Source organism: Hyperolius riggenbachi, chromosome 10 (genome assembly GCF_040937935.1).
Source record: "Hyperolius riggenbachi isolate aHypRig1 chromosome 10, aHypRig1.pri, whole genome shotgun sequence".
Lineage (NCBI taxonomy): Eukaryota > Metazoa > Chordata > Amphibia > Anura > Hyperoliidae > Hyperolius > Hyperolius riggenbachi.
In genome coordinates this window covers 49043971-49116059 of record NC_090655.1, presented here as the reverse complement: position 1 = coordinate 49116059, position 72089 = coordinate 49043971, and the positions used below count along the sequence as shown (strand labels likewise).

Genomic DNA, 72089 nt, shown 5'->3' with positions numbered 1-72089 from the left:
CTGACGAATCATCGTTTACCTTATTTCCGACCTCCGGCCAAGTGTACGTTTGGAGACAGCTGAAAGAAGCATTTCCTCCAGACTGCCTTCTCCCAACCGTAAAACATGGCGGTTGTTCTGTGATGATCTGGGGTGCTATTTCTTGGAAATCTGCCGGGCCAATGATTTCCATTCATGGAAGAATTAACAGCCGAGACTATTTAGGAATTTTGGGCGACCAAGTTCATCCCATGGTTCAAGAACTGTTTCCGGAGGGAAATGCCATCTTTCAAGATAATAATGCCCCAATCCATACAGCTAGAATTGTTAAGAATTGCATGAGGAACATTCTAATGAAGTTGAGCATCTCATCTGGCCACCACAATCCCCAGACCTCAACATTATTGAGCATTTATGGTCGTTATTAGAGATTCAAGTAAGAAGTCGCTTTCCACCGCCATCGTCTCTAAAAAAAACAGGAGGGTGTTTTAACTGAAGAATGGGTTAAAATTCCTTTGGAAACAATTCACAATTTGTATGAATCAATACCTCTGAGAATTGAGGCTGTAATTGCCGCAAAAGGTGGACCTACATCATATTAAAATATATTTTGTTGATTTTCAAGGTGTTTCCATTATTTTGTCCAACCTCTGTAACCTTGCCAATGGATGTGTATAGGGAGAACAGTAGGGGGCCAAAGACAGAGCCTTGGGCGACTCCGACCGAGAGGTTGTTGGGAGTAGATGAGGACTCACTGAAGGAGGTCGTGAAGGTGCAGTTGGAGACGTAGGATGAGAGCCAGGCCAGGGCGAGGTCATGAATGCCCATGGACTGGAGGAGTAGGGTAGGGTCTACTGTGTCAAAAGCTGCTGAAAAGTCAAGGAGAAGGAGAATGGAGTATTTGCCTTCAGCGTTAGCTAAGGCAAGGTAAGGTCATTGACCACTTTGGTGAGAGCTGTTTCGGTTGAGTAGGCAGGCTGAAATCCAGATTGCAGGGAGGTGGCATTGAGGTACTGGGTCAGGCATTTGTGAACCTGACGCTCAAGGAGTTTTGAGGCAAAGGGAAGGAAGTAGATAGGGCGGTAGTTGGAGGGTAGTGAGGGTTTCTTGAGCATGGTTGTACAGTGGCCTGCTTGAAGTCTGAGGGGAATCTTGTATCGTTTGATCCAATGAAGAATTCATAGAACTGCTGCACTTGCTAGCACTGTGCTGTTCAGTGTCCTACAATTTTACAGAGGCGTATCTAGAGGGGTGCAGGCATGGCTTGTGCCATGGGCGACACAGCATCAGGGGCCCCATACCTGCCACTGCTGTGCCCCAGTGCCTGCTCCTAGGCTGGGCCCTCATACCTGCCCCCATGCTATGGCGCTATGACTGCCCCCGTGGCCCCTCCCCCCCAGATTAATTCTGTTATCTGGGGAACGTGGATTGTTAATTCATGTATGTACGGGACACTTGGCTCAGTGTTTGAAAATAGAGGGAATAAGCATATTTCCAAAAAAGTAACTTCAGCAGTATTCCAAGCCAAAAACTCAGTCAACCATACCACAGATATGCGAGAGAAAGCATGCAGTTTTTAGAGGGGCAATCTCAGTGTTTGCCATAGGTGCTATATTACCCAGATACACCCCTGCCTACAAAGCTATGCAGCCATTCATCCAGTGCCATACCACGGGGCTCAGTCACTGGACCTCTCCTTTTCCCAGGTACACCTGTGGCCTTGGCCTGCTTATTAGCTCAGTTCAATTTCAATACTACTTACTGATGGCTAAAAGTACAATTCTCTACTGCCACTTACGCGTGATAACACTCAAATGTATCCACCTGCTCCCTAACTGTTTGTGTATTTGCCTAAATGCTTCATACTCCCATGCCACAAGGCAACCATCAGAAATGTGTGGATCTTACCCCCCCCCCCCCCCCCCAAAAAAAATTATAATAATGCCCTAACTTTCATACAAACTGGCTGTTATAATCTACACAGTGTAGACTGCATATGTACTATATTTTAACAAACAGCATATGTACTATTTTACAAATATGGTATCATATTTAGGCAGTTTGTCCACAAAATAACATAGATACCCAGGTATATCTGTTAAAACACAGTAAAAGAGCCATGCTCCCCATATGGCACATTTGGTCAACCTTGTCCCTCATCACAACGTTAGGCAGCCTGTCTACTCAAATAACATACATAAGTAGACATTTTCAAAATAACATAAATAGGCAGCATACCCCCCAAATAACTTAATTGGCCCGGCACATAACACCAAATAACAAATTTAAGTAAATACATCCTCCACATAACATCCTTAAAGGACATTAGATATAGTATACGTGTGACCAGGTCAGCATACCGGTGTCTCAATGCAGTTGTGTTTATCGCATCAGTCAACACTGGCTTGACAATTGTTTCAAGTGGTCCCCGGCTTCAGAAAAAGTGCAGACGTACGTGATGCAATAAACACAGAACTGCATTGAGACACCGGTGTGCTGACCTGATGTGAGATCTGTTGTCTGTGGACGTCAGCATGCCGAGGCTCAGGCTGCTGCCCGATCTTCTGGGTCCCGGCAGGCGGCTGACGTCATTGGAACGCAGTGTAATTCCTCATACTACATTGAACAAGCGGAGGACACGTTCTCAATTCGCGCTCGGCAGATGTAAACAGTAAAGCACGTGTTTCAGCATGACACGCTTATCGCTGACACGTTGGAAACTGATTGGCTGCATTCAATGCTGTCTTATGTTGATTGGTTAGTGCTCATATTTAAACACTTAAAGCGCCCCCTGTCATTGCCCGTGATAGCATTCTGCTTTTGGCTTGTTGCTGGGTATACGTTCCCGTTATCGGATATCCCGTTGCCGACTTCTGCTTGTTCCTGAGCACGCTTCTGCCTGATTACCTGGTGTCGACTCTTGCTTGTTCCTGACCACACTATCTGTCTGATTACCTGTTGCCGACTACTTCCTGTCACTGGATATAGCAAGAACGCTGCCTGGACTGAGATTGGCTTTCCACGACTACGGTTCTTCTGGACTTCCCTACCTCTGGTCTTGCCCTGCTCCAATCACCTGGACTGCCTCTACTACTAGGCCTCAGATGACTATAACCTCAGATTACATTATACTGTGCCCATTGCATTCTCCGTCTCAGGTTCTATTGGTGAGTTACTATATGTCAGTGTGTATGCTACATCTACCTGCAGAGTGTATTGTAGTTTAATGCTAGGTAGGAGTTCTCTCACAGGTGTTATGGCTGGGTTATAGGTCAGTCATATGGGCATACAGACTGACCTATAGTTATTGACCAGACAAGCCTGACACCTGATCATACGTATACTTTATGGACTTTGTGGAGACATGGCTTAGCACCGAGGTCAAGCACCCAACGTGTGGGTAAGGTGTGCAATTCCACAATACCATTGTTGATTAAAGGACATTAGAGGTAAAAATAAACAGATGAGATAAACAATAGTATATATCTACCTTCTGCTAAAAATGACTTTTTTAGTATCCCACGGTTTTATTTTCTATTTAGATCTAGCTTTTAAGTTTTGACTGCTTCATTTTCTCTTCTCAATGACACCTTCATTCAAGCTTGCCAGTGCTCATATTTACGAATTATTGACCCTTTTTATCTCTTGCTCTCAGAAGCCATTTACTGACAGGAAAGTGTTTTATGGATGAAATTGCTTAGCAGTGAGGGTTATGCTATAGTCCGATACAGTCCCAACCCGACAGAAACTGTTACTTGCATACCTGATTTTTAACTTAAGAAAAAAAAGGAACACAGCATAGCCATTTATGTGCTTGCCAGTCACTGTGTATATACATGCCCATCTCATCATGTGGTGTGAAGGTGGGTTAGTCAGGTACTACTTGGACCAGCACAACTGTCTCCAACAGCTAACTTGAGCACTGGCCACAAAAGAGCAATACAATAGCAAGAAAAACAATGTATCGGCCCTAAGAAGGGCTTAGGCCTCGTTCAGACTATACACACTGCCGTGCGCATTTTGGCAGCGCTAAATGATGTGAACGAGGCCTTAGCTGTTCAGGACAATGTGGTAGCAGCAAGAATCTGCACTGAGGACACAGAACACAGGCCTACCTAACACTCTCACTGTCACAACACACTGTCCCTGATCTGCCTAGCACAGACTGCAAAATGGTGTCTGTGCTGGCTTTCTGATAGGTTGGGGGGGGGGGGTTCCCAGGAGGGGGTGCTAGCTGATTGGCTGCCATGTGTCTGCTGACTGGGAGGTACGCGGTCACAGTTTAGCTCAATGATGATGTATAGGGGCAAATAGAATCCACCAAGTATTCACCTGGAGAATGCGAATACGCAATCTTTCCTGGCGAATATGTCAGTCCATCTCTACTCCCCGCTCCCTTAGGTAAGCGCTCCTGCTCCCAAGCTGGCTGCTATCTCCTTCTGTCCTAGTGATGAGCGTAATGTGCTAATTTTGCTAATTGTTCACAGACAGGAGCGCGGACACAAACTTCCAGCGCTGGATGACAGGTTTGCTTTAAATTGTATAAAATGTGTATGCAGAACTGGGAACTCGCTATATAGTGTAGTGTACTGCAGCAAGATGGCATTTTACCAAGCTTAAAAAACATTGTATCTTAGATATTTTTTAAATCCATTTTCACAAAAAAACCACAAAAAACTACAAAGTCTTTTTGAAAAAAATGTTCTGACTTATTCTGACAGAGTCAAATTTTGCATTTTGGGGCTGCTGGTAAGTTGGGGGCTCCCTGTATTTATTATAAGCAGAGTAACCAAGCAGCTCAGGGTGACCCAAACTACTAGGAATGTATAGGGGGATAAAAGCCCTCCTACTAAAAAAGCAAAGCTTGGTGTAATTGCCTTCTTAAAACAGAAGGAAATTTGCAATAATTCAGTTATAAATGAACATTTGTGGTTACCCACAATGCCCACCTACTAAATATGCAAATTATCCCTTTTCGCCCTTGGTAAGCCAAGCAAGCATCCAGAACCGCTGGTTTATAGCAAGCCTATAGCTTTAAGTTTTACACAGCCATATCAAACCCACATGTAGACAGCCTGTTTCGGACTTTTGGTCCTCATCAGTACATGGCAGGGATTGATAAGGCTATAAGCATTTAGCAGGACTGGAGTCCCCAAGTAAACAGCATCCCGAGGGAAGTGGGTCAGTCCTCCAGGTCCGGCCTCACACGCTCTTCTCTCCAAGTATTGGAGGGCAGCACAGCAGCCTAGTGGTTAGCGCTCTCACCTTGCAGCAGTCCTTGGTTCGAATTCCAGTCAGAACACTATCTACAGGGATTTTGTATGTTCATCCCAATGTCTGCGTGGGTTTCCTCTGGGCATTTCAGTTTCCTCTCACATCCCAAAAACATACAGATAAGTTAATTGGCTTCCACCAAAATTGGCCGTGGCCTACGATACATACACTACACGATACATAGACAGACGTGACTATAGTAGGGATTAGATTGTGAGCCCCTCTGAGGGACAGTTACGTGATAAGACGATATATACTCTGTACATTGATGCGAGAGATGCCGGGCCTATATAAATACACAATAATAATGAAGTACAGTATAATCTTGTTATTAATGGAGATTGGCTGGAACCTGGAGAGGTAGTTTCCTATACCAGAGTTTATTATAAGTCTATGAGAGTAATGCCTGGTATAGTACATTCTGATGGAATGCAATGATGTGTTCCCCCCTCAGATTTCACGCCCTCCCGGGTATCTCTTCTCTTGTTAGCGATGAAGTTTCCGGTAGCGTGTGGAGTGTAGTACAGGCTATTTTTACTTGTAGTGCAGATCAGAGTGGGGCTACTTGCTGCAAAACTAAAGAGAGTGGAGAGAAAATGCTAAGTGCCGCCCGCGGAGGTATTGGAGCCACTCACAGTACAGGCGCGAGTGGCTTATCACGATTGGCTGCATTTTGAAGAGAGGCTTCATGATTGGCTGAAGTGTGAGCAGAAAGTTTAGCAGTACACGTGCTGCAAGTCCCGCCCACTGAGGTATCGGAGCCACTCACAGAAAGTGAATGGCTGCCTCTATTCAGTGACAGTTGCAATTTTTAAAGAGCCCTGGATACTGAACCAGCAATTTGTGTGCTTGCACTGTACCTCCAATGGGAGGACAAACAAAGTTATTCCTTTGCAGCAGAGAATGTACCAAGGCGTGCTGGGCCATTTCTAGGACAATTTCTGATATAGTAAACTTTTAATATAGTAAACCACGTTTCTGGACCATTGGAGTTAACAATAATAAGATTCCTGTATACTGTATAGGGTACTGGGAGAGAACGCAGAAAAGTGGCCGCGTCTGTTGGTGTGGAGGCGGCAGTTTCCGCGTCCAATGCGGCGGGTTTGCACGCGGACGCGTGCGTCTAGTGGCGGGGCAGAACACGGAAGAGCCGCCGCTTGTGACAGCGGTAGGGCAGTAGATTCCGAGTCCAGCGCGGCAGTTTGTGCGGAGCAGCTTGGGTCTGGTGTGGTGTGGCTGGATCGGTTAGTGCACACAGGCTTAGGAACACGCGCGCGCGCTGAGAGGCAGAACTCTTATGCTAAGCAGAAGAAGGTCAGCTGATCACGCTGACGCCAGGGCAAGATTCTATTGGTTGATCAGTTAGGGGTGGTGCTGGAGAGCACTGCTCCATATATACTTGCTGCTGGCCATTCTCAAGTTGTCTGCCGTTGCGATCACTTCGTGGAAGCACTCAGACCTTAGTCAGATCCCACAGTGTGTTTGAACCAGGAGGACCTGGGAATTCACACTGAGCCAGAAACTTTGTATTGTTATTTTGCTTATGCTCAGACTAGTTCCGGGGTGTAGAGACCGCGGACCTCACACCCAGATTAGGGAACTGTATTGTCATCTTTTTTTTGCTTCAGACTAGTTCCAGGGTGTAGAGACCAAGGACCTCACACCCAGACTAGGCATTATTTGATATCTGTTATGACTTATTGCTTTCCTGACTACTCCTCTGTCATCTAATTCGGTACCTCGCATATCTGATACTCTGTTGCCAAACCCTGCTTGCCTTGGATACCGAATCAGCCTTCTGTCCATGTACCTTATCTGACCGTGTGTTGCCGACCTGGCTTGCCCGACCTCGAGAGCTATCTCTCCCCTTGATAGTCTCTAGCTCAGATTGTGACATTCACCTTCAGGTGTCACTCACCTTCTGATCTTCCCTACCTTCAGCCTGACTCCACCCCTTGGGGAGCTTCAGGCTGCTGGACGGCTCTGTGTTCTTCAGAGCAGTATTTCCTTACTGCTTATGATCACTTGCGTGCAGGTGCACCACTCAAAGTATTACTGTTATTACTGGGTCCAGAGGTTAGCAATATATCTGTATTGTCTGTGATTCTGCAGATCATCAATAATCAGGTATATATCTGCATTCTTGGTGATACTGCAGATCACCAATAATCAGATTCTCTCTGTGTGTTGACACCAATCGTTACAATACCATTGTAAAGGTTTTTGTGTTTTACTGAAATCAGTTGGCGCCATTTTAGTATTCTTTAAAGTCTCTTTTAAACTCTACAACACATTGCACCAAATGACTCTGAGAGTTCAGTAGTGTAACTGAGTGCTTAAATAACACTTACCTCCCAATGGTTCCACAGAGTAAAGTCCAAGGTCAGTTAGCACACCAAAAGTTAATTTGCAGTAGTATGTATTCCATAATGCACAAGTTAATACAATGTTTGACAACTGCTTCAGGGTCACAGAGGGTCCCCTTCATCAGAAAGTGCAGACATAAGTGTAAGGTTGTGTATAACATAGCAGCCATATTGTATCTCGTGGAAGCCATATTTTCCCATTTTTATGTCTGCTGTATATACACATAGATGTGTATGTTTGCCAGTCTGGCAGCTGGCTTCATGTAGTTCCAGTATGTAAATGTAAATTAACTCTGCATCCAGTGTCCAGCAGGAAAAGCTCCATTGTCTGCATTGAATAGATCAATTACGTTGGATAGGCAAATGAACCTAGACATTCAATTAGGAACTGTCTACCTAGCCTCTAATTAGGAGATGGCTAATTAGGCCAATAGCAGCCGTTTCCTTACCTTTGATCTGCTGTGAAATACTGTCACTGATGTGTTTGTCATCTGTAACCTGTGCCCCCAGCAAGGAAGGAGGTAATTAGATAACGACCCCCTCTTTTGTCCTGCATCCTGAAAAGGTGTTGCATTACTTTGAACTTTGTATTCATGTAAACAGCTTCCTGTTGACCAAATATACAATCCAGACTAACTGAGTCTGGACAGTGGGAAGCTAAAACAGGAAAGTTCTGTGCTGTCACATCTGAGGAAATTGGATTATTCCTGGATCTGGACATTTGAGGGCCCCGGGCCACAAATTTTGCTATAAAACATTAGCTAGGAGGATTTAAAGTTGTAGTTCTTTGGAGATAGCAAGATGCTAGGACTATTGTGGGCTGACCAGCAACCGCGTTCTCCTCGCAACAACGCTCAGATCTATATGCTGGTAACGTTGATTCCCATTTTTATTTCTGTAAACTGTCTTGTTGTGTATCTTTGTAACTTTTATCCTTGTAATTTTTACTTTGTTTTTGTAAATCTTTTGTATATATTATTTTCTGCATTGTTCCACTTTTTTCTGGAATATTACATCTTTATTTAATAAGTTTGACTTCTGATATACAAAACTAGCTCATAGCCTAGAAAGAGACTGCAGTGTAATTTACGTTACAAGTTCAGTGCCTGATTGAGCCTTGCTACTGTACGATTGTATTGTGTGTGTGTGGCATTCCCGTGTTTGGCCTAAGCGCAAAGCTGACCCAAATACGAAAGGGCCGGACGGCGTGCAGATCACTCGACAGCAGAGTGGGAATCGTGAAGTGTCTAGCAGCAGCTAGTGGTGGCAGTGAGAAGTCCTTTGAGGGCGACAGCCTTGTTGTAGCTTGAATAAGGCTGCTTCCCTCTCGATCTGGTCAAACCTGCAGTCGGGAACCATATCTGCAGGTGTGCCGTGGGGCTGGTTCCTGACAATAAGCATTGCAATGCTGTGCACAGACATGCATACACAGTGAAGTGCAAGTGACCAGCTACAGTAATTGAAGGATACGCCCCCTGCTCTGAATGCCAAAACGACATTACGCATAAAGACAATTTGAGTCAAATAAAGTCACACCAACCTTAATGAAAACATCAGGGTATTCATGTTGGTGTCCCCTTTAGCTATAGTCAGTATCTGCCACCTAAAAGATTCCTTGTCAGCTGTGTCTGGGAGTTGAGACTGCATTATGACAGTTTCAACTACAAAACTTACGTCATCCGCTGTCTTCAGCCGTTAGCTAGAGGCTCTGCCGTTCACAAGTGCATTGTCAAGGCAACACACCAGCCAAACTGCATGTACATTGTCACTTGACCAAAAGGAGAGGGACTCTGTGTCATCAGTGACAACAGTTCCCTCCCACACTGCCCCCCATGCAAAGCGGGCACTATGAGACATGGCGCGTGGCTGGAGGAGCCATGCCCTGGCCAAACATGCTCCCTATTGGGGGGGGGGTGCATGGGATGGGGTGCTTGGGGGGGGTGGATGGGAATAAAGCTTAACATCCTTTTCCACTTCCAAGCACAATCACAAATGCATTTGTGATTGCAAAACCTTCTCTTTCCACTTGTTACGATTGCACTGTGAACCATCGGGAGTGAAATCCAATCGCAACCAATAATCATGCAGCCTGGCGATTGTAAAAAAAAAAAAAAAAAAAAAAGAAGAATTTGAAACGTGCTAATGGAAAAGTGTATCACAATTTATTTGTAAATCACGGTGCACCAGTGATCAGCAAACGCCGGTAATCTGCATTTTTAAGCGGATCACAGCTACCGTAGTCATGTCATTGACTGTCCTCAATCTAATCCCAGCCATAGTGAAAGTCTAACGTCCCGCCATATCATTATTATGTATTTATGTAGCACTTGAATCTTCTGCAGCACATTACAGAGTACATAGTCATGTTATGGACGGACATCCATGATGCAAATCTCCCATTTCGCCACATCATTGTGGGAACACTGCTTTCTTACTGTATGTGTTTGGGGAACATTGCCTAATTACTGTTAGGGTCACTTTGCCTATCTGTGTTTTGGGAGGAAACTCTGGCCCACTGCCTCAGAGTTGCATTACATTTCGCTCCGCCCACACCATGTTATGGACATGCCCATTTTCCCACTGTTGTCAGTGACATGCCCATTTTTTGGTGTGGTTCGATTTGCTCGCCGCACCTTGTGGGACTTGTAGTTCCTTAACAGCTGGAGAGCCAAGTTTGCCTATCACTGCGCTAGGCTGAGGGCTCTATGTGTATGTTGACTTTGGTGGCACTGGATTGTCCCCCTATAGCACTGCTTATGTTCTTACCAGCTATATTTGTCCTTAACAACAAAGAGTGTATAACATGTGTTCATTTAACCATTATCTCTTCTCCATTCTGCACCAATCGTTCTCTAAAAAATAAAGAATCTTTAAGAAAAATGAATGCCAGGGAAGTTACAGGGATCCCTGAGCAGATGCATATAAGCATACACATGGCTATTTGGTTAAGAGGAGACACTCACAGGTAGGGATGGGATAAATATCAAATTTGGGGTTCGCGAATTTCGAATTCTCTGCAAAAATTTGCAAATCTGCGAATCTCCATAGATTTCAATTGGCAGGAAAATTTCAAAACCTACAAAGACTGTTTCTGGCCACAAAAGTGATAGAAAAGTTGTTTCAAGGGGCCTAACACCTGGACTGTGGCATGCAGGAGAGGGATCCATGGCAAAAGTCCCTCCAAAAATGACGTAGTTGATGCAGAGTCGTGTCTTAAAGGGCAGAAATCACATTACATTCCTAAATTGGTGGAATAAAGTGCTTTACACATCTGGCGTGTGTACATGGAGATCAGGTAGTGGAAGGGTTACGCCCGCTAACACTGACAGATAAAGCGCAGCGTTTAACGCGCCACACCCCGCAAAGACCTTTAGTGATAACGCCAGGTAAGCATATCTTTGTTTTCACTCGTGGTGGCAGTCTTTGTGAAGTGGTGTGTAGTGGCCACCGTGCTTGTGCGCGGTGCGATCGTGGTTTTCCAGCCCCTATGGTCAGGCTGAGGTAGTTCATTGACCAAAAAACAGTGATTCTGCACTGAGGCCTTATACAGGGACCAGTGGATACGCAATGGTGGTAGGAGCCGCTATAAATCTCTCAGTTCCAGGCACTGATCATTGTCCTCACCAGCTGTCCCTGATGCAAGCAGCTTTTTTTTTAACAAGACACTGGCGATTTAAGCTCCGCCCCCATGATTTAAGCTCCGCCCCGCATCACTATCATAAGCTCAGCCTGGCTAATAGCTGCTCCCCCTGAAGTGCCAGCGCTGTTTATAGAGCGATTGCTGGGGAGAGAGCTGCGTTAAGTCATCTCAGCAAGACAGGTACACGTGAGGCACAGTGAGCAGCTCCTACCCCCGCAGCTATGGAGGATCACGTGCTGAGCGGGGATCAGCATATTCAGCCGCTGCCTGAAGACATATGTAATGAGCAGGGGTTAGTCCATTCTCCTGCGTGGAGGGGGGAGTATCACTGTCATAAGTGTGGAGGGGGGAGCATCAATGTCATAAGCCCAGCCTGTCTAATAGCTGCTCCCCCTGAAGTGTCAGCACTGTTTATACAGATAGCGTCACTGCAGCGCCAGGGAGAGAGAAGCGTTATTGATCTCAGCCTGCAGTTATCTATCCCAGCCAGATCTGAGTCAACTGGGTCGACTTATACTTGAGTCATCAAAAAATTCCAGCTTAAGAGGGTCAAATATTTGGGTTGACTTATAAATACTAAATAATAATAATAATACACGGGGTCGACTTATATTCGAGTATATACGGTAATTGCTGCATTTATAATGTGGGACAGCACTTGTATTATGCCAGTCGTACTAATGTTTTAAAAAGATTGAGAAAGGCTGGTGTAGACCATTGTAGTTCCCTCCACTGTGTCCTATGAATGAGCCAGCTGCCAAGTCTCCATCCATACCACCGCTCGTTGCATTTCAAAGGTTTTTCTAATCTAGCTTTTCCATAACATTAATAGATGACATTCTAAATGCAACCTGTGCTCTGGTAATAATGCTCCACTATTCACTTCTTCCTACACTCCAAAACAAGACTTCTTATGTGCTTCTCTCCTCTGGTTTTTACTTCCAAAATGCCTTTGACATCATCCCTCCATTTTCGATAGCACAGTACATGCTGCTCCTCTCCCCTACCACTTTCCATACGACAGTATGAAGAATTCCTCGTCTGGGCTGTGAAGTCGAGGAGTCAGAGCAATTTTTAGGTACCCAGGGGCCATATGCAATTCACTTTTTCACCTGAGTTTTCTCCTGGGAGATACATTTTCATCTTCGATTTAAAAAAGTTTTCCAGCTCTTTTTCACCAAAAAAGTACCAAAAAGTAGGTGAAAAAGTTAGATAAAAATTATTTTGAGTATTTTCTTGCTTTCTGGTGGCTTAAAAAGCATTTTATTGACAAGTTTAAAAATATCACCTAGGAGAAAACTCAGGTGAAAAAGTGAATTGCATATGGCCCCTGGAGTCGGATGATTCATAAACTGAGGAGTCGGATGATTTTTGTACCAACTCCACAGCCCTGGTAAGTATTAGACTAAGGAGTCGGAGTCGAGGAGTCAGAGCAGTCTTGTGTACATGGAGTCAGAGGTTTCATAAACGGAGGAGTTGGAATCAGACGATTTTTGAACCGACTCCACAGCCTTGCTCCTTGTCCTCTCTGCAGTGCAGAACATGCTGCCCCTCTGTCATGCTCACTATCCATAGTACAGTTCTTGCTGCTCTTTTCCACTCCCTTCTACGCAGTACAGTAAAACTTCTCCTTCCCCCCTCCCCTCTCACTCATATAGTACATGCTGTTCCTCTTTCTCACCCCCTCCTCTTCACCCATCCATTGTAAAGACATAATACTCCTCTTTGAAGGACAATGGAAAACACAAGTGATGCTGCAAGCTTGGAGTGGATTGATTACACAAACTATTGTGTGAAACTGAGCTTCCAATCCTCAGATCAGTCCAAATAGAGGAAGGAGAAAGGATAGTACATTAGCAGTTATATACAGACATGTACAGAGCCGACAGTGATGTCTTTGTTAATATATACAGGCCAGGTTTGCAGGATCTTGTATATTCCATGGTGTTCTCCACCCGCATGGTAGTAAAGGACCACTATTGCGAAAAATTTTAAAATGTAAAATACATGAAAACACATAAATAAAAAGTACAAAAGCCACTTACAGCAGATAGTAGAGATCTTACAGAACTGACAGGTTTTGGACTAGCCCATCTCCTCATGGGGTATTCTCAGGGTTTTTTATTTTCAAAAGCGCTTAGTGAGCGGCAGCTGTTCAGTCCAACTGCCAGAATAGTGTGCAAACAGGTGGCGGGAAGGCTGCATCAGAATCTCCCTTTTGTGCTTCTCGTGTGGTGCAAGAAAATGCGATGAACATTGTAAATGGTTGCTATGGGAAACATAGTCTCTCAGACATTCTATAATCCTTGCATTTTATTGACTAGCAGAATGAATGTGATAATAAGCATAACAACCAAATCAGAATCATTTTTTTACTGCATCTTGTTTGGTTGCTATGTGCACGGCTTACTGGATGGAACTTTACAGATGGCAGTTTCTGTGCTTACAAAAATGTGAGCTTTGTTCATATGGCACATAACTTATCTCAGCAGTTGCTGATCAGGGTGTTGGAAAGGCAAATGACATGTCTCCCCCTACTGGTCAGACTACGAACATTTATATTTAAAGAGACTCTGAAGCCTCAAAAAAACCCTCCGTTTTTATTTTCTAATCGTCTTAAGAATTAACGTCATACCTGAAACACCGCATCCCCATGGATGAACGCTCACTTAATCCACCCGAAATCCTGGGGCAAAAATCCACGACTTTCAAAGTCGTGGATTTTGCTGCCCGGGGGAGACAGAGCTTTGGGCTGTAGCTCTGCCTCCATTCGCGTCAATCTGCACTGCTCGCCGCCTCTCGCTGCCCCTCTAAGTGAAAGAAGACTGAGATGGGTGAGAGGCAGAGATCCCCCCAGATTGACGCGAGTAGAGGCAGAGCTACAGCCCAAAGCTCTTCCTCTACAGGGAAGCGATCCCCAAATCTCCCCCCGGGGATTTCGGGATGGATTAAGTGAGCATTCAGCCGCGGCGTTTCAGGTATGACATTAATTCTTAAAGGTGGCCACTAACGGTCCAATTTCTAGCGAAAAATCGTTCGAGCGATCAGAAATTCTGATCGGACGAAAAATCGTTCACTACACCATCAACTAACCAATCATTGCTTCCTATCTATCAAGACCAACAAGAAAATCCAAATTTTGGTTAGACGAAAATTCAATCGGACGTTTTTTTTTATAATCATTCATTATCAATTGTGCCCATCAACTGAGATTATTTACAACCAATCAGATCCAAATTTCTGATCGCTCTAACGATTTTTCGCTAGAAATTAGACCGTTAGTGGCCAGCTTAAGAGGAAAAGGAAATAAAAATGGGGGGGGGGTTTGAGGCTTCAGTCTCTTTAACACAGAAATATGAAACACTGTAAACAAGTAACCACAGAGTTAATTTTAAGTTGAGCACGTAAAGACCTAAATAGCATTGCCATCCCTATTTCTTAAGTTGGCCATTAACGGAACAATTCGATCTGTTTCTGATCAATCCATCCCATCGATTCGATGTCTTGGTTAGTGCTAATTTGGCCATTAATGGGCACGACCGATCGTTTGTGATCAATTACTGTGGTAATCGGAAACAATCGATTTGTCACAGGATTGTACCGTTAATGACCACCTCTCATTTTCCCTTGACTGTTATACAGAGCTAGATCTTGACTATGGTGAGTTTTTTTTTAAATGAAACAAGCATACAGGTGAGGACTTCTGAGTAGGGATGAGCAAGCACAGTTTTGCAAGAAGCGAAACCGTACCCACTCGTGTCTGTGATAAGGGCCGCAGCTGAGAAGGTTAATTCACCTATTTGACATCCTCTTGCTGCAGTGCTCCATTGTCCCGATACTTCCTACTTCCCAGCAGAAGTTCTGGCTTTGAAGTAGGAAGTGTCGGGGAAATGGAGCTCATCAAGCAGCGCTACGGCAACAGGACGTCACACAGGTAAATTAACCCTCTCTGCCATGGCCCCCATATCTCGGACACGAGCGGGTATAGTTCCGGTCCTGAAAAAACTGCTCAGCCATCCATACTTCTGAGTTGGCTAACTGCGTGCTCTTTCAGGGTCAGTGACTCACTGCATGAAAAGCCATGGGATGATGAGCACAACAGTCGGGGAACTGCTAACGTCACTATCAGTGTCCATATCTCTGTCACCACGGGTCATCTTTCAGATATGCATTGTCAGACCACGGAAGTGTGTTCACAGGAGTTCCCCTTTAACTTTGAGACATTTGCTATATGAGGCCCACAATGAAGTTCTTCTAAAGATCTCAGGATTTACTGTCTTCTCTAAGCATTGTCCTTTTCATCGCTGACTTAAATCTCAGACTCCTCAATCATCCTCCGTCTCTCACTACCGTTGCCTAATTCTATGTGAACCTTAGGAGATATCTCTTTTCTGTCCTTAGTGTCTGTGCTGGAGCCAGAGGTAATTCCAAAGTTCTTCACCTGTGGTGTGTGGTCAGAATTCACAATGGTCTTGCTGGACGTGAATTTCTCCTCAGAGGACCTACTGGGCCTCACGATTTGACTTATAGTGTTTCGGAAGCCCTCGGTGCTAAAGTAATACACTAAGGGATCGAGGGCACAGTTGGTGCTGGCCAGCAGGACAGTGATGGAGAGGATTCTCTTTAAAGCCGATCTGGCCCCCCACCAGTCAGTTACAAGGTCTGCTCGGAGAAGGCCGTATCCAACCAGGGCTGAGTTGTAAGGGACAAAACAGAAAAGGAAGATACAAAGGTTGAGGACAAGCAGTCGGATGGTTTTTTGATGTCTTTTGGCTCCTCCTTCTGCTGCTCGACACAGTTCCCAGAACACATGGCTGGAACCATACAATACGGCAGAAAGGGGTAAGAGGAATCCAATGACCTCCGCAACCAAAAGCAATGGAAACAGAAAGCCGTCCCAACTACTTAACCCCTCGAAACAGCGCTGCACCATTTCATGCCCGTTCCAGCAGTCTGTCGAGCTGTGGACAAGGGCGGCAGGCACCGATCCACTGATAATCACCAACCAGACACACAAACAAGTCAGACGGGCCACTCTGCGCCTGCGCAGGTGACGGAACCTCAATGGATGCACTATAGCCAGGTAGCGGTCCACATTGATGCAGAAGAGGAAGAGGCAGCTCCCGTACATATTGATGTGGAAGATGGAGCCAGAGAGGCGGCAGAGGAAGGAACCAAAGGGCCAGTGGTTGTTGGCATAGTAGTAGATCCTCAGAGGTAGGGAGAGGGAGAAGAGGAGATCGCTGAGTGCCAGGTTACATAGGAAGGTGCCCACCACGGTGAGAGGCCGTAACCAACGCAGGAACACGAACAGGGACACCCCATTCAGTATGACACCAACTGGCATCAATATGCTGTATCCAACCAGAAGCAGGGTCCGTGAGGATGGAGGCGTGTGCTTATCACAGTCAGATTCATTCTGGAACAGCGTGGACACCTAAAATAGAAATAAAATAGACATTCTTAGAAGGTTGGTCTTTCAGGAATAATGGAGCAGTTATCATGTCTGATCTGACGTTTATTTTCTCAAGTGACATACAGTATGTCCATTCAGCAAATCAATCTGACGTTTCGGGGCCACAGCAGGTCCCTTTTATCAAGGCATATACGGAAGGGTATCCATTCTGTATATGCCTTGATAAAGGAAACCTGCTGTGGCCCCGAAACATCACGTTGGTTTGCTGAATGGACATCTGACGCTTGATGAGAAAATTAACAGCTTTGTTGGAGCTTATGCAGTGTGCGGACCTTTAAAAATTTCTTGATTACTGTACCGGTCCGGCAACTCACTATCCTGCATGGTGTACAACTGCCTGTACGACTCTGTGTGAGAGTAGGGTTAGGTTCAGCTGTAGTAAAATACAGGTAATATTTACCGATATTATACTGACGAAAATTAACACTTTAAAATAGTAAAATATTGGCTATATTCTGGCTTGGTGCATTTATTTCATGTACGCCCGTGCTACTGCTCATGCTCTTTCTTGCAAGTTTCGGGGGCCCAGCGCTGGAATGGCCTGGTGGTGGACGACGGGGGAAGCTTCTGGAGGATCCAGAGGCCCTTCCACTGCTGAGGTAAGTATCTAATTTAAAAAAAAAAAATTACAGGTTTGCTTTAAAGCCTGGACCTGAACGCTTGCACAGGACAGAAGTAACCATAAACCTGCTACGGTGCCCAGGACTGCATATTTCACCTCCAGGCACTTTCTATAGACCAGAGGAAGCGGCTTACGCCGTGAAACGCGTTGTCAAGTGCTTATTTGAACAAATAAGTCGTAAGAAAATTTGTTTAAGATACCACGTCTAAGATACTGTTTCTTTAAGGTAGGATAATTTTATTCTTACCTACCCTGGTTATAACTACTTAGAGTAGGAGATTTACCAAACAGCTCTTGACTCTACGGGCGCCTCCTATCCCTCTCCTAACCATAAAGAAATGCACCATGTATGTATTTAGATAGTTTAGCCTGTCTAATTTCCCCTCATCTGCGACTACAACAAGTGTAATTTGATCTCTCAGCTGTGTCAGCTGACTGCCTCGGGAGAGCAGCTAATTTGTAAACACAGGATTTTAACCCTATGTCTGCTTTCATGAAAGCAAGAATTAGACACACTGGAGAGTTATTGCAGGATTTGTATCAGCTGTAACAAAGAAATGTTTTTCTTTAAAGGTTATTATGATGTTGCTTATCATTCAGAGCCATGAGCAGGGGCGTAACAATAGACCCTGCAAGGTATGCAGCCACAGAAGGGCCCTGAAGCCATAAGGGGGCCTCAGGGGGGAGAGAAGTTTCTTTTCCCTGTCCTGAGAGACTGACAACTAAGGGCATGGAGAGAGAAAAACGTTCTGCTCTCTGCACAATTGTTCTAATGACTGCATCTGCTCAGCCACTGATAACGAATCATACAAAGTTTTGTAGACAAAGATTTGTAGACAGTCCCTATTTAGTGTTCAGCAGGGTCTTGTGTACAGCGCTGTTTTACCCCCAGTCTGTCTACCCCTCCCCAAGTGCTGTCTACTGTAAGTGCTTGAGGAGTCTGCAGAGCCAGTTCTGCTCCATCAGAGATGGACAGAGTGAGTGTAATAAGCTGAGGCTGGGAGCACACTTATCTGCTGGTTTTCTGCACACCATGTGTGTCTGTATGTGTGAAAATATGCACGTTTTATCACAGTAGCTAATGTAATTGATAGAGAACATGTGTGCAGTGCTTCACTGCTGTTTTTATCTGCATGGGGAAAATACATTCAGGTGTTCACAACCCAATTGAAGAACATTGGTTCTTAGTTTACCTGTGTAGAAAACACGGGGGGTAGCGAGGTTAGGGGGCCCCATCCAAAATTTTGCAAGGGGGCCCATTGATTCAGAGAACGTTCTGAGTTCAGGTCCTCTTTAAGAATGAATTGTACAGCCGGTAGCGGCTCGTTGTCTTTAGGAGGTGGTGACAGCATAGTGTAGAGTGACAGCAATCCCAGGCCAACCACCCTGGCTACAGCTTGATGTTTAGTAACACACACGGTAAGTGTTGCATTTTTTCGTACAATGTTTGTACCGCAGCCAATAACAAGGGAAGCGTGACCAGTGCAGGAATAAACATTACGTCTCTTTATAGAACTCTCTTCTGTGTGTTTCCAGCAAAAAATTTAAACATACTGACAGTGTTTAGGGAAATAACAGAGGAAATGGGGGTCAGGAAGCCTCCATAGGAGAAGAACTCATACAAACTAAGACCCATTAACGTTTCCTTATGGCGGTCCTGTTTACATTCTAGCTGTGTCACAGTCTCTGAAGCTTTGGGTGGTGGAAAAGATGGGGGGGGCAGCCAATATCCAAAGGAGCAGATTCCTCAAATCATAGCTGAGGTGACTTGTAACGGGATGAGATAAACATGTATGTACAGGCGCAATCTGTGGCATAGCAGTAGGGGGGGTTGTGACTGCAACCCAGATGCGTAGCTAGGGACAAAGACAGTTTTTGTGCCGCCCTCTGAACAAAATGGGCGTGGCCGTGAATCAGAATGTGGTTGTGGTCATGGGTGGAGTCAAATATACAAATGCTGTTTGTGTGCTCCACTTTCCCCTATTTATATATCCAAATGTGCCCCCTTACCCCGTTCAGATAGCCACATACGCCCTTCCCCCCTTAAAGTGAACCTAAAGTCACGTAAAAAAAACACTTCCGGTCTGGCCGTCACCGGCCGACAGGCATGGGAACGCGAGGGCACCGATCGGCTGCAGGGGGCTGAGGGAAGCCCCTGGTGAATTAATCTCATTTTTTTTTACGTGACTTTAGGTTCACTTTAAATAGCCAAATGCAGGGGCGTACCTAAAAAGCCCCGGGCCCCCCTGCAAAAAAAAATTCCGTCCCCCCCAGGGCCCGCTCGGGGACTTTTTGGGGGCAGGAGGGGCCGCAGCATAAGAGGAGAGCTGTGGCCGTAGATCGGGGGGAGGGGGGGAATTCCCCCCCCCTCCCTCACCTCGGGCTCTCCTCTTAGCGCTCCCCTCCTGCAATCAATCATTGGTGGTGCTCGTGGCAGGCAAGCTGAGTACATACCTCCTTCTGGCCGATCTCCGATCACAGTGCTTTATGGAACTTCCTGTGTAAACAGGAAGTTCTATGAAGCTCTTAGTAATCGGAGGCCGGAAGGAGGTATGTGCTCAGCTTGCCTGCCGCGGCTGCCACGAGCACCACCAATGATTGATTGCAGGAGGGGAGCGCTAAGAGGAAAGCCCGAGGTGAGAGAGGGGGGGGGGATTTCCCCCCTCCCCACCAATCTGCGGCCACAGCTCTCCTCTTAGGCTGCGACCCCTTTCTGCCCCCAAAAAGTCCCTGAGCGGGCCCTAGGGGGGCCCCGGGCCCCCCCGCGACGGCAGGGGTCGCATCCCCTATTGGTACGCCAGTGGCCAAATGTGCTTCCTTCCCCCTTTAGATAGTGAGATGTGTCCCCTTTAGATAGCCAAGTGTGTCCCTCTATAGATAGGCATATGTGCCCTGCTTTTTTGCTGCTGTTAATGCTTCTGCACTCTTCTGCAGAGGGAGGGGGAGAAGCAGGGACACTTCGGGCAGCCAGCAAGCCCCCTCTCACTCACTCACTCATGTGGGGTTGCCCCTCGCAGTGCTGCGCCCAGGGACACATGTTCCCAATGGCCCCTCCATAGCTATGCCTCTGACCGCGCCCCAGAGGGTCCCACTAAGGCCTTTCTCAAGTTGCTGCATTTTCTTTTATTGGTCTTGTAGTTGTAATGATCACCTCTATATGTGTTTTGAATAGCGCTTATAATTAACAAACTATTTCTTCTCCTCTGCTTACACCTCTCACACAATGGCTATCCTTGGAACGCCGGTTTTGGACTACATATACAATTGTTTATCTCATCAGTATACTTTCACTTCTGACTAACTTTTAATTATAAATAATTACCGGTATATCGTAAAGTGTGAAAAGGTCAGCCATATGATATTAGCAATGAAATGTTTTTGTTTAAAGGTTATTATGCTGATGTGTATTAGAGCAGAGAGGAAGTTCAAGTCCACTTTAAAGGGACACTTAAGCCAGTTTTACTTTTCTGAGCTTCTACCAGCCCCCTCCAGCTGTTCTGTCCCCTTGTCACTCACGGAGCCTCCAGTCCCCCGCCGCCAGCTAGTTTCGTTTTCGCTGACAGGCCCGACAGGCCTGGCCACACGTATTTTTCTTTGCATTTCCGTCTACAATAGTGTCCTGCGCCTGTGCAGGATGCTATTCAGGATGGGAACATGAAGAAGGATACGCATGGCCAGGCCTGCGCAGGGGGACCGGAGGCTCCGTGAGTGACTGCAAGGGCACAGGACGGCTTCAGGGGGCCAGTAGAAGCCACAGGCAAGTAAAACTGATTTTTGAATTTCTGGATTAAGTGTCCCTTTAAGCATAAAGGACAGTCATCAAATATAAAAACCATAAATACATCAGGTTGTACAGCAGGCACAGCCAGTAGTCAAACACGTTTCATGGCCTTAGACTGGCCGCTTCATCAGGGGGAGAAAATTGCAGTGAGATGTCTGTGATGATATGCAGTATCAGATAATATACATAATGCCACCGGGTTATGTCCAAAATATCTTCCAAATGGAACTTTTCCAACTGGGTCATTGGGTATAAAGAGTTTGCCTGACTGCATGTGTTTTAAAAGCCAAAGTGACACTGACCGGAAGTTAAAGTGGTATAAAACTCAGCATTTCTTCTTTGCTCTAAAAGATAATTTACAGCACAAAATCTACTACCACAGAAAAAAAATGTAGCAGGACAACATTCAAACAGTTAAACAGATCACTTTGTTCTTCAGTGGAAATCTCCTTGCTTTAGTGGAAAGCTTCTGGCTGAATCCAAAGAGGTGATAACATTATCTTTTGTTTACATTCCGTTGTCAGATACATTTAGTAAACATTAGCAAGCTGCCAGAATTGAGCTGCACTGAACTGAGAAGCAGAAAGACCTGAGAAGTGATGACTAGATAGATTTTAATATATAAATACAGCAGCTATGCAATACAATGCAATGGCAGCTTTCAGAGCAGATAAACTGTACTTTGGGAATTTGTAATCTGTAGACAGACAATATTACTTGTGTACAAAAGCAAATATGATAACTGCATGGGTAATAAAAAGTAGGAAACATTTTTTTTTTATGTTATGTCAGAGTTTTATCCCACTTTAGGCCCCGTTCACACTTGCGTTTCTCTGCCAAACGGACCGGATGACCTGACCGGATCCAGTCAGGTTGCATCAGGTGTACATCAGGATGCGATCCGGATCCGTTTGGAAAAAGAGAGTAGAAATAAATAAAAATTTTGGCGTCTGGGAGGTCAGCAGAAGGTGCACCTGTGGAATCAGGTCCTCCGCTGTATAGGCCTTGTCACAAGAGCCCTCGTGGTCAGACTGCAAATGGCATTCCAAACGGTGCCAGCGCACGGATCGTGCGAACTCTGGTCGCAGTCAATGCGCAGGAACCATTGGGAATTGGCCGCAGACCAACCAGAAGGGAGCCTGTGAGGTACAGTAATTATAACTTTACACACTATTCCAGGGTATCTGCCACCACCTCTGTTACCATGGGACAGAGGAGCCCGCTGCCTGTCTGAGCCTAGATCTACAAATAAAACGGTTAAACACACTCTATTCTGTCTAGTTAACCACAATACAATAGTAGCATCTCTTCAGAGATCTGAGTTCAGTTCTGTGGGTGCTGAATAATAGGGTAGCTAGAGCAACAACTGACGATAGCGTCGGTTTAATCTAAAGCAATATAAATAATTAATATATACAGACAATTATTAAAATCAACAATTATTAAAACAGTAATAGCCAGTATGAAATAAAAAAGGGAGAAAATACTTATGTATGTCCGTTCTGAGAAAACTTGTAGAGTTCCTTTTGTTCAGTTCAGCAAAGTTTAAAATCCAAGCAATATGGAAAATGTCCTTTGTTCAGTTTCAGCAAAGATGGCCGATCAAGATGGCCGATCAAGATGGCTGCTAGCCATGTGTCCTTTGTTTCAGCTTAGACAAGATGGCTGCCAACCATGTGTCCTCTGGCTGGCAATGTGCTCTCAGGAAGGTGGAATTTGGAGGACTGAAGCCCGCCTGCTGGCCATGTGCTTTTGTTGAAGCTGGTTTGGGGGTGTGGCAATGCCGGCCCCCTCTGAGTTACCAACAAATGACAGTTTATTCCCTCTGAGAGATTTTAGGGCTAAACTTATGAAATGCTGTAACTCCTGAACCATACACGTTATATTTAGGGGGGTAACAGATTCATACTTGTTGGAAAATACAGATTAATATGACATCAGACATGGCTATGACAGCGGGTCAGGCTCCTGAGAAGATTCATATCTCAATAACTGGATGGGCTATCACAATGAATGTCATATCAGCACGATGGCCAGATTTTACCGAACAAGACGATATGAATTTTATAGCTGTGCGACATACGGTTTTCGTATACCGACAGGAAATCATACCACCCATGCTTTTCTTATGGCTGGCTAAGTGGCTCCGGCCAGTCTGGGAAAGAAGCAGGTTTTGAATAGCCCCCTGCTGGGATTAGCTTCCTGAGCACAAGGGTTTGTTCCTGCTCATTAGCATATAAAAAGAGCCATCCTGCAGTTAAGCAGAGGCTCCTACACAATCAATCCCGATTCTAGTGATCTGAAGCGCAATCGATGCGGAGAATAGAGTGCGATCGCTTTTTCTTCACGGGCGGTTCCAGGACTCGTCTGCGGCCCCGCAACCGTCCGTGACAGCCCCCCCTCTTGTCTGTGGCTTAGCCACACACCCGCAAGATGTGTGGCGGCGCCGCTAACCTGGCTGACGGGTCTCGGGTTGCCGGTACGGCGGGAAAACCCGTTGGAGCCGGCGGCTCGGTTCCCCTGGACAGGTCGCGGTCCGCTACCCTCAGGCTTGACCTGACATGGACCGTTCCGGCCAGGGCATTTGCGCCATTGCGTTCGGATGGGGCGTCTGCCAGGACTGCTGACAACGGGCAGTGGTTTGGGTAGGTCAGCAGCCAGCCCACGCATGGTTTCCCTGCTAAGTGGCTGTGGACCTAAGGGAACCCCGCGGGAATCCCTGGACCTTCCCAGCTCCTGACAGACAGCACATGCTTTGCAGTAGTTTGCTACATCCCTGTTCATCATGGGCCAATAAAACTGTCTCCGAATACAGGCAAGTGTCTTGCGGACACCAGAGTGTCCTGTCAGGGAATTATCATGTGCGGATTTCAGCACATGTCCCCTGAACGCACTCGGGACCACAAGCCATTTGGTATTCGCATGTGATCTACCGGTAGGGGGATGTACAGACTTGCTGTACAGTCTCCCACCTTCCCAGTATACCTTGAAAGCGGCCCCGTCTGCGAGGGGCTCAGAGGCTTGCTGCCTGAGCACCTCCAGGCTTGGGTCCCTTTGTAGAGCTGCTCTAAATACGCTGTCAGTTTCAGCCACCTGGCTCATGTCACACGAGGCCAGCAGCTGAAAGGTCTCATCCCTATGGTCAGAGGAGGGGGAGGAGGCCGGAACCCCCTCCACCTCCACCCGGCACAGACGGACATTACTCAAATCATCATTGCATGCATTAATGACATTGACAGGTATAGACATTTTTTCATTACAGACAGGTTGTACAGTAAACTCAGGTACAGTTACATCATCATCACAACAGACAGTCTGTACATCAAACTCAGGTGCCTTTGAAGCAGGCACTATTAAACCGGGTACCCTTGAACTGGGCACATTCAACCCACCTCCCCCTGGTGCTCCTCCAAGTGTATAAAGTACCTGGTGGTGGGTGGAGAGTTTGTCTCCTTCCGTGAGCGACAAGGCGGTCGTGGCAGGTTCGTAGTAGGACACAAGCTTGCCCAAATCAGTCCCCAGCAACACAGGGACTGGGAGATCCTTCATAACTCCAACAACCCCTTCTTGGACTCCCACCCCCCAGTCGATCTTCACTCTCGCGTGGGCTATGTGGAAAAGGGTGCCCTCTACTCAGGGGCGCCTCTAGCCTTCTTGTCACTCCAGGCAAGAAATCCTGTGGCGCCCCCCCCCCCCCCATAAAAAAATAAAACAAAAATCATATACATTATAGAACACTTCACACATGATATAAGCCATCAGAGAGGGATAACTATGAAATGGGGCCCTAGGCAAGATAACACTTTGCCCTCCACTGATGGTCACCTGGCTTATTTAGTTAGATTTGGTGGGGACTAGCAACCACCAGGCCTCTAAACTCTCTCTAGACCCTAGGCAGCTGCCTAAGTTTGCCTTGTGGATGATCAGCATTGTATGCCATACAGCACATGCTGCCAGTATGCACCTCAAATAAATACAGCATCCACACTACAAGTTCCAATGGTCACATTGCAAGATTGGATTATCAAGCAAGACACTCTTACTTTCAAAATAATTTTTCACAAACATTATGAGATATGCAGATATGTTACCACCTGTTAGGGTAAGACTGGAGTGGGTATATCATGACATTGAAGGGCTGATATGGTAAGGTGGTTTAAGGCCCAGTGCACACCGAGCGGTTTTAGCAGCGATCCGCCAACCGCATTTGTCTTTGAAAACGCTTGGCTAATGTATTTCAATGGGATGGTGCACACCAGCGGTTTGAGGTTTTTAGCAAACCCCAAACGTGCCTCCTGCTGCACATTTGCGGTTTGCAGAAGCGATTCTGCCTCAATATAAAGTATAGGAAAAATGCAAACCGCTCTGAAAAACGCTAGATCAGAGCAGTTTTCCAGGAGTATTTGTTACAGAAGCTGTTCAGTAACAGCTTTAACTGTAACAATATTTGTAATCTGCTTCACAAAAACACTCGGCATGTTTAGAAAATGTCTCTAAACATGCCTAGAATCGTTCTGAAATCTGCTCCAAAAACCGCTAGCGTTTTGAGGATCTGCTAGCGGTTTTGGTGTGCACTGGGGCTAATAGTTTGATTCATAATCCATTCTGGAGATAAGCACAGTGTGTTTGTAGTGTAAGTGATACAAGAGAAGAGAAGTAGAATGGAGGGAGGAAGGGTAGTAGAGGGTCAGAATTGATGACATGGATGAGCAGATATCTATGAGTAGAATAGTGGCTCAGTGGGTACCACTACTGCATTTTAGTGCTGAGTCCTAGGCTTGAACATTGGCCAGGGCAAAATCTGCATGGAGTTTCTGTCTTCAGACACTTCAGACATTTCCTGCATCCTAAAAAACATACTAATAAGTCAACTGGTTTACCCCAAAACAATCCTATATTGAAAATATTAGACTATAACTGTGGTAGGGATTAGATTGTGAGCTCTTCTGAGGACAGTCAGTGACATGACTATGTACTCTGTAAAGTGCTTCAGGAGATGTCAGTGCTATATAAATAAACAATAATAATATGGTAGGACATTATACTATGACTATGGTAGGGTTAGATTGTGAGCTCCTCTGAGGACAGTCAGTGACATGACTATGTACTATGTAAAGTGCTTCAGGAGATGTCAGTGCTATATAAATAAATAATAATAATATGGTAGGACATTAGACTATGACTATGGTAGGGTTAGATTGTGAGCTCCTCTGAGGACAGTCAGTGACATGACTATGTACTCTGTAAAGTGCTGCAGAAGATGTCAGTGCTACATAAATACATAATAATAATATGGTAGGACATTAGACTATGACTATGGTAGGATTAGATTGTAAGCTCCTCTGAGGACAGTCAGTGACATGACTATGTACTCTGTAAAGTACTGCAGAAGATGTCAGTGCTATATAAAGTACTGCAGAAGATGTCAGTGCTATATAAATACATGATAATAATATGGTCGGACATTACAGTTTGACTATGGTAGGGATGAAATTGTAAGCTCCAGTGAGCAGTCAGTGACATGACTATGTACTCTGTAACGTGCTGAAGATGTCAGTGCTACATAAATACACAATAATAGTTCCAAATGCTACTGGCTCCCCTGAAGAGTGCTCAGACTAGTGTACATAGTTGTGCACATTGTTCCCCAAGTAGCAGTTGTTTGGTCAGAGAGACAGTGGGAGAGGGAGCATGAGCAGAGGGTGAGGGCAAGCAAAGTTAAGCTCCACACTCACCACAGTGACTGCAACAACACAGGAAGATGGATCCAGCGAGGTGTCCCTCATGACAAGCGTCCAGCGATTCATCTTCCTACCAGCGGGTATGTGAGATGTCACGTGACATTACAGGACGGGCGCGAACGAGAAGTCAAGCGACCTCAGTACTTTACTTGATCTTCAGTGACGGTCACTTTTCACCACACAACGCTAAGCGATGTCACGACATCGTGTAAATGACTACTTGTCGCTCAAAAAAAAAAATTGATGAACATCGGGAAAATCGTTGGAAAAATCGTGAGGTGGTACATAGCATTAGAGAGAGGGCAAACAGACAGCATTAATGGAAATACATTATTGTGCCATCTTCAATTATAAGTAGTGATGGATGTAATTACACACATTGCTTACATGTCCATTATCATTGTTTGAGCTTTAGATGCTGCCCTCCTATTCACTCACGCACAATGAAAGACAAAACCTGCAACCCCCACTGTGTCCATTACACACTTCAAACACTGTCCTGTTGAATTCAGGGAGAAGTGCAGGCTGTGTAGGGGAGAGAATCAGATGATCCTACCGCTCCATAGCTAGTCATGGCGATCCTCCTGACATCTAGACATGCAGACATTCTAGCAGAGCACACAGCTGTCTGCAGAGTTTACTGTTTGTTTGTCTCACTCCCTCTGCAGACTCAGTAACATTTGGGGGTAGGGTCTCCTCTGTGGAGGGGCAGAGAACAGCTATAAGCCAGACACCTTCTTCTTAGGGAGTATCTATAATTCTGAACTCTGAATGATTCTTTAGTGACTTAGCAGAAGGCTATTTGTGAAAAGAGCAGAGTAACCAAGCAGCTCAGGGTGACCCAAGCTACTAGGAATGTATAGGGGGATAAAAGGAACCAAATGCCCTCCTACTAAAAAAGCAAAGCTTGGTGTAATTTGCCTTCTTAAAACAGAAGGAAATCTTTTTCTCTCCAGTCCCTTACAACGGTCTTTCAGGACAGGAATTTTTATTTCCCCTTGGACTGACAGTAATTTATTGCGCCTTCCCCATCAAAGCCGCTCCAAGCCGCTGCCTGGGTGGTCAGTAGGTAAAGGCGCCCCTGCCTCTACTCCAGTAAGGGCAAGGGTGTTCGGCTGGAGCTGATGCTCTCCTTTGGCACAAGGTGTGAGTGAACTAACGTGATGTCAGCTCCGGTGTCTCGGAATCCGGTGACAACTTTGCCGTTCACTCTAACAAGTTGCTGCTGGTCGGTTCAGTCGCGGATTTCCTTTCCGCGGGCAAACAGAAAAAAATCTGAGGATCCAGGCTGTGGTTCGCTGGCGGGTTGCCTCTGCTGTGGGTGAGGTACAGGGGATACAGGTGATGCAGGTGCTGGTGGTGTCTGTCTCCGCTCTGGACAGTCGAATTTCATGTGTCCGGGCTGGCGGCAGTAGTGACAGGTGACCTCTCCAGGCGCTGCAGGCCTGGGTGCAGCAGCTGTGCTGGGTGGCCTCTGTGGCTGACGGCTCACAGGGGCAGGAGAGTCTGCCAGGGTATTGGGCTGACCTCCCCTCCAGCTGGATGGGACAGTTCTGCGTGTATCAGACACCCGGGTAGTTGCAAAGGTCTCAGCGAGGTCTGCAGCGACAGTTGCTGACGCAGGCTTGCGCTCCAGCACAAACTGTCTTACATCAGCAGGGCAAATGTTCAGAAATTGTTCGAGGACTATCAAGTCCTCCAGGACACCATAAGACCCTTTGGTGAGGCCTAGAGTCCACTGGCAGAGTGTGGTGAGCAAGCTGCTGACCACATCTTGGTACGAATCAGAAGACTTTTTCTGCCAGGCCCTGAACTTTTTGCGATAGGCTTCTGGCGTCAGCTGGTACTTAGTAATGATAGCGTCTTTTATAGCGGCATAATCATTATCTTTCTCCGCAGGCAATTCTGCGAAAGCATCAAGCGCTTTGTAGCGCAGCAAAGGTGTCAGATGTCTGGCCCACTGGTCTTGGGACAGACGATACTGACGGCATGCTTTTTCAAAAGATCGCAAAAACAAGTCAATGTCTGTGTCTTTTTCAATATTAGCAAATTTAAATTTTGCACTTACGGGTGGTGCAGCTCCTTCAGCAGGGAGGCTGGGCGGTGAACTCCGACTGGCCTGTTGCACTTTTGCCAAGTTTAGCTCATGCTGTCGTTGGAGCTCCCGTTCCGTAGCAGCCCTCTCCGCGTGGCGTTCTGCAGATTGGCGCTCCCGTTCCTCTCGTGCTTCCATGTACTGCATGTACTTTTCCAGGTCAGTCTCCATCAGCTTTCGTAATGCCTGCTGCATTACCGGGTCAGCACCCATGGACAGTCCAGTACTGGCCAGTTCCGGGCGAGTACTTTCAGAAACTCTGGGATTGGGGTCCACACTGACAGTCTCTGGCGTAACTGTTGCAACAGGGCCCACAGGATGCTCAACCTCTGTACGCGCAGAATCTTCAGTCTCTGGTTCCCCTTGTCTTGGGTCAGATGGGCCGGCGTCTACCTCAGCAGACACATCCAGCTCCCGCAGTTGCTGGGTATCCCATTGAAACAAGTCCGTTACCAGGTCCTGTTGTTTCCTGCGGCCGACGTCAATGCCTCTCGCTTGGCAAAGATTTTGCAGGTCTGACAGGCACATGTTCTTGTAGTTCCCGGACATTTCCATGCCAAAACTTTTGAGGAGGGGTACTGGCTACACAGTCTCTCTGTATATATAAAAAATATATTGCCTTCCAGCTACACCAACGAATTAGTTCGTTTCTGGATAGCGCTATCTTAGATACTTTCAGCACAACACAGGTCCCAACCGCTGCCAAACACTGTCACAGGAGCCCTCGTGGTCAGACTGCAAATGGCCTCCAAACGGTGCCAGCGCACGGATCGTGCGAACTCTGGTCGCAGTCAATGCGCAGGAACCATTGGGAATTGGCCGCAGACCAACCAGGAGGGAGCCTGTGAGGTACGGTAATTACAACTTTACACACTATTCCAGGGTATCTGCCACCACCTCTGTTACCATGGGACAGAGGAGCCCGCTGCCTGTCTGAGCCTAGATCTACAAATAAAACGGTTAAACACACTCTATTCTGTCTAGTTAACCACAATACAATAGTAGCGTCTCTTCAGAGATCTGAGTTCAGTTCTGTGTGTGCTGAATAATAGGGTAGCTAGAACAACAACTGACGATAGCGTCGGTTTATTGAAAGCAATATAAATAATTAATATATACAGACAATTATTAAAATCAACAATTATTAAAACAGTAATAGCCAGTATGAAATAAAAAAGGGAGAAAATACTTAGGGTTTGTGGAAATATGTCCGTTCTGGGAAAACTTGTAGAGTTCCTTTTGTTCAGTTCAGCAAAGTTTAAAATCCAAGCAATATGGAAAATGTCCTTTGTTCAGTTTCAGCAAAGATGGCCGATCAAGATGGCTGCTAGCCATGTGTCCTTTGTTTCAGCTTAGACAAGATGGCCGCCAACCATGTGTCCTCTGGCTGGCAATGTGCTCTCAGGAAGGTGGAATTTGGAGGACTGAAGCCCGCCTGCTGGCCATGTGCTTTTGTTGAAGCTGGTTTGGGGGTGTGGCAATGCCGGCCCCCTCTGAGTTACCAACAAATGACAGTTCATTCCCTCTGAGAGATTTTAGGGCTAAACTTATAAAATGCTGTAACTCCTGAACCATACACGTTATATTTAAGGGGGTAACAGATTTATACTTGTTGGAAAATACAGATTAACATGACATCAGACATGGCTATGCCAGCGGGTCAGGCTCCTGAGAAGATTCATATCTCAATAACCGGACGGGCTATCACAATGAATGTCATATCAGCACGATGGCCAGATTTTACCGAACAAGACGATATGAATTTTATAGCTGTGCGACATACGGTTTTCGTATACCGACAGGAAATCATACCACCCATGCTTTTCTTATGGCTGGCTAAGTGGCTCCGGCCAGTCTGGGAAAGAAGCAGGTTTTGAATAGCCCACTGCTGGGATTAGCTTCCTGAGCACAAGGGTTTGTTCCTGCTCATTAGCATATCAAAAGAGCCATCCTGCAGTTAAGCAGAGGCCCTACACAATCAATACTGATTCTAGTGATCTGAAGCGCAATCGATGCAGAGAATCGAGTGCGATCGCTTTTTCCTCACGGGCGGTTCCGGGACGCGTCTGCGGCCCCGCAACCGTCCATGACAGGCCTCACCTCCACCTCACTGCCAACAGCTCCAGCACGTTAAAAGACACTGCTGCTCCACTCCAAAATGCTTGCCCATGTGTCCCCATCCAAAATCGCCGCTAGAATACGCATAGGAAGTGGGGTAGAACGTCAGGTGTTTGTAGCCAGTGTGTTCTGTGCTTCCATTTCCCATTGGTTTTCTGGTTCCGGATGGTGCTTCGGTCCGGGTGCGTGTGCCGGATGAGCCGGACAAAAAAATAGCGCATGTTGGAAAAGTGTCTGGAGTCCGGATCCGGTCCGGCTCCGTACTGTACGGAACGTATGCATGTGAACGTCCGCATAGCCTTTGCATTGCTATGCAGAACGTACGTTCCGTTTGTACAGTATAGGGTCCGGATCCGATCAGGCGGATCCGGACAGGGAGCGCTAATGTGAACCGGGCCTTAATGTTCAACAGTAAATGTGACAGTAAGAGCTAAATACCAATCCTTCTATCTAGTTGTGCCGCCAACAGGGAGGTCCTGGGTGACCATTAGGATGTAAGTCCACAGCATGTATACTATCGTAGAATCGTTTACAGATGTTGTTTGTGTCTTGAGAATTGTTAAGACATGACTTCTACTCAGTATGTGTGCTGTGCTATTCTATACAGCTTTATTTATCTTTCCTCAAAGGAAAGAACGTGTTTAATCAGGATGTCATTTATTATATTTCTGTGAAGATTAGGAAAACAGGGAGGGCTTGACGACATGCATAAGCAAAGTTTCTTCATACTTGCAATACATCAGATAAATAATTCAACATACTCTATTAGTAACATGTGGTGGGGTTTTATTTGCCTCTGAGAGCAAAATGACCAGAAACGTTCAGCCTATGGCCACAACCGGTGCTCATTGTGGTAATTTAAGCACAGCCATTTTGCCTTTAGTGCCCCCCTTTTCCTCCCGGTGGCAGATGTTGGTAGCTATGTCCTAAATATCAACATTTAGGCTCCTTTCACACTATGGCCTGATGCATAAAAGTGCAATAATATTGCCGTGCACAGACAGTGTACAGCAATATTACTGTTATTACTGGCAGTGCGTTCCGCAAGATACACTAATAGCATGACCCACGGTACTCGAGTAGTGCGAATGTTCCTACGGTAACCAGCGCCTCTTAGGACTGCCAGTGACATTACTATGTTTTCTGTAAAGTGCTGAAGAAGATGTCAGTGCTATATACAGTAAATACATAATAATAATATGGTAGGACATTAGACTATGACTATGGTAGGATTAGATTGTGAGCTCCTCTGAGGACAGTTAGTGACATGACTATGTACTCTGTACAGTGCTGCAGAAGATGTCAGTGCTACATAAATACATAATAATAATATGGTAGGACATTAGACTAGGACTATGGAAGGATTAGATTGTGAGCTCCTCTGAGGACAGTTAGTGACATGACTATTTACTCTGTACAGTGCTGCAGAAGATGTCAGTGTTATATAAATACATACAGTAATAATAATATGGTAGGACATTAGACTAGGACTATGGAAGGATTAGATCGTGAGCTCCTCTGAGGACAGTTAGTGACATGACTATTTACTCTGTACAGTGCTGTAGAAGATGTCAGTGCTATATAAATACATAATAATAATATGGTAGTACATTAGACTAGGACTATGGTAGGATTAGATTGTGAGCTCCTCTGAGGACAGTTAGTGACATGACTATGTACTCTGTACAGTGCTGCAGAAATTGTTAGCACTTATACACATGCAGTTTAACACTATGGTAAACAGAATATGGTACGGATTAGATAGTTCCAGTGAGGGCAGGCAAAGGGCAAAATAGAAAGAGGAAAGGGTAGAGAGATGGAGGAAGACTAGGGTAAGAGGAGGAAAGAACAGAGGTGGGAAGGGAAGAAAAAGCAAGTGAGAAGGCCAAGATGGGGGAAAGAAAGAGTGAGGGAACAAGATGGGGAAGAGAGTGTGCAGATTATCCCATCCTCTTCAGTACAAGAGTGTGATGGGAAAGAAACTGAAAAGAGTGGAGGAAGAAAGGAGATGTCTCACAGTGAAGTGACTGTGCACAGGCAATAAAGTCTGCTTATCTTCAGTGACCTGCAGCTGTTGTTTGTTTACTTACAGGTCATTGTGATCTAATTCCCAATGACCCCAGTTGCAGGAGGACACAAGCGAACAGCCACACGCAATTAGGAAACAGCTGATCTGCTGTCAGCTGCATCACCGCCCTAGCTCAAGCCCCGCCCTAGGCCACTGCCTATATGGCCTGCCCACAAATCCGGCCATGATGGTAACGAGCGTTACTAGTGGCAATGCTCATTGGTAAAGTGCATTACCGGGCCAACGCTCAAGCTACTTGAGTACTGCAGGTCATGCTAATAGCGTAAGTCGTGGTACAAGCTGCCAGTAGTACCTGTAACTGCGCTGTCTCTGCACTGCAATATTACCGCACTTTTGGGGATTAGACAGGCTAAACTCTCTAAATACCTACAGGGTGGATTTCTCTCTGTTTTCTTTCTGTCTTGTGCAATACTTTATACTGTGAAATAAGCCTCACAGGTAAATTCTTTCTCCTAGATTATATCAGTGGCTCCCCTCATCCGGAATGCCGCTCAATATTTGATCTATGTCAGATTCCTCTGGGGTAGGAGGAGAGATGACACAGTACACAGTTTTGTTTTGTTTTTTTGGTATTGTAAGGGTCTCTTGGGAGGCCAGGACCAGAGCAGAGGCTATGGCATATCCTATATACACTCCAGTCCCTGGCAGGACAAGAATCAATCTTACTGCAGAGGACACATACTTTATAGGTGTTTTGTTACAGGGAGATGCCAGTTTGAAATGTCTGAATCAAACGAGGCCAGTAATTGACAAGATTTTTGTCATGAAACTATGATTGTCTTTATTTCACTTTCTATGATCTTTTTTTTTTCAGTGCTCAGTACAGAAAAGGTATTAGAATAAGGTGAGAGCCTGACTAATTCCCCCTCATCTTCAAGAAATCAAGTGTAATTTGCCTTCTCAGCTGTGTCAGCACAGGAATTCGGCAACCTCGCCAGACACAGCTAATATGAAAACACAGGAGGTTAACCCTTTCTCTGCTTCCATAAATGGCAGAAATAAGGCACTCCGCAGATTTGTTGCAGGAGTTCTGTAAGATGTAACAAAGAAATGTTTGCCTTTAAAGGTTATTATGCTGTTGCTTATCTTTTACAGCAGAGGGGAAGCTCTGAGCTCAGGTCTGCTTTAAGACACGCCCCTGCCACACCCCTAGTCATGCATACCACAAAGAATCCTAAGCAAAAGATGTAATTTTATAATTCATACCACACTGGAGGGGGAAGCCTCTGGATCCTAATGAGGCTTCCCCCTTCCTCCTAAGCCTTAGGCCCGGTTCACACTTGCGTTTTGATGAAATACTTACCGGTGGCACAGGTCCGTTCCGGTCTGGTCCATTCTGAGAACATCCGTTCGCCATCAGGAGGCCATCAGGATCCGGTCAGGTCACGTTCAGTTTTCATCCGGATCTTCTTCCGTTCTTCATGCATCCTGGATCCATTTCCGTTTTCAAAGAGGGGCCTGGAAGATCTGGAAAAGCACTGGAGTCCTTCTTGGGGAGAGCCTGCTGTGCGGACATCATCCTCCTCGTCCCCTGGGGCAATGCGTCTGGATGGTCGGGTCCTTCCCTGTCTTCCGCTGTGTTCTGGGGTGGCTGTGGAGAGGCTGGGGGCTGTCCGGCGCTGGGTACATCCACATGGCCGCCTGTACCATAGAGAACCCCACGGGAAGTGGGGTAGGACGTCCGGCTTTCATCCGGAAGTGTGTTGTGCACTTCCGTTTCTCATCAGTTCCTATTGTGCTCGATTTCTTGTCCGGCGACGGTGGACCAGTCCGGAAAATTAGAGCATGTTGGAAAATTCCGGACCGCAGACCGCATCCGGATCTAGAGGAACGGACGAGTGCGCACGGGTCCATTGATTAACAATGGACCCTTAATCATCCGTTCCGTTTGCGGACTTTGCGGTCCGGAAAATAACACAAGTGTGAACCGGGCCTTAGGGATCCAGCGCTGGCTCTCCCAAAACAACAGCTGACGAGGATGTCGGCTGTGCCGCAAGCATAGTAGTGCCTGCAATATTTTACTATCCTGGCTCCAGCGCAGGCGCAGTAGCAGGCTCAAAATCAGAAAGACTTTTATTCGCTAAGCACGACTGGGTCTTACCCAGAATTGGGTTTGGCACATTACAATTGCTCAGAGTAGACAAATAAAGTACAAAATAACATGCAGAAACAGGAGTGCAAGTCAATAGTGCAAAGATAAGTACAAAAGTACAAAACAAAAAAACAAGTAAAAACAAAGTAAGAACAACCCTCCCCCCCCCCCCCCAAAAAAAAAACAGGGGTGCAAAGTAGAGTTGGAATTCAGTAAACAGTGTACAGTGTTGACATGGAGTTATGCTAGGTAGTTCAGTCCAGCGAGTTCAGGAGGTTGACGGCAGAGGGGAAGAAGGCGTTACTATGCCTGGAAGTTTTGGTGTAGGTGGAAGTTTTGGTGTAGGCGGAAGTTTTGGTGTAGGCGGAAATAGTTAAGTCCGATCTGGTCCGCTCTACTGCACAGATGGGAGTCCTCTGAGTGGACCCAATCAGGCCTGAGCCCGATCTGAAAGCTGCTACTGCGCCTGCGCTGGATAGTGGTAGGTAAATATCTACCTACCCAGTGTTCGGGGGCTTCCAGCGGTGGATTGCCAAGGCCTAGGAGGACAGGGGAAGCCTCATTAGGGTTCAGAGGCTTCCCCCTCCCGCAGGACCGGCGCTACCATAGAGGCAAAGGAGGCAATTGCCCCAGGGCCCCAGAGCCTGTAGGGGCCCCCAGTGGCTACAAGAGGAAAACAAAAATTTTCAAAAAGACCTTATAGTTTTTGAGAAAATCGATTTTAAAGTTTCAAAGGAAAAAAAATACACATTTAAAAACCCGCCGACTTTAACGGTTAATAGCAAATACACCTTAAACGCTAGAAACCCTACATTTGCAGGATATGTTAAGAAGATCATTGGGAATAAGAGGAAAAACAATTTTTCAAAAAGACCTTATAGTTTTTGAGAAAATCGATTTTAAAGTTTCAAAGGAAAAAAGTATACCTTTAAATGCGGTAAATGTCACTTTTAGTAGCAAACCTAACGGTAGTGTAATTTTACATGTATCAAAAGAAAGAGCAATACATTTCCTGACGGGGTTTCCAGGGGGTCCATATGCAGCCGCAGCGCTTTGGCCAGGGATCGCTATACAGCCGCAATATGCCTGTATGAAGATTCCTGGCATTTTGTCCTATTTTCCCAATTTTTTTTGTATGTTTAGAGTGTGGGAATTTTTTTTTTTAATTATGTGGGGTCCCCCCTCCTGAAACTTTTTAACCCCTTGTCCCCCATGCAGGCTAGGCTAGCCAGAATGTGGAGCTCCGACCGATTGGGGCTTCACACCCTGACTATACCCGCTGCAAAAAAGGTCCCTTAATGCCGATTTGTGTTCCGGGGTATCTGTTGGGGGGCCCCCAGGTTTATTTTGCCCTGGGGCCCCATTGTTGCTTAAACCGTCCCTGGCCTCCCGAGGTAAATATCCCTCAGAGGTTTTCTTATATTTTTACTTACAGATTTTCTTTAATATTAACATTTAAAAATAAGAAATGCATCAATTTAAAGAATGAGAATAAGGTTTAAACACATTTTTAAGGAGAAAAAAACAAATATTCACATAGATTTTTACATGAGTCCTTAAAGTGGGACACATGAGGAAGAAAGAGGGACAGAGGGATTTGGTTCCCAAAGAGGGTCTGTCCCTCAGAAAGGGGGGCAGTTGGGATCAATGTGTGTAAGCAGCATTAGCCCCTTACACAATCCTAGTGATTCTTGCTCACCAGGAACTGAAGTGTATTTCACATGTGATTTTTCTGGCCATGCCAGCTTCTGATTATGTCATAACTCCCATGATGAAACTGGGCTCCTCCTTATGACCGGGATGAGGGAGCTGGTGTTGCCAGTGCTGAAGAGGGCAATATGAAAACTGTGACATTCTAACCTACTTTGTGAGGGGAGCAGGAAGTGGGGAGTAGTTTACCCTCCAAAGGAAGTAGATGAATGACACAATATTCATTGTGTGAGTCATTATGATTCGTACACAGATGTCCCCCAGGCCGCAAGTGCTACAAGTCACAGCACACTATGGTTCTGCAAAAGCATGATATACGAGTTGTGTGGCAGAGGCACCTGGGTGAGAAGGTCGCTGGTTAACCTCAGTTTTCAGTAAATTGTAAACAGGGTCGGACTGGGACACTGGGGACCCACCAAAGAAATTTCAACCTGGGGCCCACACATCCCATGATTGCAGTGAAAAAAGGGCGTGATATGCACCGGAAGGTGGGCGTGGTCATGAAGTATTATGGACAGGGCCAAATGTACATGATCTTAGCAGCATTGTAATTCAGAGACACTGCTGCCCAGCAAAACTTTGCATAGAGTCCCCTCCTTCAATATAAAGTAATGTCCTACTTTGCAGAGGTTGCGACCGCAGAGGTTGCGACCGCATCGGGGCCTTTGGGCCAAAGGGGCCCCGAAGGGCCCTCCCTCAACTACAGTATTACCTCTCTATTGCTCCTGTGCTGGTAATAATCACTTCTATAGATACTTTGAATAGTGGTAATCATTAACAAGCTGTTTCCCATCCCCTTCTTGCACATCTGACACTGTAGTTGCCATTGGCAGGTTTTGGTGCGCCGTATCACTTGTTATGTATAGAGTACTTGGGGGGCCCCATTGTAAAATTTGCATCAAGGCCCACAGCTCCTTAGCTAAGCCACTGCTCTCAGCATGAGTGATTACAGCACTGAGAAGATAATTTTTGTGCTGCAGGCAGCAATTGGAGCACTGTCAGACAAGGAGGGGGGGCCCACCAGAGACCTGGAGGCAGGGCCCACAGAGGGAAAAAACTGTACTACTGTGGCCCAGTCCGACCCTGATTGTAAAAGCGGAAAATCTTTATTAGCACGTCTGACAGAGAAAGTATGTCCTCCTGTTTTGTGTGAGCAATACAAACAAAACTATGCATGCAGTAAGCCATCCATACCAAGGCTATATATTTGTCAAAGCTAATTGAGGAGTGGTGAAGATACAGGGACATTGTAGGGAAGATGGAGGAAGGTGAAGAGCAGTGAAGGTGCGTGGACATTGAAGGGAAGATGGAGAAAGTAGAGGAGAAGTGAAGATACAGGGACATTGTAGGTAAGATGGAGAAAGGAGAGGAGAAGTGAAAATACAAGGACATTGTAGAGAAGATGGAGAAAGGAGAGGAGCAGGGAAGATAGAGGGACATTGTAGGGAAGATGGAGAAAGGAGATGAGCAGGGAAGATAGAGGGACATTGTAGGGAAGATGGAGAAAGGAGAGGAGCAGGGAAGATGCAGGGTTATGTAGGGAAGATGGAGAAAGGAGAGGAGAAGTGAAGATAGAGGGACATTGTAGGGAAGATGGAGAAAGGAGTGGAGCAGGGAAGATAGAGGGACATTGAAGGGAAGATGGAGAAAGTAGAGGAGAAGTGAAGATACAGGGACATTGTAGGTAAGATGGAGAAAGGAGAGGAGCAGGGAAGATGCAGGGACATTGTAGGGAAGATGGAGAAAGGAGAGGAGCAGGGAAGATACAGGGACATTGTAGGGAAGATAGAGAAAGGAGAGGAGCAGGGAAGATGCAGGGACATTGTATGGAAGTTGGAGAAAGGAGAGGAGAAGTGAAGATACAAGGACATTGTAGGGAAAATGGAGAAAGGAGAGGAGCAGGGAAGATAGAGGGACATTGTAGGGAAGATGGAGAAAGGAGATGAGCAGGGAAGATACAGGGACATTGTAGGGAAGATGGAGAAAGGAGAGGAGCAGGGAAGATGCAGGGTTATGTAGGGAAGATGGAGAAAGGAGAGGAGCAGGGAAGATGCAGGGACATTGTATGGAAGTTGGAGAAAGGAGAGGAGAAGTGAAGATACAAGGACATTGTAGGGAAAATGGAGAAAGGAGAGGAGCAGGGAAGATAGAGGGACATTGTAGGGAAGATGGAGAAAGGAGAGGAGCAGGGAAGATGCAGGGTTATGTAGGGAAGATGGAGAAAGGAGAGGAGAAGTGAAGATAGAGGGACATTGTAGGGAAGATGGAGAAAGGAGTGGAGCAGGGAAGATAGAGGGACATTGTAGGGAAGATGGAGAAAGGAGAGGAGAAGTGAAGATAGAGGGACATTGTAGGGAAGATGGAGAAAGGAGAGGAGAAGTGAAGATACAAGAACATTGTAGAAAAGATGGAGAAAGGAGAGGAGAAGTGAAGATACAGGGACATTGTAGGGAAGATGGAGAAAGGAGAGGAGAAGTGAAGATACAAGGACATTGTAGAGAAGATGGAGAAAGGAGAGGAGCAGGGAAGATAGAGGGACATTGTAGTGAAGACGGAGAAAGGAGAGGAGAAGTGAAGATACAAGGACATTGTAGGGAAGATGTAGAAAGGAGAGGAGCAGGGAAGATACAGGGACATTACAGAGAGGTTGGAGGAAGGAGATGAGCTGTGAAGATACAAGGACATTGTAGGGAAGATGGATGATGGATGAAGGAGAGGAGCGGAGCAGTGAAGGTATATGGACATTGCAGAGAATATGTAGGAAGAAGAATAGCAGTGAATATGCAGGAATATTGTAGGGAAGATGGAGGAAGGAGAGAAAAGGTGAAGATACTGGGACATTGCAATGAATATGGAGGAAGAAGAGGAGCAGTGAAGATATGGGGACATTGGAGGAAAGATCAAGAAAGGAGAAGAGCAGTGAAGGTAGATGGACTTTGCAGAGAAGATGGAGGAAGTAGAGGTGTGGAGAAGATACAGGGGCATTGTAGGGAAGATGGATGAAGAAGAGCAGTGAAGATACATTGGTGAAAGATGGAGGAAGGTGAACAGCAGTGAAGATGCAGGGATATTGTAGGGAATATGGAGGAAGGAGAGGAAAGGTGAAGATACTGGGACATTGCTGAAAACATGGAGGAAGAAGAAGAGCAGAGAAGATGCAGGGGTGCTGCAGGGAAGATGGAGGAAGGAGAAAAGCAGTGAATGTAGCTGGACATTGCAGAGAGGTTGGAGGAAGGAGAGGAGCTGTGAAGGTAGATGGACATTGCAGAGGTTGGAAGAAGAGGAGCTGTGAAGGTAGATGGACATTGCAGAGGTTGGAGGAAGAGGAGCTGTGAATGTAGAAGGACATTGCAGAGATGTTGAAGGAAGAGGAGCTGTGAATGCAGATGGTCATTGCAGAGATGTTGGAGGAAGAGGAGCTGTGAATGTAGATGGACATTGCAGAGAGGTTGGAGGAAGGAGAGGAGCTGTGAAGGTAGATGGACATTGCAGAGAGGTTGGAGGAAGGAGAGGAGCTATGAAGGTTGATGTACATTGCAGAGAGGTTGGAGGAAGAAGAGGAGCTATAAAGGTTGATGTATACTGCAAAGATAGAGGAAAGAGAAGAGCTGTTAGTGAGTTTGCAGGGAAGATGGAGGAAGGAGAGGATATGTGAAGATACTGGGGCATTGCAAAGAAGATGGAGGAAGGAGAGGACCTGTGACAATACAAGGGCATTGTAGGGAAGATGGAGAAGGGAGAGGAGCAGTGAAGATACAATATATTAGTGAGATGAAGGTGGTGGTCAGAGAAGGCAGGGGTGCTTTAGGAAGGCAACAAAGTAACAAGGATTCCAGAATAAATGTCACAGGAAGTGGGCACTTATAGTACTTCTGAGCTCAGGAAGACACACAGTATACACTGCGGGTTTACCCAGACGTGGGCGAGAATTGCGTCTGTGGAATCTCAGCTTCAACTACAGCAAACAAACGAAACTTATCTTAAATGTCAGCAGTACCCAGGACTGATTTTTCAGCTTTCTGTGGTTGATAACTGGTTGAATCACTTATTACTTTTCCCCAACTCTCTGACTGTCCCCTGTGTAATTCCCAATGTGACTTCTGAAGTTGATAAATGATGGTGTCGCCCTCCCACATGTTCTCGATAACTCAGAACAAACAGCCAATACGTCTGACTTGGACAGGGGGTGCTTTATATCATGGTCTTGTGGTGGTGGGAGGGACAGAGAATCCCATACAGATTGGTTTACCAGAGAGACAGTTGGGCTGCCTTCTAAAGGGGGACTGTAACAACATATAGAAGAATACAATAAATGACAATCTTTTACGTTAAATATACTGGTTTCAGAAACACTTACTATATCTATATATTGGTATGTAGCCCTGCTTTCCCACTGGGGCTAGGCTGTTTATTATGTGGAAATTCCCCTTCACCCCCCCCCCCCCCCCCCCGAGCATTCTAGGAGACCAGAGATCTTTTCTACTGGCTTTAGAACTCTGAGTAAATGAACATTCCTCACAGATCATTCCTGAGAAATCACATGCCAGTACTAAGGACGTCTGTAATATATTTCAGCAAATTTTACTGCAAACATTTCTGAAAGGTTACAGAAATGGAGATTGTGCTACTGCAGTCATTCTCAATACAGGTGTTGCACAAAGTTGCAGTAGAGCAACTGTCGATTTAGTTAATTTATAAAAACTCAGCTATGATTTGATATAGGCCAAGTCAGAATGGAAAAACCCGATCTAGTTCAATTAAGCTGAAACTTATGCTCTTCAATGTTCTGCAGGCCAAGACAAGGTAACATAATCAGGCGCTGTGACATGATGATGTCATGAATAAGGTAAAATAGTCAGCAACCTGAGACTTGAACTTCTCTGACTCCTAATAAATCAGTCACAGCCCCGCCACCAAACTATCCCCTGCTGAGTCACCCTATTGGATAGCATTATGGAGATGGATGTGTCTGAACTCGCAGAAGTCAGGGAATGTCAAGCCTTGGCCTGAAGACTGCTGCTTAAAGGGTCACTTTAGGCACACACAAAAAAAAAAAGAGTTTTACTCACCTGGGGCTTCTACCAGCCCCCTGCAGCCATCCTGTGCCCTCGCAGTCTCACTCGGATCCCCCTGTCCCCGCCGGCAGCTACTTCCGGTTTCGACGACAGGCCTGGGAACGCGAGTGATTCTTCGCGTTCCTGGCCGCAATAGCGCCCTCTGTACTGCTATTGTGGCCAGGAACGTGAAGAATCACTCGCATTCCCAGGCCTGTTGGGCCTGTTGCAGAAACCGGAAGTAGTTGCCGGCGGGGACAGGAGGATCCGAGTGAGACTGCGTGGGCACAGGACAGCTACAGGGGGGCTGGTAGAAGCCCCAGGTAAGTAAAACTCTTTTTTTTTTTTTAGTCTTAAGTGTCCCTTTAAAGTGGCACTGCAGCGGAAAAAAAACCCTTATGATATAATGAATTGTATGTGTAGTACGGATAATTAATAGAACATTAGTAGCAAATAAAAGAATCTCCTATTTTTATTTTCAGTTATATAGCTTTATTTTTACAACACTGCATCATCTTCTAATATTTGCAGTTTACAAACTACACCCTGTATTTTAAACAATGAAACAAAGCTAAGCTAATGACCCTTTGAATTTTCCTACAGTAAAACCTTAAGGACAAGAAACAGTGAGAGACAGGTTGAGATAAGTGCTTCAGAAAACAGCACTGTAGCAGACCAGTTGATCAGAGAACTCAGAGAGGCTCTTTTGCATAAATAATAACTGAGGATTCTTACCCTGCCTGTACTGGAAACAATATGAGACTAATCAGAGGCGTAGCTAGGGTTTTCAGCACCTGGGGACAAAGACTTTTTTTTTGTGCCCCCCCCCCCCCCCCCCCCCCTGGACAAAATGGTTTTGGCCACACATCAGAATGTGGTTGTGGTCATGGGTGGAGTCAAATGTTATTTAGATAACCTGCACATGGAGGTGTAACAGCCTCACAGTGTTGCGCCCGGGGACATATGCGCCCCCCCCCCCTATAGCTACACCTCTGCTACTAATGTTCTATTTCTTAGCTGTAGGGCTGCTCAAATCCAATCCGGGAGACATCTGGATAGTTGCTATCCGGATATCTCCCAGTAAACCTGGGCAGGGGGTTCAATCTTACCTGTCTGACGTCTTCTTCGTCCGTCCCTCGCCGCCTCCCACTATGCGCTCCACACGCGTCACGTGATTACAGACACTTCCTCCTTCGACCTGGAAGGAGGAAGTGTTTGTAATCACGTGACCGCCGCTTGGACCGCATCGTGGGAGGCGCCGAGGGATGGACTGAAGAAGAGGTGAGACAGGTAAGATTGACCTCCCCTCCGCCCCGCACAGGTTTACTGGGAGATATCCGGATAGAACTATCCGGAAGTCTCTCGGATCGGATTTGAGCAGCCCTGCTTACAGAGCCGGGACAAGGTCCTCCAGCACCCAAGGCTGAGGCACCAAAGTGCGCCCCTCCATCCTTCCCACCCCAGCCGTCACACACTGATTGCTATTAGACTAAGAGGTGCCACAGGGCCCACAACCTCCCCAACACCTTAATATCTAGTTATCTGGCTTGCAGTCACTGCTATGTATCCCCTTTTCTTATTTCTTTCTGCTTCAAACACAATTAGGAATGACAGCTGAATGAATTCTGCGCCCCCTCCTACACTGCGCCCTGAGGCTGGAGCCTCTCCAGCCTATGCCTCGGCCCAGCCCTGCCTGCTTAGCTGTACTACACATACACATTATTAAATCATAAGTTTCTTTTCACATCAGATTCCCTTTAAGAAGTTGAGTAATTCCTGGACTGCATGCAGAGTTTTAAAACAGCAATCTATGTTAGCGGTAATCCCAAGCCTGGCTTGGGGTAGCCACCAGAGGGTATATGCAGAGCCTGCAGTGCAGCAGTCATTTGTAACTCACCTCCCGTTGGAGGCTCCCAATCCCTTGAGTGAGATTGCCGTTTGTCACAAGATGACAGGCGGTAATCTCACCATAAGTATAGAGTGCCACCAGGAGGATGGAGGGAGAATTGCAGCACTGGATCCTGGGGAGGAGAGTAATGTGCAGAGGCTGCTGCAGATCACTGAGCAGTATGATTTTTTTCCCTGCTTTTAGGATCTAAAAAAAAAAAATGGTACCACTTTCAGACTCTAAAATCCAGGAAGAATCCAAACACCACCAGGGAGGTTATAGTGGACCCAAACTCAGAACTTCCTCTCTGCTCTAAAAGTTAAGCAACAGCATAATATTTAAAGAAAAAACATTTCTTTGTTACAGCTGATACTAATCCTGGAATAAATCTGCAGTGTGTCTACTTCCTGCTTTCATGAAAGCAGACATACCGTAGGGTTAACACCCTGTATTTACCAATTAGACTCTCTGCGGAGGCAGCCAGCTGAAACAGTTGAGAGATCAAATTACACTTGTGATTAGTCACAGATGATCGGGAATTAGACAGGCTAAACTCTGTAAATACATACAGGGTGCAGTTCTCTACATTTTCCTTCTGTCGTGTGCAAGAGTTCAGGTCCACTGAAGATGTCAGCACTGTATAAATACTAAATAAATAGATATACGGTATGTGATAACGCAGTCCAAGCAAACACAATAGTGTAAAGGATGAATCACATGTACTATCTGATGCCTATCTGAGATCCATTGACAGTTTGGGTGACATTTTCTATTGGTTGCTTATCTGTGGGTTGGCTATCTTTAGCTGTAAAACATGAGAGATGAATGACTGCTGGTGTAATTACTACAGACAGGAAGGAGAGGGAGAGAAGCATGTCAGAACTTGTGGCTTTGAAAGGAACTGTGGTGAAGTGCAAAACAGAAAAGCTTACATAAGACAAAGAAGAAGATTTTCAGTGAAGTAGACTGACGTCCCCGTACTACAGTCTTCAGAAGCACCATCTCCCCACAACAGGGGATACGTATACCTGTCCTCTGCTTTCCATATCTTATTCTGTATGTTGGAAAAGAGAGAGGCACAATGGGGTTGATTAACAAAGCTTACTGTAACTGTAAAAGTACTCATACACCTAGTGATTTTAGCGGCCAATCAACCAACAGAAAGATCTCTCTCTGATCGAATCTGATAGGAGAGAGATCGGCCTCGTGATGCTGCCTTCTCGCCTCGCTGCGGCTGTCCCACGCACTCCCCCCTTTACCTGTGCGGTGTCGCCGCTGTGTCAGGATAAGAGGTGTATCTAGAGGGGTGCAGACATGGCCTGTGCCATGGGCGCCACAGCATCATGGGCACCATTGCTGCTGCCTCCTCCCTCATGCTTCAGCACCATACTGAAGGATGCCTCTCAGGCATTTGTACCTGCTCTTATACTGGAGGACATCTCTCACTACCTATACTGGGGGGGGGGGGGGGGGTCTACTTATACTGGGGGGAACCTCTCATTACCTATACTGAGTAACTACTTATACTGGGGGGGGGGTACCTCTTACCACTTATGCTAAAGAAGGCTACTTATACTGGGGAGACATCTCTAACTACATATACTGGGAGGGCAACGTAAACATGGGTCTACTTATACTGGGTGAACTACCACTTGCTACCTATACTAGGGTGCTACCTCTGGTTACTTTTACTTGGGGGTTAACTCTAGCAACCTACATTGGGGAGACTTGTATCATTGCAAGAAAATAAGCTGTTATTATGGGACAAGGTGGTTTGATGGGGGGAGGGGGGGACAATTTCAGTGTTTGCCATAGGCACTACTGTATGTCACCCAGATACACCCCTGGTCAGAATGTCTCTTTTGCATTTGCGGCCCACTATTATATGAGATAAGCAAATAAGGAGAGGTAATCCTTGAGATAAACAGATAAGGAGAGATAAATCATGAGTTAATTTAGATATGGGGTCTGATGCAGGAAAGTGCTGTAATATTACCCTTTCCCTTTAGATTGTAAGCTCGCAAGGGCAGGGCTCTCTCCCCCTTTTGTGTCTTGGAAATCATTATACATTGTATTTATTATGTTAAGGGGCCCATACACTCAGCCGATTAGCGGCCGATCGATCGCAAATCGATTGCCTAATCGATCGTTTTGAGGCCGATTTCGATTTCAATCGATCTGACATGCTGGAAAATCTAGGTTGATCTGATGAGATTGCTTATCAATTTGCATTGGACCTAATGAAAATCGGATGGCAAAAAAATGCCATCAGATCGATTTTCAATAGATTTCATACTGAAATCTATTGGAAATTTGTTCCTAGTAAAAAAATGTTCCTAAACACATCAGATAATTTAGAAAATCTATCTGATGATCTATCTGCTGCTAATCTAACGAGTGTATGGCCACCTTTACTTTTATCACTGTCATTACCAATTCTTCATTTTGTATTCTGTATAATTTTTTGTGTTTTGTCACTAATTATGTATCTTGTATATTGGTGTACACTATTGTCTGTATTATTATCCTTTTGGGGACCGACGTAGGTTGAATCAACGTCCAGCAGGTGGTGGTACAGTTCTAACCGGACGTTGATTCAACGTCCGTGCTAAATAACCGTCCCGACGCGATCGTGCACACCCGGAGGGGGAGATTAAGCTGTCATATGACAGCTGGCATCTCCCCTCAATAATCAGCAGCCATCTCGTGTGGCTGCTGATCACGTGATCACTACGATCGCCGTCGGATCGTAGTGATCACTTTGACAGCGGCGGCGGCAGGGGTGAAAAGAAGAGCATCCACTCACCTCCCTGCTGTTCCAGCGACGATCGGCGCCTCCCTCTGCTCTGGCCGGCATCTCTGCTCCGTCTGACGTCAGCGCCGGGTCCCGGCTTGATGACGTCATCAAGCTGCGACCCGACCTGAGCGTCATTTGGAGCGGAGATGCCGGCTGGAGAAGCAAGGGGCTACTGTGGCTCATCGCTGGAGCCTGGAAGGTGAGTGATTGCTGCTGGCGTAAGGGGGGACACTTGCCACCATGGGGGGGGACACTGCCCAGCCAGCCACAGAAAGGATCCGCCTGACCCCCCAAACGCGTGCATCCCCTTCCACCGCAAAATGCCCTGGTCCTTAAGGGGGGTTAGGCGGCCGGTCCCGAAATGGTTATGTACCCCAAGTTCGTTTCTTACTTTGTACAGCGCCACGGAATATGTTGGCACTTTATAAATCAATAATAATATTACAGCGCACAGCTTTTGCACAGCAACATAACCCTTACTACCAGCACTAGGGCTGCACGATTTTGGGTAAAAATTGAAATTGCGATTTTTCTGTCAAAAATTGTGATTTCGATTTTTTTCACGATTTTTTTCCAAAACAAGCTTTAGCACTAAATTCACAATGTACCCCTGAGCTTGAACAATAGTGTGTGGACTGGGGCGTCCGGCAGGGGTCCCCAACCTTTTCCGGCCCAGGGACCACTTTCTGACCAAATTTTTCTCTGGGGACCGATGGTATGACGGCAGCGGTAGGCGGAGCTGTACTAGAGCGTACAGCTCCGCCTACCGCCTCCGTCATTCCATTGCTATCCAGCGATTGGAGAAGCTGTGTGTGAAGCGCCGCTCTGGACTGGACTCGCCTCCCTCCGCTGCCCGGCTCATTAGCATCATAAATATGCACTGCTTCTGCCACTGGATCCGCCCCCCGAGTCCCGTACGGCATACCTACCTACCTACCTAGAACTGTGTGCCGCTCTGGACTGGACGTGCCTCTCCGTCCCGGCTCATTAACATCTGAAATATGCACTGCTTCTGTGGCTCGGCGCAGTAGTAGGCGGACCATGGGCATGCGGCCAAGCGCAGGCACTTAAAACCGAAAACCGCCGGATACAGACGATCCCCAGATCGTCTTCACAGGAACCGCGGTTTCGGTTTAAAACCGAGAAATCGTGCAGTCCTAACCAGCACTGTGTAACGTGGGTTACACTATTATCGTGACCTGTTATACTCAAACAGCGCGACCATTGCTAAGGTATTGAATGCTACTAACGGTAACACTCCTTAGTAACATGCGTTACCATATCAACATTCAACAGTTGTGCTACTTGAGTACTGTGGGGTGTGCTAATAGCGTAACTCATGGTACACAGTGCCGGTAGTGAGGGTAATATTGCCGTGCGATGTCTGTACAATATTACCATGCTTTCCTGCATCGGGCACTAGGAGAGATAAATCATGAGTTACTGGTAAGGAAGGAAAGGAGAAATAAATTGTGAATTAATATATAAGGTGAGCTAATTCAACCGAAAAGCTTTGTGAATCAGCCCCAGGTAAACAATCGGCATCTTCCTGATACCGTTTGTCTACCTGGTCTGCTGACATCAAACCAACTAATGTTGATTCAGGTAATACCTTTAACCACTTTACCCCCAGCAGTACGAATTTCTCCGCCCCTTTTTTCCCTCCTAAAAAACCAGGGACGGAGAAATCCGTACCTTCTGCGCTACCGCCGCTGTCCGCGCTCCCGCCGCTCGTGCGCGCGCACCCGCCGCTCGTGCACGCCGCCGCCCGCTCGCCCGGAGATCAATGAATGGGAAAATCCATTCCCGTTCGTTGATCTAGCCCCCGCAATGATCTGCTGCTTCTTTCAGAAACAGCGAGATCATTGTGAGTCTCCCAGCCTCCTACTGCTTCCTGTAAGCGTCCTTCCGGACGCTTACAGGTCGCATGTAAACAAACACTCTGTGGCCATCTTGTGGCCAAATAGTAAACTACACCCTAAAAGCATTTTACATATACAAACATTACATTTACACAATAAATTAACTCATTACCTCCCACACTCCCCAATTTTTATTTTTTTTTGTAATTAAAAAAAAAAAAATACAATAAAAAAAAAACATAAATAGTTACCTTAGGGACTGAACTTTTTAAATATTTATGTCAAGAGGGTATAACACTGTTACTTTATAAACTGCGGGCTTGTAATTAGGGATGGATGCAAAACTGAAAAAAATGCACCTTTATTTCCAAATAAAATATTGTCGCCAAACATTGTGATAGGGACATAATTTAAATGGTTTTATAACCGGGACAAATGGGTTAATACATTTCATTGGTTTTAATTACAGTAGCATGCTTTATTTAAAAACTATAATGGCCGAAAACTGAAAAATAATAATTTTTTCCCACATTTTTTCCTATTTCCCCATTAAAACACATTTAGATTGGTGGCAAAAAAAACAAGATATAGTTCATTTAATTGGGATAAGTAATAATAAAGTTATAGACGAATGAATGGAAGGAGCGCTGAAAGGTGAAAATTGCTCTGGTGGTCAGGGGGTAAAACCCCTCAGTGGTGAAGTAGTTAATCACTAACTAAAGAAAGTTAACTGCACGGTGGTACGGTTCTGAATGTCTGCTATGTAAACGTTGCAGGCCAAACACTAATCTAACCTCCTCAATGAACAGGACAACCCGCTAAAACCCCAGACTCCTGCAGAGCTTCCTGAAATGTAGTGCAAGACGGAGATACCCCCTCCCACAGGAACCAATGCAAAAAGAGTCGTTCGCAGCCACTGTAATCTCTGTAATGCCTCATTGGGAAAACATCACAAGCAGTCAAACACCCTGAAAGCAGACCAAAATGGTTCTTAAAGGGACTCCGAGCACCTCTCATGGGTATGCCTTTAAAGGAAAGGTTCAGGGAGGGTGGGTAAAAAATAAAAATCAAATTCCACTTACCCGGGGCTTCCTCCAGCCCGTGGCAGGCAGGAGGTGCCCTCGCCGCCGCTCCGCAGGCTCCCGGTGGTCTCGGGTGGCCGACCCGACCTGGCCAGGCCGGCTGCCAGGTTGGGCTCTTCTGCGCTCCAAGGCCCGGAACTTCTGCGTCCCACGCCGGCGCGCTGACGTCATCGGACGTCCTCCGGGCTCTACTGCGCATGCGCAGTACTTCTGCGCCTGCGCAGTAGAGCCCGGAGGACGTCCGATGACGTCAGAGCGCCGGCGTGGGACGCAGAAGTTCCGGGCCTTGGAGCGCAGAAGAGCCCGACCTGGCAGCCGGCCTGGCCAGGTCGGGTCGGCCACCGGAGACCACCGGGAGCCTGCGGAGCGGCGGCGAGGGCACCTCCTGCCTGCCACGGGCTGGAGGAAGCCCCGGGTAAGTGGAATTTGATTTTTATTTTTTACCCACCCTCCCTGAACCTTCCCTTTAAGCCAGACGACTTCCAACAAAGTCATGCTATGACCCCTCTGGAGGAGCCTCTTGCAATGGCCATGCGTGTCACTTCCTCTTCCTGCTTCATTCAGTGATGCACTTCTCTAACAGAGAAGACAGGGGTGACCCAGAAGTTATAACAGAGCCAAGAGGGCAGCCACAGTTTTTAAATTGAAATCGAACGAAAACTGTTTGGTGTAGGATGGCGATTCGGGCATCAAATAAAAGAGGAGAGCACAAGATATAGAAAGGTATGCATCTTGGTTGTTTAATTTTTGGCATCTAAGCAACTTTCACCTCCCATTCATTTGCAAATAACTTTATCACTACTCATCACAATGAATTGATCTATATCTTGTTTTTTCCGCAACCAATTAGGCTTTCTTTGGGTGATATATTTTCCTAAGAATTAATTTATTCTAAATCCATTTTAACAGGAAGATTAAGAAAGTTTTTGGCCATTATAGTTTGAAATTAATACATGCTACCGTAATTAAAACCCATGTATTTTATTTGCCCATTTGTCCTGCTTATTACACCATTTAAATCATGTCCCTATCACAATGTATGGCGCCGATATTTTATTTGGAAATAAAGGTGCAATTTTTCAATTTGCGTCCATCACTATTTACAAGCCCATAATTTAAAAAAGTATATTAATATACTCCTTTGACATACATATTTAAAAACTTCAGACCCTTAGGTAACTATATTGTTTTTGTTTGTTTGTTTTTTGTAATTTTTCTTTTTTTTTTTTTATTAAAAATGTTATTAAAAATTTTATTTGGGTAATTTGTAGTGTGGGAGGTAAACAGCTAATTTTAAATGTAAAATAATGTATTTATTTAGTAAAAAAAATAGATGTGGGTGTAGTTTTACTATTCGGCCACAAGATGGCCACAGTCAAAAAGTCGCTTTCAGGAAGTATTAGGAGGATGGGAAACTTTTTGTAACACAGAAAAAACACAGCCTCTGATAAGAGGCTGTCGGCTTTTCTGCGGGGGGCTTCGATCAATGAATGGGATCTATAATCTCATTAATTGATCGCTGGGCTAATGGGCGGCGGCTGGAGCGCGCACAGGAGCGTGCGCGGCCCGCGGGAGTGCGCGCAGCCCATCTGGACGAGAATGTTCGTCCAGATAGGCTTAAGTGGTTAACCTCCTTGGCAGTTATCCTGAGCTGAGCTCGAGGTAACCTGCGCAGGAGGATTGCTCAAGCCCCGCTGGGCCGATTTTTCTCAATTTTTTTTTATTGCACACAGCTAGCACTTTGCTAGCTGCGTGCATAACTCAATCGCCGCCACTTGCCACCGACTTGCCGCTACTCGTTGCGCCCCCCCCCCCCAGACCCCTTGCGCAGCCTGGCCGATCAGTGCCAGGCAGCGCTGAGGGGTGGATCAGGACTCCCTCTGACGTCCCGACGTCCATGACGTCGGTGACGTCATCCCGCCCCGTCGCCATGGAAGCCTTGCAGGAAATCCCGTTCCTGCTTGCGCAGATCGCCGGAGGCGATCGGAGTGGGTGGGGGGATGCTGCTGCTCAACGGCTATCATGTAGCTAGCGCTAGGCTAGCTACATGATTTAAAAAAAAAAAAAAAAACGTAACCAAGAATTGAACTTCATCCCAATCAGTAGCTGATACTCCCTTTTACATGAGAAATCTATTCCTTTTCACACATGGATCATCAGGGGGCTGTGTATGGCTGGTATTGTGGTGAAACCCCTCCCACAAGAAACTCTGAGGACCACGGTACTCCTGGCAGTTTCCTGTCTGTGAACCGTGTTGCATTGTGGGAAATAGCAGTGTCCAACTGCCAAAAAAGCAAGCAGCAGCTACATCACCTGCCAGCAGTAAAAATGTCACCATGTGATAAATGTCAGAATGTAAATCAGGGATTTAAAAGATTTTACAGTGGGCAAACACTGACTAAATCATTTATACATAATTATTGTAAAAGTGAAGTACTTTTTTTTTTACATTATTTTCACTGGAGTTCCTCTTTTAGTGCAGTACTGGTCGGAGTCTCTAGGCATAACCATGCGAGGTTCTCAGAGTCCCTTTAATCATGGCTAATGTCTCAAGGTGCCCATTGATGGTCCAGTTTCCCCGAACGATTGACCGGCTGATCTGATCGATCAGAATTAATGGTTCAGGCCCGCCAACAGGGGAAAATCTACTCAGACTGAAAGATTCATTCTGAAATTCAGAACGTAGAATGATCAATAGAATGATCATATGTTTTCAGTTGGCACTCTTAACGGCACTTGATCGTACAGTCGATCGTTCTGGGGATTGTACTGCTAATGGGCACCTGAACACACTTTGCAACATATACAGTATATACAGTACTTAAAGAGAGACTGTAACCAAGAATTGAACTTCATCCTAATCAGTAGCTGATACCCCCTTTCCCATGAGAAATCTTTGGCCGTAAAAGCAATGCAAGTCTGTGGAGCCTTGCACACTTATTGAGGCACTGCACCGGAAGCTTCCGATCCAACGCAAGGGCTGCAGCACATTACCACAGGCACCACGCTTAACACACAGAGTCTGTTGTTATGCAAGTCTCAAGAAACAAATGTAAAAGGGGCCGAAGCCCAATGGCGCATTGGCCCTTGCCCAGCAGGGAGTACGGCACTGAGCGGGTGGCAGCGCTATGCGTATGACCCTTTCAGCCAACTCAGCGGCATATGACCCTGTCAGCGCACTCTGCTGCAGGGTCATATGATTGTCGTTTTTTTACGCCGGCATATCGCATTGTACCCCAACTCAGAAAACAAATATAAAAGGGGCCTAAGCCTAATGCTGTGAGTGGAGTTCTACCCTTCAATCAATAGGAAATATATCAAGGAGCTGATTCCTTACATGAGATTGTGTCCGTACAGGTGGTGATGGTGGTGGTGGTGGTGGTGGGGGGGGGGGGGGGGGGGTTCGAAGGGGTCTGGATCGATCTCATTTGCCCCCTTGCGACAACAAGAATTGTATGAACTGGAGGAAACTTCAGTTGTTGAAATTCAGAGACTTTAGCTTTGTCTCAATAGAGGTGTGAGAGACTCAGTTCCCATCTGAGAAGAAATCTTTATCTTATAATAATTTGTTGAGCCTCGGTTGGGTGTAACTATGTCGTTTTAAATTATTTTAATTTTGTGCCCCAGGGGGAAATTAGATGATCAAGGATAGGGATTGCCAGTGTTGGCCAAAGTGATAATGGAGGTTTATTTCTGTATGAAAGCTGACCTGAACACAGAACTTCCTCTCTGCTCAGCAGCATAATGACATTTAAAGAAAAACATTTCTTTGTTACAGCTGATAGAAATCCTGCAATAAATCTGCAGTGCATCTTCTTCCTGCTTTCATGGATGCAGACATATTGTTAACATCCTGTTCCTTTTAATTAGCCACTCTGCCGTGCCAGTCAGGTGACACAGCTGAGAGCTCAAGTTAGTGGTGATTAGTCACAGATGATGAGGAATCAGGCAGGCTAAACTCTCTAAATACATACAGGGTACATTTCTCTGTTTACCTTCTGTCCTGTGCAAGAGTTCAGGTCCACTTTAAGTACCCGTATATACTCACATATAAGCCGACCTGCGTATAAGCCGAGGTACCCACTTTTCCCTCAGAAACCAGGAAAAAGTGATAGACTCGCATATAAGCCCCCTCCACAGTAGCCAGATGTTCCTCCAGTACAAGTCAGCCCCCTCCCCATAGCCAGAAGTGCCCCAGGATCATACAACTGTGTCTCAAGAAGCCACTAGATGGCATCATAGATCTGAGACACGGTGATTGCCACGCAGGAAGAATCCAATATCATTGCACAGCTGACACGTTGCTTTCACACTCTGCTTCACAAGCCAGGGGCCACAGGTAGTCTTTAGCAGCGCACTCTGCATACCATGTTGCAGGGGATGGGGGGCACAGACACAGCGGGGCGCAAGCTTGTAAGAGCAGGATCACTAGTGCACAATCCTTACTCTCCTTTGCCATTAACAAAATCTGCTCCACCATCTATTCTGCTCAGCTGACTCGCATATAAGACTTTTCAACACATGTTTATGCTGAAAAATCAGGCTTATACGCGAGTATATACAGTATTTTTTTTAAATTAAAGTTTCTGCTTGAAGTGGTATTTTATGTACTTGGTCATTTGTGTTGTAAAGGATGCAGTGTGAATTCTTTCTCCATAACAACCCACTGTTTTGTAACGGATTGCCTGTGCCAAGAGATAACCAGTTGTTATCGACTGTAACTGTATGATACAATCTGATGGTAGGGACTGTTAAGCCTCCCATCTTTCTGGGTGCTGTTATTGGTTGATAATTTAGTTGGGGTGTTTTCCTGCCCCATATTGTATCATTAGTGGGCACCTTTACAAAGATGAGACCATTTGTTCAGTGTTCTATTTTGATGGTTTAGACATAAATAGCAGGGTCTGGAATAGATGAAGGATCCTACAGAGGATGTGCATTGTGATAATGCAGGTCCTCCCGCACCATGTAAAACGCGGTTGGTCTCATCTTTGTAAAGGTGCCCACTAATGATACAATCTTGATTGTACAATCTTACCATATTTATGAGGTAGAAAGATAAACTAATATACTTTGAATGAATACTGTAGGTCTGGCATGCCCAAAGCCCGCCCTGGGGGGACAAATGCAGCCCGCCGAGCCTTTTCAGGTGGCCCCCAAAGCTCTCTGCAGTTGTTAATTCCGTGTGGCCCACATGCCGTAGCTGCAGTGCCACATACAGGGGCCACGTTGTGTCACTGCTCTGCCTCCCCCATAGCTCGCCTGTAGGTCATCAGCCACCACTATGGAAGTTCCAGCTACTGATGAGCAGTAACAGCCACTGTGCTACCATCAGTGGCGTAGCAATAGGGGGTGTCGAGGTAGCGACCGCATCGGGGCCCTTGGGGTAGAGGGGCCCTGAGGAGCCCTCTCTCCACTGCAGTATTAGCTTTCTATTGGTCCTGTGCTGGTAATAATCACTTCTATTGATGCTTTGAATAGTAGTAGTAATTAACAAGCTGTTCCCATCCCCTTCTTGCACATCTGACTTTGTGTTTGTCCTTGGCAGGTTCTGGTGCACCATATGAATTATGTATCGAGTGTTTAGGGGGCTTCTATGTAAAACTTGCGCTGGTGTCCATAGCTCCTAAGCTACGCCACTGGCTACCATGTGTATATGGGTTATTTAGCATGGAAATGTTTTATTTGACAAAATGTCAAATAAATTGTCACATTTATTGTACCTAACTGCAATCAGCAAAAACTGTGTTTAAAGTGGACCTGAACTCTTGCACAGGACAGAAGGAAAACATCGAGAAATGCACCCTGGATGTATTTAGAGAGTTTAGCCAGTCTAATTCCCCCTCATCTGTGACTAATCACAAGTTGTAATTTGATCCCTCAGACGTGTGCCACGGCAGAGAGCTAATTAGTAAACACAGGCTGTTAAATATATGTCTGCTTCCATGAAAGCAGGAAGTAAAAAACAGATTTATTGCAGGATTTGTATCGGCTGTAACAAAGAAATGTTTTGTCAGTATGGATACAGAGGCGCCAGAAGGATAAAAAGATCTAAAACGTCAAACATGAGGAGGCAGCGGTGGACTTACCTTCTCCGGGCAGACACAAGAAAACGCCAATCAATTGTCAGCAAAACAATTTATTTACATACTCCAGTAAAATACAACGCATTTCGCAGGAGTGGCCTGATTCTTCAGGCAATAAGATGGAGCATATCCAAAAACAGGTCTGGTACTAAGCCAAGCGTCTCTGTTTTACTTTAAAGGTTATTATGCTGTTGCGCATGTTTTAGAGCCGAGAGACCGTTCTGTGTTTGCTTTAATTTCGCTAGTTCGGGCCCCTAGCACTCTCAAGAACAGCGATATGGCCCTTGGCCAAAAAAGTTTGGATACCCCTGTCTTAGGTAGTCCGTTATATTACCGTACATAGAAGTGGTAAGACTGTACAAGCAAGATTGTATTAGTGGGCGCCTTAAAGGGGAACTGTAGTGAAAAATTGCTTAATTTGTTTTTACAATATTATTTTATAAATTATTTAGTCAGTGTTTTCCCATGGTAAAATCTTTCCTCACCCCAATCTGCCTTCTGAAATTTAACACAGGTAGCGACATCTTTAATCCTGGCAGGTGATCTCTGCGCAATGTTTGGTTATTGAGAGTTGAAAGTCAATAAAAAATACATACCTGGTCCCGCAGAATTCTCTGGGGCAGGGGAATCCCACATGTCTGTTCAGCCTAGGCTAAACACCACTGGGAGGATTGGGAAACGTACCATTATCCAACAATATATTGCTATAGAAGAGTTTATGATGCTAAAACCAGGAAAATTACAATAAAAGTATCTTGAATACAGTTCTTAAAGAGACTCAGAGCTCATAAAAAGAAAACATTTTATACATACCTGGGGCTTCCTCCAGCCCCATCCGCGCGGATCTCTCCCACGCCGCCATCCTCCTCTGCTCGCAGCTCTGGTACCGGGTCCCGTCACTTATGTCAGTTGCGGCTAGTCAAACGTAAGTGAAGTGCGCTGTTTGCATATCTCTCCAGCTGGAGAGATACGTAAAGGGGGCACTTTTCCTGCATAGACTGGCCCCGACTGACATAATTGACGGGACCCAGTTCCCAGAGCTGCAGACAGCGGAGGATGGCGGCGTGGGAGAGATCGGTGCGGATGGGGCTGGAGGAAGCCCCAGGTATGTATAAAATGTTTTCTTTTAATCAGCTCTGGTACACTTTAAAGAGAACCAGAGATGAAGCACCCTCATGTATTTTACCATTTATATCAATGGAACATGACATTAAACACCTACCCTGCCCTTTGTTTCATTTTTCACTGCTCAGTCTTCTTGTTATCAGCTCTGATAAAATCTCCGACTGAGCAGTCAGTCTAGCTTTGCCCTGGAATGATTATAGCTGAGTCAGTCTTCTGTGATGTCTTTTCAATCCCAAGCCCGGCCCCCTCTCTGCTTTCCTGCTATGTATCCCCGTAGCAGAAAAGCAGAGCCACAAAGGGGCAATAACATTATTGACAGTGGCTAGGAGACAGATGTAGTTTTGGTTACAGAGGTCTCTTAGGGCTCTTTCACATTAGGGCAGATTTTCTGCGTTTCAACGCAACGGGTAAAGTTTGCGTTACCCAAGGTGAAATGAAAGTCCATAGACTTTCACTTTAGCTTTCACATATAACGCAGCCTTTTTGTGCGTTGCGTTACACTGCACCCAGGCGCAGTTTTTCGGCCGACGCAAGCTTTATGCGTTACAATGTTAGTCAATGTAAAGCGCACACTATGCGCGTTTTTAATCCGTTAACGCAGGCAATCAGTCCCAGAATGCAACAGAGGAACAATGTAGAAAGTTGAAAACTAAAACAAAAAAAAATTACCTGCGTTTTCCTATGTGCAGTAACGCATTGAAAACGGATTAAAAACGCACACTCACTGCAGTGCAACGCATATCAAAACGCATTAAAACGCATACAACAAAACGTATGCTTTGAGCGTTCTCCAACGCAAGCTCTGATGTGAAAAAGCCCTTAAAAGGTTGGTAAATTGATTAGCCTCCTAGGTATTTTTGTGCTCGGAGGCCATTTGAAAGGGAAATTTTTTAAATCTTGCAGGGCAAAAATCCCTAACACTTCACATTCATCACTGTTTATTTTCAGGGTAGAAACTGATTGAATATCTTGAATAGTAGCATTAGGTTTGGGAGGCAGGTATGGGGGTTAGTTAAATAAAATAATAGATGGTCCGTATATGCTACTACACTATCCTGTGCCTAAAACTAAACTCCACCCAACCCATGCCTTCCTAACCTACCCTATCCTATGCCTAAAACTACCCTCCACCTGTCCCATGCACTTTCTGCACAGAGATTGTATGTTCTCCCCATGTCTGCATGGGTTTCCCCCGGGCACTCTGGTTTCCTGCCACATTTTAAAAACATACAGATAAATTAATTGGATTGCTCCTAAATTGGCCCTAGACTACAATACATACAAAACCCGATACATATATAGACATATGACTATGGTAGGGATTGGAATGTGGGCCCCTCTAAGGACAGATAAGTGACAATAAACTCTGTACAGCGCTGTGGAAAATATCAGCACTATATAAATACTAAATATAGAACTACTAAAGGATAATAATCCTGTACCTAAAACTCCCGACTCCTCTGCCCAACTCTAATCTCTCATCCCCTCTGCCTAAGGCTCGGTTCACATCAGCTTTTAGCTGCAGATCCAGCCGTACGGTTCCGGGCTTCGTTACGCTGAACGGACAAACAAATACTGCAGGACCGTTTCGCTCAGCTGAACGGAAACGGAAGGTTTTGCAGCACAATAGGAACCAATGAGAACAGACTTTTACAGCACACTGGCTGTAAAAACGGACCGTTTTCCCGGATCCCGATGGCCGGATCGGTACGGCCCGATACGCAAAAAACGCATATGTGAACTATTACTACCAACCTTCTCCTATAGGATGCAGATACTGATAGGCTGCAAAATATGCTACCTCCAGCGGTGGTCCGGAGGAGTACGTGGAAAACCTCTGGAGAGTACACTCATTTATACTGACACTGGAGGACAAGCATAACTCATGTACAGACAGGACACAGGTAGCAGAGACATTGGAGAAAATACATTACAAAATCATCAGGGGATAAACATAACACAGGGATTGGAAGACACACAATACACAGACACAAGGGCTCACCCATAACACATATTAGAGGCACACATAATACAGTTCAGGATACTAATAACACAGACACCAGAGGCCACATGTAACACACACCAGGGACACACATTACAGCCAGAGGTCAGTGTGCATCACTGGCTGCCACTTACCTGCTGCACTGTAGTCATGATAAGCCAGCAGAAGTCACATTCATGTCTGTTGGGTCACCTGATGTGTATCCAGTGCTGCGCACGTGTGTCATTCAGCAGTACATGTGTCATTCAGCAGTGTGTGTGTGTGTGTGTCTGTGTGGGTCCCCCTTCTTGAGTCACTTCTTCCCGACCAGCACAAAGTCACCTCCCAGCACAGCTCCGTACAGTATCACTCAGTGGCAGTGTACTTTGTCCTGTGCAGGGAGTGGTGGCTGAGCCCAGTCTGACAGCGCAGGCGGGAGGAGTTCTCTACAACTTTCTGCCTTTCACACTACTTTCTGTTTAGTATACAGAGGGAGTCATGTGTTACCAGAATTGCACAAGTTGCAGATCTCTGTCTGTGTCTATACAAGTCCCATAGTCATCCCATAGTCATCACCAAGCTTTATGCATTGGTAAAAGAACAGATCTGATCACCAGGCCAGAAACACTAGCAGTTTGATTTTTTTTCTTAAAATATACAAATACATTGATTTCAGTTAGGAAGCAAAGGTAAAACGATTAGCTATTTATTTCTGACAAGTGACAGGGTTGTAACTAAGACCCTCGCCCCCCCCCCCCCAAAAAAAAAAATTACATGGCTCCCCCTGTCTAGGATCCAACTTCTCCATCCTCACCTTTTTAGCCAAGATGATGCTAGCTCTCCAATCCCTTTCCCCTTCATGCGCCCCAACCTTCAGCCCTGTTCACACCTAAAATCGCTAAACGCTAGCGTTTTGCGTTAGCGTTTCCGCAGGTGATTTTTCCGTGATTTAACGCAGAAAAATCACTGGACAAATTAGCGTTTTGGGAGCGATCGCAATTAGCGGTTCTATACATTCTAATCTTGATCGCTCCAGAATCGCCACAAACCGATGCAAGTAACGCATTTGCGATTAGCGATAATCGCAAAATGCCCGCTATTGTGGCAGTGAGAACACTGCCATAGGCTAGAATAGGACTAGTGGTTTTAAAAACTGCTAGCAGTTTACAGTTAGCGGGAATCGCGTGATTCCCGCTTAGGTGTTAACGAGCCCTTATACAGTGGGATGCGAAAGTTTGGGCAACCTTGTTAATCGTCATGATTTTCCTGTATAAATTATTGGTTGTTACGATAAAAAAGGTCAGTTAAATATATCATATACAGTAGGACATAGGTTCTCAACGTGTGGTACGCGTACCCCAGGGGGTACTTCTGAGGGTTCTAGGGGGTACTCGGGCTTGATTATACTTAACCAAAAATAACAAATTTAGAGTTTTAGAAAATGATAAATCTTATTTAAACAGCACCAAATTAGTATTTTAGCTAATTAAAAGCAATAGTAAATGCTTGAAAATGGTTTAGAACCAATAATGTACTACGATTAAATATATATTTGTCAAGGGGTACGTGTGATAATGTTTACCATGCTAGGGGGTACTTGGTAAGTAGAGGGTTTTAAAAGGGGTACATACCAATAAAATGTTGAGAAACACTGCAGTAGGAGACACACACAGTGATATTTGAGAAGTGAAATTAAGTTTATTGGATTAACAGAAAGTGCACAATAATTGTTTAAATAAAATTAGGCAGGTGCCTATTCCAAAACCTTTAGAACTAATTATTGGAACTCAAATTGGCTTGGTAAGCTCAGTGACCCCTGACCTATATACACAGGTGAATCCAATTATTAGAAAGAGTATTTAAGGGGGTCAGTTGTAAGTCTCCCTCCTCTTTTAATTTTCTCTGAAGAGTAGCAACATGGGGTTCTCAAAACAACTCTCAAATGACCTGAAGACAAAGATTGTTCACCATCATGTTTTAGGGGAAGGATACAGAAAGCTGTCTCAAAAATTTCAGCTGTTTCCACAGTTAGGAACATATTGAGGAAATGGAAGACCACAGATTCAGTTCAAGTTAAGGCTCGAAGTGGCAGACCAAGAAAAATCTCAGATAGACAGAAGCGAAAAAATGGTGAGAAAAGTCAGAGTCAACCCACGGACCAGCACGAAAGACCTACAACATCATCTTGCTGCAGATGGAGTCACTGTGTATCATTCAACCATTCGGCGCACTTTACACAAGGAGATGCTGTATGCGAGAGTGATGCAGAGGAAACCTTTTCTCCGCCCACAGCACAAACAGAGCCGCTTGAGGTGTGCTAAAGCACATTTGGACAAGCCAGCTTAATTTTGGAATAAGGTGCAGTGGACTTATGAAACTAAAATTGAGTTATTTGGGCATAACAAGGGGTGTTATTCATGGACGAAAAAGAACACAGCATTCAAAGAAAAACACCTGCTGCCTACAGTAAAATATGGTGGTGGTTCCATCATGCTGTGGGGCTGTGTGGCCAGTGCAGGGACTGTGAATCTTGTCAAAGTTGAAGGACGCATGGATTCCACTCAGTATCAGCAGATTCTGGAGACCAATGTCCAGGAATCAGTGACAAAGCTGAAGCTGTGCCCGGGCTGGATCTTTCAACAAGACAATGACCCTAAACACTGCTCAAAATCCACTAAGGTATTCATGCAGAGGAACAAGTACAACGTTCTAGAATGGCCATCTCAGTCCCTAGACCTGAATATAATTGAAAATCTGTGGTGTGAGTTAAAGACAGCTGTCCATGCTCGGAAGCCATCAAACCTGAATGAATTAGAGATGTTTTGTAAAGAGGAATGGTCCATAATACCTTCAAGCAGAATCCAGACTCTCATTGGAACCTACAGGAAGCGTTTAGAGGCTGTAATTTCTGCAAAAAGGAGGAGCTTCTAAATATTGATTTCAGTTCCAAATTTATGCACATGCCTAATTTTGTTTAAACAATTATTGCACACTTTCTGTAAATCCAATAAACTTAATTTCACTTCTCAAATATCACTGTGTGTGTCTCCTATATGATATATTTAACTGACATTTTTTATCGTAACAACAAACGATTTATACAGGAAAATCATGACGATTAACAAGGTGCTTAACACTAACATCCCCTCTCCTTTGCCTAACACTAATCTCCCCCTCTCCCCTGCCTAACACTAACCTCCCCTCTCCTTTGCTTAACACTAATCTCCCCCTCGCCCCTGCCTAACACTAACCTCCCCTCTCCTTTGCCTAACACTAATCTCCCCCTCTCCCCTGCCTAACACTAACCTCCCCTCTCCTTTGCCTAACACTAACCTCCCCTCTGCCTAACACTAATCTCCCCCTCTCCCCTGCCTAACACTAACCTCCCTCTCCTCTGCCTAACACTAACCTCCCCTCTCCTCTGCCTAACACTAACCTCCCCTCTTCTCTGCCTAACACTAACCTCCCTCTCCTCTGCCTAACACTAACCTCCCCTCTTGTGTGTTTAACAGTAACCTCCCCTCTCCTTTGCCTAACACTAATCTCCCACTCTCCCCTGCCTAACACTAACCTCCCCTCTCCTCTACCTTCTTATTCAGTAAGCCACCACCTATTCAGTAAGGAGTTCTTTGGGCAAGACTCCCTAACACTGCTACTGCCTACTGAGTGCGCTCTAGTGGCTGCCTCGCAAGCGCTTTAAGTCCGACAGGAGAAAAGCTCTATACAAAAAGATAGGAATTAAGGAATTAACACTAACCTCCCCTCTCTCCTCTTCCTAACATTAACCTCCCCTCTCCTATTCCTAACACTAACCTCCCCCCTCTTCTACCTAGCAATAACCTCTCCTATACCCTGCTTAACACTAAACTTCCCTCTCCTGTGCCCAACACTAACTTCTCCTATGCCTAACATTAACCTCCCCTATACCATGCCTAACCCTAACCTTCACTCTCCTGCACCTAACACTAGCATCTCCTGTGCCTAAGGCCCTGTTCATATTATGTGCGTGTGGAAAACGTGCAGAACGCATTTAGTAAACGCACTGGAAAAACGCATGCGTTTGTATGCGTTTGTACGCGTTTTTGTAATGCGTTTGTATGCGTTTTTTCCTTATGCGTTTTTGATCATACCTGGAAGAGGTGTATACCAAATGTTTTTTTTTTTTTTTTCTTGAAGGATGTCAGCTACACTTCCGACGAGAAACGCACCTCCGAATACGCATACAAAAACGCATGCCATGCGTTTTTAGTGCGCGCCCATTGACTTTCATTATAATGCGTTTCTGTGCGCGACGCACAGAAATGCATCCAACTATGCGTTTCTGCCACGCATACGTTTGCCACGCGTATATGTGAACGAGGGCCATACCTTTGCATTGATTTTTCTAGCCCTCGCAAAACGCACACAAAACGCGTACCTTAAAAACGGACACAAACGCGTGCAGTGTGAACGGAGCCTAAAACTAACCTCCCTTCTCCTGTGTTCTGTGTTGTTGTTGTTTCTTCTTCTTTTTTTTACAATGGTTACACTGAAATTAAACCTGTAAGGTTAGAAAATGAAAAAGTTAGATACTTGCCTTGAGACAGGGAAGCCTCTGGTTCATCCAGAGGCTTCTACTGTCTCCCTCCACCTCAGGGTACCAGTGCTTAGATACCCTAAGCGAGGCAGAGTTGAAAAACGCACCTTGTTTAGAAATTGTTACAGAGCACCATAAGCCAGCATTTTGGCATAATGCGGAACAATCCCATAGTTGTCTCTCATTTGAAGGTGCAATTTGTGCTCCTCTAGTATTTCATAACCTGTTGTGGCTCACCTCCAAGCAGCGTGGGGGTATCAAAGATCCTTTAATGTTACGCTCCCTGAGCTGAGACCAGAGGGAATATGTTCTCACAAGCCCCTCCGCTTTCGCTTGGTGGAGGCAGGGAGAATTGCACACAATTTTTGTAGATTACTAGTTGTTTGATGTAGTGCGCTGTCCTCTACCTTATTCCTACCTAAGCCCATAGGCCCCGTTCATACTGGGGATGGCAAAATCGCTAGCATTTTGCAGAGTGATTTTTTTTTCGTTTTTTTTCAATTGAACACGATTGGTGTCAATGTGCAGAAACATGTGATGCAAATATAACATCACAACGCATCTAGTTGGAAGAAACGCAAAAACATCTGACAACAGGGACCAGATAAGAAGTTCAGTAGTACTCTGTATGGGAGCTGAATAGACATACACTGCAGCAGCATATGCTAGTGCAAATCTTCAAAACTAAATTTGTTAAACCAAAATAGGATAGAATTCCAGGAAAGTCCTAATAGGATAAATACAATTGTTTATCACAGATTCATATCACTTCAGGTTCATTTTATGGACAATGGAACACTGGTAGATAAATGCTACATATGTTGCTACAGCTTTCAGCTAAAAAAATGCAAAACAAAATAACATGATCCATTCTAACCCACCAACTAGAGGTCAGCTAAGGCCAACAGTGAAACCAACCTTAAGCTGCCAAAATATTTCATTGCCTGAAAAGTGAATCACTTTGGTCCTTGAGGCCCTTTTCCACACTGGTACGTTGCGTTGGTCTATTTTACTGCAGGCCACCGCTACACCAATGAAAGTCTATGGGGCCTTTCATACATGTCCAGTGTGATGCGATGCAGATCTTTGAAACATTTTTCACGTTTGTGTTGCGGCACACATGCGCGGGAGCGTATTTTTTCAATACATTTCCGCGCAATTTGTATGCCCACCACAGGAAGTGAGCACTAAAGAGCCTCACTTCCTGCTTGTCTTTCAGCCAGAAAGGGCATTACCACGTATTAATGCGGAAATATCCGAAGGCTATTTTTAGCGTTGCGATGCGCAGGTTGGCAGTGTGAAACAGGCCTGAGGGATCCATTGGCTGCACAAAATGAAAAGAAAAAATACTACTGCAGAACATAAACTTATTAAATGCATCAACAATCAATATCGTATTCAAAAAAGTAAGTCCGCTACCCCTACAAATGCCTGCAGTGTGCTAGGGTTGATACAAGTAATACACAGGAAAAACAGAAAAGAAACCCTGTAAAACAGCACCACTCAGGACCATTATAAACAGTATCAAAATATATCTTTATTATATTACAAAAAAGTGCACTTCACACAATATTCATGATTGAAACCAATTAAAAATAGGACACAGACCCATAAGCTTCCTCTGCCTGAGACATAATGCCGCCATGCATAATACAATGTATATATATATATATATATATATATATATATATAACTGTTTGAGACTGTCTCTTTTTACACTAGGTCTAATCAATATTGAACCCGGGTTCATTCCGATCAGGGCTCATTCAATGAGCCCTGTGAGGATCTATTATTAATCTCTGGTTTACAACAGGAGGCTCTATTTATTAATATATATATATATATTTTATTATACATTGTATTATGCATGGCGGCATTATGTCTCAGGCAGAGGAAGCTTATGGGTCTGTGTCCTATTTTTAATTGGTTTTAATCATGAATATTGTGTGAAGTGCACTTTTTTGTAATATAATAAAGATATATTTTGATACTGTTTATAATGGTCCTGAGTGGTGCTGTTTTACAGGGTTTCTTTTCTCTTTTTCCTGTGAACAACCAATATCGTGCTAAGTAACTTGAATGAAGGCCTCGTTCACATTGGGTGCGTTCAGAAATGTATTTAAAGTGAGTCTGAAGCCTCGAAAATTACCTGTTTTTATTAGCCAGTCCTTTTCAGCATTAATGGCATAGATGAAAGGCGGGCTAAACAAGGCCTTAATCACCCTGAAATCCCTGCGGCAAATTGCGGGGCTCCTTCCTGTTAGAAGCAGAACTTTGTGCTGTAGCTCTGCCTCTATTCACGTCAAACCCTGCAGATCGCCGCCTCCTCCCGCCCCTCTCAGTCTTCTTTCACTGAGAGGGGCGGGAGAAGGCGGAGATTCGTGGGGATTAACGAGACTGGAAGCAGAGCTAAAGCCCAAAGCTCTACCTCCCTGGGCAGCAAAATCCACAACTTTGAAAGTCGTGGCATTTTTCCCCGGGATTTTGGGGTGATAAAGGCCTCGTTTAGCAATCCCTGGATGGTGTAATGGTTAAGGGCTCTGCCTCTGACACAGGAAACCAGGGTTCGAATCTCGGCTCTGCCTGTTCAGTAAGCAAGCACCTATTCAGCAGGAGACCTTAGGCAAATCTCCCTAACACTGCTACTGCCTATAGAGCGCGTCCTAGTGGCTGCAGCTCTGGCGCTTTGAGTCCGCCAGGAGAAAAGCGCGATATAAATGTTATTTGTCTTGTTTAGCCGCGGAAATGCGGCGTTTCATCTATGCCATTAATGCTGAAAAGGACTGGCTAATAAAATCAGGTAATTTTCGCTTGATAAAAACCGCATGCGTTGATGCCCGTTTTATAATGTGTTTTAGTGCTTTATGGTGCGCTATTTTTAAGCGGACCCATGCGTTTTACATGCGCTTAAACACATTTTTTGTTCAGCATGCATTTTGCTTATTTGATGTAGCAGTTGTGAATAAAGATTTTTCACCTGACATTTTTTTTAACCAGTCGTAAAAAAAAAGCATTTTCCAAAGCTAATTGCTATGCACTTCTATGCGCTAAAAAGGCGCACCCATTCACTTGCATTGCTGTGCGCTTCACAGCGCAATGTACAGAAATGCAAGCAACACTGCGTTTCTCAAACAGACCGTAACAAAGCGCATAGATGTGAACAGTGACTAGCGTACAGCAACGCCCCTAATTTGAACGAGGCCTAACTGCTAAACAAGAAAAAAGGCAGAAGGAAGCATGCAGCAATTATGTATATAAGCTTGAAGCAAGCTTGTTTTTTTTTTCAAAAGACAGCAGCACTTTATTATTATTTAGTATTTATATACTGTAGCACCAACATCTTCTGCAGCGCTGTACAGAGTATACAGATTTGTAATGTCACTAACTGTCCTTCAGAGGGGCTCACAATCTAATCCCTACTCTAGTTGTATGTCCATCATAGTTTAGGACCAATTTAGGGGAAGCCAATTAACTAATCTGTATATTTTCGGGATGTGGGAGGAAATGGGACACTTAGACCCATTATGCAGTCTGGCAAGCTCTCTGTTATAAGTAATCGCAGTCTTCCTGTAGTCCTTCTTGAAACAATTCTGACATCCCTGGGAACTGGGTCTTGACATTTCAGCTTGCGAATTGAAGTACTAGTGATCTTTACTTAGATGTTTGTTTACACGGTGTGCTGATTCCACCTGCATGTCCTTCCAATGCACCGAGCTCTAGCAGGGTCAGAATTGCAAATCTCCCTCCTCCCAACAAAACGTTCGGCGCTGAGCCCATAGAGACCTATTCACAGATACTCCCATATTTTTTCCTGGGGAAGCAGGTATTTCCTGCGAAACACAGTGGAGTACATCCAAGCAAGGATTTTTTTCTTAAATTAGACAGCTAGCATCTTCTATTCAGAGGTAAGTCCACCGCTACCCAAGGCCGGATTTATTCTTTTAGGCCAACTTTCTCATTTCTTTCTTAAGCCCTCCATGGCACTAATAGCTTCTGAATTTTATGTGCATAAGAACCTTGAGAACCCACTGGGTCGCCCGATTGTCTCAGCAAGGGGATCAGTCACAGAAACCCTTTCGAAATATCTTGATTACTTGTTGAGACCTTTTTTAACAAAGATTCCCTCCTATCTTGCAGATACTTTGGCAGTACTGAGATGGCGGCCAACAGTGGACTACCATCTCACTTCGGAAAGAGGACTACCATCTCACTTCGATTGACGTGGAGAGCCTGTATACACGGATTCCCCAGAACAAAGGTGTCAAGGTACTAGAGGGTTTTCTCGCGGATCAAAGTAAGGACGTCGGCTGGGCCAGTTATGTGGGGGAGTGCCTCTCCTACGTTTTGGCCCATAACGCTTTCCTTTTTAATGATACCTGGTACAGACAGGCTTCTGGTGTGGCGATGGGGACCCCTGTAGCTCCCACCTTTGCAAATATATTCTTGGGGTTCTGGGAAGAAAAATATGTGTGTAGTGACTCCAATCCCTATCGCCACGGCATTGTCTCCTGGTCCAGGTACATGGATGACGTCCTATTGATCTGGCGGGGTAGTAAACCCCAGTTCCTGGAGTTCGTGGACTGGCTCTCCGTCAACAATCTCAATATGAGATTTACTGGCGTATGGGGGGGGGGGGGGGGACTCGCTGGAGTTTATTGACTTGGTGATCTATCCAGATGGGGATAGACTGCTCAGCAAAGGTTTTAGGAAATTAACAGCTACCAATTCTATTCTCCATTATTCGAGCTTCCACCCACGCCATGTCCTCAATTCTATTCCATTTAGTCAATTTCTTAGGATTAAGAGGAACAACTCGAGACAGGAGGATTTTGAGGTGCAGAGCAGGGATCTTGGCCTTAGACTCCTAGCTAGAGGTTATCCACTTCCTCTTTTGATTCAGGCCTATAATAGAGCTGATGGTTTTCAACGATCAGAACTATTAACCAGGAAACGTGGAAAGAAAAAGCCCCCTATGTCTAAGACCACCAAACAGGTTGCACCCTTTGTATTTGATTTTTCCCCAATGGCTGATAAAATACGGTCCAGTGTGCTTAAGAACTGGACTGATTTCAAGGAGAGCCCTGGTTTTAGATCGGCCTTAGGTGACAGACCACTAATATCGTTCCGGCGGGTGCAGACGGTTGGCGACGCGGTGGTGCGCAGTGAATTTCGGGTTGCACGTTAACAAAACTGGCTGGAACAGATGAGACCTAAGGGCAATTTTAAATGCCATCACTGTACCCATTGTAGCCAGTTTATTCCGGGTAAGTCCGTCCGCTTGGGGGGTTTTACCGTGGATATAAAGGAATTCATGCACTGCAGATCAAAATTTGTAGTGTATGTAGTGGTCTGCCTATGTGGCCGTTTCTACATCGGGTAAACTACTAGGCAAATGTGCACACGATTTCAGGAGCACTATCATTCTATAGAAACTGGTAAGGGGGCTTCAAGACTGATTGCCCACATTAGGGAGAGCCATGGAGGGTGTGCGGATGTGCTCAGATTTTGTGGTCTGAAATCGGTGGATATTCCGCATAGAGGGGGTGACAGGGAAAGATATTTATGTAGAGAGGAGGCAGGATTGATATCAGTTACAGATGCTTGTGGGAATCTGGGCTTGAATGAACGCAATGAGTTACATTGCTTTTAGGATAAACATTAGAACCCTGGATCTGTTTTAATCCGTATGAGACAGCTATTGCTTCCCTCTGTTTATATGTGAAATACTTTCTTGTCTAGGGATCGGGTCACCTTTCTTTGATTAAACCCCCCCCCCCCCCTTTTTGTGGTTCCTCTCCACTTTTTAACATATATGCAAGGATGTATAGTTTTTTATCCGTCAGGGAAATTAATTGCAAGGGTAGGATGTGTCCTCCTAGACTCGTATGTAATCCTCTGATTTTCCCGTTTTGGAATTGTGCTCCACTCTATTGCATTATTGCATAGTGTTATTTAATTATAGCTTCACTGTTTTTATTTGTTTTTAACCAATAAGTCTTATTTCCTTTTTCTTCTTCTTTTTCCTGTGTACAGGAGGAGCTGGAGTTTGCCGACGTCAGACGCGTTCCCCAGGTTACCAGCTTTGTGGAACGCGGAAGCCGGCTCATTGTTACCACTCGGCAGGCTGCACGCACAACGAATGACGCGGGTGACCCTGATTGGAGGAGAACTCCTGGAGGCATCAACCCCGAAAGGGGCGGCGCCTATAGGCGGGGCGCACCGGGAGGCTCGGGGCGTTCTATCAGTGATGATACACGCTCGGTAATGAGCCGGACGACTGATTGGTGAGTGGAACCTCCCTCCCTTCTTTCTTCTCCCTCTTTCACACGTGTTTTGGCTTTGGATGTATATAATGTATCATTGTATTTTGGGTCTTTTGTCCCTGAGGAAGCAAGCGTTTTGTGCTTGTGAAACGGCGGTTAGACCAGCCCTGTGCACCTTTATCTGTCTGTGTGGGGATGAAATAAACGTGGAATTTGCAGTTTACTGGTGCCCGGATTCTACTTTGCTACTCCCATTGCTGTATTTACCTCCTATTGTCCGGAGGCACATTAAGCTTTTTGCCACTGACCCCCACCAAGGCTGCCATTGGCAACTAGTGCCGCCTCCTCCTCCTCTCCATTGACTGATGAATTTTATGTGCACTATCCATGTACAACAGCAACTCTCTTTCATACAGCAGCAGCACCACTCTTCCATTTTTTGCTCCACATTAAAGCGGTATTGTCACCATAAAATCAAATTTCATCAGCAACTGGTCTGAGTGTATTAAGGAATAAAGATGCTAATCCTGCATTCAAAACTTGCAAAACTTTTTCTGCTGTTATGGTTTGTAGTTATTACATACTTTAGGAGCACTGGCCCAGTGCTAAACAGTGCCAAAGAGTTGAATGCTGGGAGTTCTTTTTATGTATAATATATTCCTCCTCTTCCATTTATTTCCCTGCCTAGCTGCTTATCAGAAACACCCTCTGATTACTTGTGTTTACAAGCAAGGCTGAGGTGACTCAGCGATTGGATGTGTAAATAAAAAAAAAAGACAGTGCAGTTGTTAGTATACACCTCAGTGGGAGTGTCTGAAGATTCTGGGAGGAGGGCAGCTAATGAATACACAATGAGCAAGAGAAGGGAGGGGGGAAAACAAGAGTCAGGGAGCATATGATGTCAGCATTAGCTTAGCAAGATGGCCACTGCCTAGAATAGGATTTTCTGCTTTTCCTTTATAAAATTCACAGGAATCATTACGTGGATAGCACAATACATCTGTTATGTAAGTAGAACTAGTATTTATCTACTTATATATGTGTTTACTATTTCTAGGTTAGCATGGGTGTCGCTTGTTCTTTAACAGCCTCCTATTTTGATTTCTGTCCTTTTCTTCCTTGTCCAGCTGCCATCTTCGGTGGCAGGTGCCCAAGGCCCAGGCCTTTGGGGCCTTTCTAGAAATCTGGCCCTGCTGTATTCTTCCTTTTTAAAGAGAATCTGTATTGTTAAAATCACACAAAAGTAAACATACCGGTGTGTTAGGGGACATCTCCTATTACCCTCTGTCACAATTTCGCCGCTCCCCGCCGCATTAAAAGTAGTTAAAAACAGTTTTAAAAAGTTTGTTTGTAAACAAACAAAATGGCCACCAAAACAGGAAGTAGGTTGATGTACAGTATGTCCACACATAGAAAATACATCCATACACAATCAGGCTGTATACAGCCTTCCTTTTGAATCTCAAGAGATCATTTGTGTGTTTCTTTCCCCCTGCACCTCACTGAAGAGTACAAGCTGATTGTTTCTTCTTACAGACAGCTCTGCCTGGTTGTCTGTAATTCTGCAGTATGTGACTCATCAGTATGTGAACAGAGGATTTATCCTGCTTGTAAAAGATAAGAGAGCAGAGAAAAGCTGGCTAATGTAAATAACACACACACACACACACACACACACACACACACACACACAGGGGAGTGTGCATAGAGGGGGCATGCATAGCAGATCACACTGAAGAGTTGGCAGCCTTCCAGACACAGGACGACAAGTCCGACAGGGGAAAGATAAGCTGATTTATTACAGAGATGGTGATAGTATAAAGTGCTGCAGTAAGCCAGAGCACATTATAATAGGTTTAGGAACCTGTAGGATGGTAGAAAACACAATGACATTTTTGTTACAGAGTCCCTTTAACCTCCTGGGGGATACAATTATATCGCCCAGGAGGTGGCGCAGCACTATTTTTAAATTTTTTTTATTTTTTAAATCATGTAGCGAGCCCAGGGCTCGCTACATGATAGCCGCTGTGCAGCGGCATCCCCCCACCCCCTCCGATCGCCTCCGGCATACAAAGCAAACAGGAAATCCCGTTCAGAACGGGATTTCCTGTTTGGCTTCCCCCGTCGCCATGGCGACGATCGGGATGATGTCATCGACGTCAACGACGTCGTGACGTCAGAGGGAGTCTCGATCCACCCCTCAGCGCTGCCTGGCAATGATTGGCCAGGCTGCGCAGGGGGTCTTGGGGGGGGGGAGTGGCACGGCACGGCGAGTAGCGGCGAATCAGCGCGGAGCGGCGGCGATCGGTATATACACGCAGCTAGCAAAGTGCTAGCTGCGTGCAACAAAAAAAAAATTATGCAAATCGGCCCACCAGGGCCTGAGAAAACC

At 45.5% G+C, this 72089-nt stretch overlaps 1 protein-coding gene across 2 annotated transcripts; it reads right to left on the bottom strand.

Moving 5' to 3' along the window:
- Positions 1–13554: 13554 nt before the first annotated feature.
- On the bottom strand, positions 13555–59245 carry LPAR5 (lysophosphatidic acid receptor 5). 2 transcript variants are annotated; one of them, XM_068258364.1, is made up of 3 exons: positions 59014–59245; positions 44858–44979; positions 13555–16696 (listed from the first exon to the last, which is right to left on the bottom strand). In XM_068258364.1, the coding sequence occupies exon 3, from the start codon at positions 16604–16606 to the stop codon at positions 15569–15571; it is 1038 nt and encodes a 345-aa protein (XP_068114465.1). In that variant the 5' UTR covers positions 16607–16696; positions 44858–44979; positions 59014–59245; the 3' UTR covers positions 13555–15568. The 2 variants fall into 2 exon arrangements, with proteins under 2 accessions (XP_068114465.1, XP_068114464.1); XM_068258363.1 differs by lacking the exon at positions 44858–44979.
- Between the last annotated feature and the right edge of the window lie 12844 nt (positions 59246–72089).